Source organism: Myotis yumanensis, unplaced genomic scaffold, assembly GCF_028538775.1.
Source record: "Myotis yumanensis isolate MYYU_CA2020_CCGP unplaced genomic scaffold, mMyoYum1.0.hap1 SCAF_10, whole genome shotgun sequence".
Lineage (NCBI taxonomy): Eukaryota > Metazoa > Chordata > Mammalia > Chiroptera > Vespertilionidae > Myotis > Myotis yumanensis.
The window spans coordinates 14573827-14634774 of NW_027223761.1; the positions used below are offsets into that span (position 1 = coordinate 14573827).

Here is a 60948-nt window from a genome sequence, read left to right on the forward strand (position 1 = left end):
TCTAATGTTAAGAAGAGATTATGAAGTACCTTAACAGGTTGTAGGCATATTTTTTCCCCTAAAAATTTTAGGCAGTATTGATTTATTCCCTGCCATGTGAGCACTCTTTTTATTCCTCCCACTCCTTCTCCCTTATTTTGATTTTTATTGTTATATCACTTACATTATTTTGTTATTGTTATTTAGCTATATTATTATTTGTACATGATCAAGTTTTGTATTATTTCTCTACCCATAACTCATAGCTATTGTCAAATATGTGTTTTTTTATTATACATATATTTTTAACCACAGCTTCTCTTTCCTTGAATTCTTTATTTTGATTTATTGTTTAATTGGCTGGATTTCATTGTAAACGTTTTTTCTTCTGAATAATTCATTGGTACGGTTTCATTGAATTCTTTAATATGTTGCCTTTTTATTTGAATAAGCATACTATTCTTGGGTCACACTTTATTTCTAAAGAACTATGTGTTTATTTCTCCATACTTTCTTGCATTGAATATTATTGTGAAGAAGTCTGTCAGCATGATTATTTCCCATTGTAGGTGATTTACATTTTCTGACTGAATGTTTTAAAAGTTGTTTTTTAAAGTCCTTGATGTTATGTTTTTGCATTATGAGTTTTACATTCAATTTTTCTAGAACCCAGCATGTGCTTTTCAGATGTAGTTCTACATGGCTTAATATTATTAGCTGTAAGACCTTATCAAGTTGCTTAATCTCCTTATACCTCAGTTTTTTTTACCTGTGAAATGTAAATAATTATATCTACCTCATAGAATCATTGAGATAACTGGATATAATATATGTAAAGTGTGTAGAACAGTGTCTGACACGTAACAAGCCGTATTATAAAGGTTGCTATTTTTTTAGGGAAATTTTCTTGTGTTAGGTCTTTCCATACTTTTTCCTGTTTTGTCTGATGAATTTGCTGCATTATTATTATTATTATTATTATTATTTTATCCTCCATGTCTATTGGCTTCTCCATGATATACTTGCTCTCCCTGACATGCCTTGTCTTTTCAGTATGGTTAACTTTGATTATTTGAATCCTTTATTCTGTAAGTATAGTTTATTTTTAGCTGTGTGTATTCTGTCCTTTTATATTTTTATTTATCTGAGTGTTTTTTTAATGCTATTGTTTTGGCATCCATTGTTTCCTTAGATCTGCTATTTCTTTTTCCATCTCTTATGAATTCATGTTTTTAATTAATTTTAATTTAAATGCACAGATGAAGGATTTTTCTTCTCGTTCTTGTGCTATATTTTCTTGGCTAGCTATTTGTGTGTCTTTTGCATGCTGTGTGTGTGTGTGTGTGCACATATATGTGTGTGTCTCATATATACTTGCATTAGTGCCATTCCATTTCTTTTTTTAAATTAAGATATAATTGACATATAACATTATATTAGTTTTATATACTTATTTGACACTGTATATTATTTCTTTTTATCTTGCACATATATATCCACATTATATTTTCTATCTATTTATTCTTATAGTGTTAGTGATGTCTTGACTGTCACAGTATCATTTGTTTTTCCTTAGGGTCCTACCCTTTAAGAGCCATGCAGATTTTTCTATAGCCTGAGAACAAAAAGGCAGGGAGGACTCCCCTGAGGCAGACTTTGTTAGATAAGCTTAGGCCAGTGGTTCTCAACCTGTGGGTCGCGACCCCTTTGGTGGTCGAACGACCCTTTCACAGGGGTCGCCTAAGACCATCCTGCATATCAGATATTTATATTATGATTTATAACAGTAGCAACATTACAGTTATGAAGTAGCAACGAAAATAATTTTATGGTTGGGTCACAACATGAGGAACTGTATTTAAAGGGCCAGAAGGTTGAGAACCCTGGCTTAGGCTCTGCTCCCCCATCGGAGGTTTTGTTAGTTGTCCTGTACCAGAGTTCACACCATCTGGTTTGGGGATTGGATCTCCTGTGGATGGCTAGATACCTTCTCTCTGTCCACTCAGGACCTAGCTCTGGAGCTCCCCTTTGCCAGAGGCAACCTCCTGTCTACTTCCTCTGCTTCTCTCAGACAGCTGTTTGCAGCTGCTTCCACTACTTCCCAGTGAAGAAGAAAAACACTAGGATAGCCTCAGTTTGCTTCTCTCCAGGTTTGGAATTTTAAGTGAGAATTCTCATGACTGGCTGGACTGATCACTGGAATGTTTGAGAAGTCAGGATGCAGTTGGGAGACTCGCCATTTTGTGGTCCAACTCCACCCCCAAATTGATGTATTTTTTTTTAGCCAGGACTTTTTTCTGAGCATTTACTTATAGTATTGGCTTTGCCCCTGTCCTTGTCGACACTAGAGAGCTTTGTTGTTATTTCATTAAGTATTGGGGAAGGGATTGCTGTGAGACTCTTCCTCTAGGCCCAGGTCTTTCTCTGGGCTTCACTTCTGTCTGTCTTGCTTTAGTCTCTCAGGAATATTGGGGTGGGCAAAAGTGGGTTTACAGTTGTTCGTATGGAGAATAATACAAGAATAAACTCTGTATTTATTGTACTCACAACTATAAACCCACTTTTGGTAACCCCTGTATTGAGGAGCTGACAGCACATTTTGAAAACTTCGATGAAGTTATATTTAGTCACAAAATTAATACACATTCATTGTAACCAATTCAATATAAAAGCATGTATAAATACAAAGTTCATGGTTGCCTTCTAGCAAGGGCCCCATTTCCATTTTTGTGAGGTAACATCTTGAGTGGGAGTTAATGTCTTTAAAAACACAAGAACCCTTTAGAACAGTGGTTCTCAACCTTCCTAATGCCGCGATCCTTTAATACAGTTCCTCATGTTGTGGTGACTCCCAACCATAAAATTATTTTCGTTGCTACTTCATAACTGTCGTTTTGCTACTGTTATGAATCATAATGTAAATATCTGATATACGGGATGTATTTTCATTGTTACAAATTGAACATAACTAAAGCATAGTGATTAATCACAAAAACAGTATGTAATTATATATGTGTTTTCCGATGGTCTTAGGCGACCCCTGTGAAAGGGTCATTTGACCCCCAAAGGGGTCGCAACCCACAGGTTGAGAACCGCTGCTTTAGAATTAAGGTATAGCATGAATCCATTGCACCAATAATGTGTACACACAAATCTGGTTCTTTTGCACAACTGGTTAATTTGGTCGGATGTTCCCAGCGTGGTCTTGGGAGATAATAACATGAGGAAGATAGTAAGCTCCCTGAGAGCAGGGATTTAGGTTCTCCCCACCCTCCCCACCCCAACACACACTGCTATATCCTCAGTGCCTGCAGCAGTGCCTGGCACATAGTAGTACTCTGTACATTTTTGTTTCATAAATAAACAAATGAATGAATAACAGACCTCCGGTGTTTTTGTTTTGAAAAGCATTTACACCATTGTCATTGGCAGCTCAGGTTTAGCAGTAACAGGCTCATGCTGATGACTAGGCCTTCAGAAAGATAAAGTGTTGGTCCTCTGAAGATGAGAGGAATGTATGCACATTTTTTTTTAGCTCATCAATATTTCTTTTTTTTTTAATTGCAATATGATTGACTTATAATATATTAGTTTCAGGTGTACAACATGATTTGATAGATGTATATATTGTAAAATGATTACCACAGTAACCTTCATCATTACACATAGTTACACTTTTTGAGTGTGATGAGAACTTTTAAGATCTACTCTCCTAACAACTTCCAATACACTATTATTAACTATAGCCACCATACTGTACATCTGCAGGACTTGTTTTATAACTGGAAGTTTGTACTTTTAACCAACTTCACCCATTTTGCTCACCCACCAACTCCCACCTCTATTTCTGAGGTGGTTGTTTGTGTGTTTTAGATGCCACGAATAAGTGAGATCATACAGTATGTCTTTCTCTTTCTGACTTCTTTCACTTAGCATAATGCTCTCAAGGTCCATCCACGTTGCAATGACAGGATTTATTTCTCATTTATGGCCAAATAATATTCCAATGTATATGTATACCACATCTTCTTTATCCAGTCATCTAGCAATAGGTACTGAGGTTGCTTCCATTATCTTGGCTATTGTACATAATGCTGCAATGAACATAGGAGTGCAGATTTTTTTTTTCATATTAGCATTTTCATTTCCTTCAGATAAATACCCAGAAATGGAATTGCTGAGTCATATGGCAGTTCTACTTTTTGAGGAACCTCCATACTGTTTTCCATAGTGGTTATACCAATTTACAATTCCACCAACAGTACACAAGAATTTTTTTTCCCTCCACATTCTTGAAAACACTTGTTATTTGTGTGTGTGTGTGTGTGTGTGTGTGTGTGTGTCTTTTTCATAATAGCCATTCTAACAGGTGTGAGGTGATATCTCACTGTGGCTTTGATTTGCATTCCCCTAATGATTAGTGATGTTGAGCACCTTTTTATGTACCTGTTGGCCATCCGTATGTCTTCTTTGGAAAAATGTCAAATTCTCTGCCCATTTTTTAATTGTTTGGGTATTTTTGCTAATGAGTTGCATGACATATGCATTTTTAAAAAGTAAAAATAACATTTTCTTAATTTAAAAAACAATGGTATTTCTTTGGGAAAAAATAGAAAGTACACTTAATCAAAAATAAGAAAAAAATACTCAATCTTATCACTCAGAGATAGCACCATAGTGTGTGCATCTGCATATAGTTGGTTTTCCAAAAATATGCTCAAATATGCATTTTTTCACTTAGCATATTAAGAGGAGTTTTTCATGTAATATCTGTTCACTACAACATAATTTTAAGTGGCTGAGTAGAACTACAATACATGCATGCCTCATGATACATTAGACCAGTCCCTTATTGTTGGAAAATTTTCAACTTAAAAAATGTGTTTTGGCTATGGTAGCTAATGCAGTAATGAAAATATTTGTAGCTAAGACTTTGTGAAGATCCCGAATAATTTCTGAGACTAAATTATTGCCATATTGCTTTTCAGAGAAGCTGTTCCACATAGTGAAGCACTTTGGGAGGCCTGGCATTCAAAGCAGTTGAAATGAGAGTTAAAACAAGGGGGTGAGACTCTCACTGGTCTGCTTCAGTTACCTGAGAAAGTGCCTCTATTGAGGAACACCTCATTTCCAAATGAAGCCAGGCCTGTACGGTCCTTCTGCTAGTTCTCAAAGAGCTGTTTTTTGTGTTTTATTTCATTTCTTTGTCTACCCCCGCCCCCCTAACTCAGTGTGTAAGAGTTTTGAGAGTAGTGGATTGGAGTTAAAAACTTGAATTTCTGCTCTGTCTCCCTATGCTGTGGAAAACCTTATGACTCCTCTGTGTCTCACTTTTCCTCATAAGTAAAATAAAAATAATAGTATTTCCCCTTACTGCCTCATGGGGCCCTCTGAGGTTTAGAATATCAGAATAGAAGAGATAATGTATGTACTGCACCTTTTTAGAACAGTGAAATCCTTTACACATGTTAAACCATGATGATATAATTCAGTATATATCTAATTTCTTACCCCGGTACCCCTGATCAGTGAGGACAGACCCCAACTTGGCAAGGAGGCGTGGATTCTAATCCTAGATCTGCTACTAACCAGCCCTGACAGTTTAAGCAAGTCACTTTCTCTCTCTGGGACTATTTCCCCATTTGTAAAATGAGAGGGTTGTACTATATGACTTCCATCATCAAGATTTTTATTTATTTATTTATTTATTTATTGAATCTTTATTGTTCAGATTACATTTGTTCCTCTTTCCCCCCCGCCCCCAAAACTCCTCTCCTCCCAGTTCCCACCTCACCCTCCGCCCTCACTCCCCACCCACTGTCCTCATCCATAGGTGCACGATTTTTGTCCAGTCTCTTCCCGCATCTCCCATTCCCCTTTCCCCCCAAGAATAGTCAGTCCATTCCCTTTCTATGTCTCTGATTCATTATAATCACCAGTTCATTCTGTACATCAGATTATTTATTCCCTTGATTCTTAGATTCACTTGTTGATAGATGCATGTTTGTTGTTCACAATTTGTATCTTTACCTTTTTCTTCTCCTTCCTCTTCTTAAAGGATACCTTTCAGCATTTCATATAATACTGGTTTAGTGGTGATGAACTCCTTTAGCTTTTCCTTATCTGTGAAGCTCTTTATCTGACCTTCAATTCTGAATGATAGCTTTGCTGGATAAAGTAATCTTGGTTGTAGGTTCTTGGTATTCAGCACTTTGAATATTTCTTGCCATTCCCTTCTGGCCTGCAAAGTTTCTGTTGAGAAATCAGCTGACAGTCGTATGGGTATTCCCTTGTAGGTAATTGAGTCTCTTTCTCTTGCTGCTTTTAAGATTCTCTCTTTTGCTCTTGGCATTTTAACTATGATGTGTCTTGGTGTGGTCCTCTTTGGATTCCTTTTGTTTGGGGTTCTCTGTGCTTCTTGGACCTGTAAGTCCATTTCTTTCACCAGGTGGGGGAAGTTTTCTGCCATTATTTCTTCAAATAGGTTTTCAATATCTTGCTGTCTCTCATCTTCTGGTACCGCTATAATTCTGATGTTGGTACGCTTGAAGCTGTCCCAGAGGCTCCTTACACTATCTTCATATTTTTGGATTCTTGTTTCATTTTGCTTTTCCGGTTGGGTGTTTTTTGCTTCCTCCCATTTCAAATCTTTGACTTGATTCTTGCGCTCCTCTGGTCTGCTGTTGGGTGTCTGTATAATATTCTTTATTTCAGTCAGCGAATGCTTAATTTCTAGTTGGTTCTTTATCACAACATCGAAGGTCTCATTAATTTTCTTGAGGCTCTCATCAAGTTTATCAGCAGTTTCTAGCAAATTATTGAAAGCCCTCAAAAGTGTGTTTTTTAGTTCTATATCCTCCATTTCTGTTATTTTTTTTTGTCTCTGCATTTTTTATGCTTTCTTGGTGCACCCCCTTGTGGTCTTTGTGTGCAGTCTTGTTCTAGTTAAGCCTTGATTGTTGTAGTTAATACTAGAGGGATTTGACCACCAGGCTGACTGGCTGTGAGAATCAGCTGTGGGAAAACTTCTGTCCTGTGGGGAGGTGCTAATCTAGCCTTTGCCTGAGGCTATCCGGCAAATGGCTCTGCGCAGGGCTTGGGCGGGTCGGGTCGCAGGGGATCAACAGGGCAGGCGGAGGGAGCAGTTATGGTTGCTCTTAGTCCTGTTCCCAGAGGCTCTGCTTCTCAGAACCCCGGCAACCGCTGCAAACCTCGGAGAGAAAGCTACCCTCACGTTCCAACTGATGCTAGACAATCCCGCTTCTCCCGTTTGAGTCTGAGTCCCTAGAGACTCACCCAGATCTGGAGCTCAGAGCCTGAGACTCCCTCCTGATAGAAAACGACAACCGCGCCCTCAGCCACCAGCCCGCTTTGCGCACGCACCTCTGCACCTTTGTATTTTCCATACTGCGCCTCCTCTGAGCCTCAGAATGCTGTTGTCTTCCTGCTAGTTGAAGAGTCTCTCCTCAGCCAGCCTTCCTGTGGTTCTGGGTGATGTCCGTTCCGTCTTTAAGTTGTATTTTTGAAGTGGTTGTTTGCGGCAGCAGTCTCCGGTGTTTACCTATGCTGCCATCTTGGTGGTATCCCATCATCAAGATTTTGATATGGTCCTTATTAGTAACTCTTATTAGATAGACTCAGAACAGGGATTATCTGGAAAGTTTAAACCCATTACCTATATTTGCACATTTTTTAAATTAAATCTTTATTGTTCAGGTTATTACAGTTGTTCCTCTTTTTTCCCTCCATAGCTCCCCTCCACCCGGTTCCCCCCCGCCACTCTCTGCCCTTACCCACCCGCCCCCACACTGTCCTCATCCATAGGTGTACGATTTTTGTCCAGTCTCTTCCCGCACCCCCCACACTCCTTCCATCCCCCCCGAGAATAGTCAGTCCACTCCCTTTCTATGCCCCTGATTCTATTATATTCACCAGTTTATTCTGTTCATCAGATTATTTATTCATTTGATTTTTAGATTCACTTGTTGATAGATGTGTATTTGTTGTTCATAATTTGTATCTTTACCTTTTTCTTCTTCTTCCTCTTCTTAAAGGGTACCTTTCAGCATTTCATATAATACTGGTTTGGTGGTGATGAACTCCGTTAGCTTTTTTTTTTCTGTGAAGCTCTTTATCTGACCTTCAATTCTGAATGATAGCTTTGCTGGGTAAAGTAATCTTGGTTGTAGGTTCTCGGTATTCATCACTTTGAATATTTCTTGCCACTCCCTTCTGGCCTGCAAAGTTTCTGTTGAGAAATCAGCTGACAGTCATATGGGTATTCCCTTGTAGGTAACTGAGTCTCTTTCTCTTGCTGCTTTTAAGATTCTCTCTTTGTCTTTTGCTCTTGGCATTTTAATTATGATGTGTCTTGGTGTGGTCCTCTTTGGATTCCTTTTGTTTGGGGTTCTCTGCGCTTCCTGGACTTGTAAGTCTATTTTTTTCACCAGGTAGGGGAAGTTTTCTGTCATTATTTCTTCAAATAGGTTTTCAATATCTTGCTCTTTCTCTTCTTCTGGCACCCCCATAATTTGGATGTTTGTACGTTTGAAGTTGTCCCAGAGGCTCCTTACACTATATTCATATTTTTGGATTCTTTTTGTTTTTTTTTGTTTTTCCAGTTGGGTGTTTTTTGCTTCTTCGTATTTCAAATCTTTGACTTGATTCTTGCGATCTTCTAGTCTGCTGTTGGAACTCTGTATAATATTCTTTATTTCAGTCAGTGTATGCTTAGTTTCTAGTTGGTCCTTTTTCATAGCTTTGAGGGTCTCACTAGATTTCTTGAGGGTCTCACTAAGTTTATCGGTGGTTTCTAGAGAATTCTTGAAAAACCTTAAAAGTGTAGTTTTGAACTCTATATCCAGTAGTTTGCTTTTCTCCATTACTGTCATTTGTGACCTGTTTCTTTGTCTCTGCATTTTTTATGCTTCCTGTGTTGATAGAGTGGCTTTCTGTGCTAGGTGTCCTATAGGGCCCAGTGGCTCAGCCTTTCCAATTACCTGAGGTGGACACTCTTGGTGCACCCCTTTGTGGGCTTTGTGCACAGTCTTGTTGTAGTTAAGCCTTGATGGTTGTAGGTACCACTGGGAGGAATTGACCTCCAGGCCAATTGGCTGTGAGAATCAGCTGTGTCTGCAGTGGGAGAACTTCTGTGCTGGAGACACCCTTCTGGGGCAAGACTTGCTTCAGTGGGGCTTTGGTGCTCACTGAGTCTGCCCCCTGAGTGTGTCCCTTATGGATCTGAGGAGTTGTAATCTGGATGGTCCCAATCTGACCACTGGGTACACTGGCTCTTGGATCTCTAAGGAGGTGCTAATTTAGCCTCTGCCTGAGGCTACCCAGCAGGAGCTATTGAGAGATCTGCAGATTCCTCTTCTTTGTTTGGGGTTTGGAGGTGTCCAAATGAGGCCCAGCTGTGAAGCAATGCAAGCTGCTGTGGGGCCTTGGGCCTTCTTTTGGAAGTTCTGAGTTTCTCTGGCCCAGTTGCAGTTTATTAGGTAATTTTCAGATTGCAAAGGGCCAGGCCTTTCATATGCCAAATCCTCTGTGCACCGCTTGGGTGGGGCAGGGTCTCTGGGGATCAACAGGGCGGAGCAAGCAGCTATGGCTGCTCTTCAATCCTACCCTAAGAGGCCTCGCTTCTCAGTGTCCCCATAATCGCTGCAAGTACCTCTGAGAGAAAGCCACCCTCGAGTTCAACCGATGCCAGACAGTCCAGTTTCTCCTGTATGAGTCTGGGTCCCCAGAGACTCGCCTGGAACTGGAGTTCAGAGCAGTCAGGACCTTGAGACTCCCTCCCGATTGAAAAAGGCAATAGTGTCCTCAGCTGCCAGCCCTTTCCACGTGCGCTGCATCCTCAGTTGCCAGCCCTTTCTGCGTGCGCCTCCGTACCTCTGCACTTTACTTCTGCACCTCCTCTGAGTCTCAGTGTACTTTTCTCTTTCCTTCTAGTTGTAGAATTTCCACTCAGCCAGCCTTCCTGTGGTTCTGGATGATGTCCGTTTTGTCTTTTAGTTGTATTTTTGAAGTGGTTATGCGAGGCAGCAATTTCCAGTGTTTACCTATGCCGCCATCTTGGTTTCTCTATATTTGCACATTTTTATTTGCTTCTTTCTGAAAGGCTGGTAGCAAGGGATAGAAAGAGGGTCATATTTCCTGCCCAGCTGGTGTTGCTCAGTGGTTGAGTATCAACCTATGAACCAGGAGGTCATGGTTCAATTCTTAGTCAGGGCACATGCCCCCTTTGCAGGCTCGATCCCCAGTAGGAGGTGTGCAGGAGGCAGCCAATCAATGATTCTTATCATTGATGTTTCTATATCTCTCTTTCTTCCTTCCTCTCTGAAATCAATAAAACCATATAAAAACTTTTTTTAAATATGGTTTTGCTACCTCTTTCCCTTTCTCAATGTATTTTTCTCTTTTAGCTACTTTTAGCTACTTGGATTGCTCCCTTATTATTTGGGTAGGTTGATTTAGATATAAAGGGATTAAAAGAAATAATTTGGTAAGGGGGAGAGATCAACCAAAGGACTTATATGCATGCATATAGGCCTAACCAATGGACACAGAAAACAAGGGAATGAAGGCATAAGTGGGGGGGGGGGGGCTGGGGAGGGGTAATGTGGGGATAAGGACGCATATGTAATACATTAATCAATAAAGAAATTTTTTAAAATAATAATAAAAATAATTTGGCACCACAGAGAAACAGCTAAAACTGAGTTCCTGCCTACATGATGAGATCTCTAAACTCATGTACGTCGATGCATCTACTCCCGCATTTGACATAATGCCTGGCACATTATTGGTGGTTAATGATTATTGTTATTAAAGGCAAGTGGTAAGCAGACAGGGGTCCACATAGTATAAGTTCATCAATTATTGGTTTCAAGCAACTTGCTCAGTAGGAGTCTTAGGAAGTATTAGAAGGTACAGGGTACTTAGGAGGGAAGCCTAATGGAGTCAGAGACGTGGGTTGAAATTCTGACACTTACTAGCTGAGTGGCCTGTACCTCAGTTTCCTCATATGTGAAATGGAGATGACAATGCTTAACTCATTGTCATGGTTACATATATATGACTAGTATATGGTAGGGGCTCATCACAGAGGAATTCCTCTCCAGGAAATAAGACATTACAAGATGCTTTTGGTGGGCCATGAGCAGCAGGGCAGATCTTTGGAAAATTTTGTTCTTAAGCATCTTTAAATTACTGCTACCAAAAGTGGTGTTTTCCCTCATTGCTAAGTCCATCAGTAGAACGTGTACATGGACCTGTGTGGATACACTGATGTGTGCACCCACTCTTAATTGCTCACTGATAAATGATACCTGAGAATATATAAGGTCTTCTAGAGAAACATGGTGTTTTTCCTCCTGTGGGCATCATTTTTGCACGTTAGAGAGTGCCACTTGGCAGACAATGAGCACATTTTCTTGGAAATTCATTAGGGAAGTCCAGTGTTCCAAGGGTTTGAAATTTGGTCCTTCCTAAAACCCAGTATATTTGATTTTCTGTTATCTATGTGCCTATTTGATGTATAATATGTCAGCCCATGACATTTAGCCTGTCTTCTTCCTGACACAAAATACCTCTAGAAAAGCCTTTGATATCTTTGATTGACTTGCTTAAGGAATGCAAATTATTTTAATATCATTTTAAAAAAAAAAAAGAGCAACAGCAACAAACAGTGCCAGAAAAGTAAATCTACTTTATATGTAGATGGGATCCCAAGTATTTCGTGTTATCCTGTGCTTTTGAATTAGTCCTCCCATAGGGATAAGTTCATTACCCCACAGGCAAATTTTTTCCATCCTTCCAGGCCAACTCAAATGACACTCCTTTAATGAGGCCCTCCCTTCCCCCAGCTCCACATTGGCCGATGAGTTCTTGCTTAGGGCCAGTTTTGTGGCAGCTCAGCAACATTCATTTGTTCAAACATATGACTAAAATACTAGAATTACGAATTTATTGTGAAAAATTTATGGTTAACAGAATTGCCAGTTGTTTTATTTTGTTTTGTGTTAATCCTCTGGGACTGCAGACTCCCACATTGGTGATGGAGCCTCACTGATTCTGGTCCAGCAAGGATACAGTTCTCCCCAGTGATCAAAACAACTCTAAGGCCCTGAGTGGTTTAGCTCAGTGGATAGAGCGTCGGCCTGCAGACTCAAGGGTCCCAGGTTCGATTCTGGTCAAGGGCATGTACCTTGGTTGCGGGCACGTCCCCAGTGGGGAGTGTGCAGGAGGCAGCTGATCGATGTTTCTAACTCTCTATCCCTCTCCCTTCCTCTCTGTAAAAAATCAATAAAATATATATATTTTTAAAAAAACAGCTCTAAGGTATCTGATTTGGGGTAATTATTAAAAACAGTAATTCATATTTTCAGTTCCTCCCATTTACCAACTCACTACCCATTACAAATTATTTCCAACTCTGTCAACAACCATGTAAATTTTTAGCATTTTAGGGATGAGAGAGCGAAAGGGGCTGGGTTATTTTCTCAAGGTCCCCCGTTATATACTGACTCTAAGTTGATTGTATGGCATAACTTAGTCCTGCTTGGACTCATAATAGGTTCTTAATAAAAAGTTACTTTTATTATTATCATTATTATTATATTTTAAAGTGATGAGTATAGTCTTCTAGGGAACCCCAAACCCCGTGTTCCTTCCACTATGTCAGGGTACCTTTATCTTTTCTTTGACTCCTTTCTGGTTCAAAATAATGACAGGAAAAGAGAGCCACTTTCTTGTTATCAAATTATATAGTTCATAGGAAAGTACCTTGAAATCTGGATGTATTCATGAAATTTTAGGTATTAAAATTGTAACTATTATTCTAATAATTATTAGAATGTTGTAATATTGTAACAATAATAATTATTATTGGTCTGTCTTATTGTTATATTATAAATCCTACTGCATAGGAATCTTGTCTTATTTTTTGCATCCACATAGCAAGTGCTTAGGTGATAGTTAATAAATATGTTGTGCTTAGTACAATTTCATTTACTTGCTTTAAGAGGTAGACTGGGAAAAGTCTGGGTGGGTTTGGTTTCAGCTAACGAGAGGCAGGCTAGTTCAGTGGCAACTCAAGTACTATATATATAGTCTGATAAAATGGAGCTAGTCCGTTCATTCAAAAAGGTACATTGAGCATCTAATATATGCCAGACACTGCTCCAGACAAAGGGAAGCAGCTGTGAACAAAAGAGAGAAAGTCTAGCGAAGGAAGTAGATAATGTATAAATAGGAAAATTACTGATTGCATTGGGGAATGAAAAAAAGGAAAACGGCTAAAGTGAAAGAGAGTTAAGCAGGGCAAAGGATGAGTCTACTTTAGATAGGGTGGTCGGGAGCATTCTCTTTGAAACCTGGGTGAAGAGCCACATTTTTAGGCCTTACTAGCTTCAGTGGAGTATTTGGGTTTAATTCCAAGAGCAATGAGCAAGCCATTGAGGGTTTTAAGCAGAAGAATAATATGCTCTGATATAGTCTTAAAAATATCTCTTTGGCTATGGAAGTAGGGTTAGGCGGATGGTGAAAAAGGTGAAGGGATTAAGAAAAAAAACCTCAGACACTGACAACAATGTGGTGATTGCCAGAGATAAAGGGCTGTCGGAGGCGGTGGGAGAGGGTAAAGGGGGGATAAATGGTGATGGAAGGAGACTTGACTTAGGATAGGGAACATGTAATACAATATACAGATGATGTATTATAGAATTGTACACCTGAAACCTATATATAATTTTATTAACCAACGTCACCCCAATAAATGTAATAAAAAAGAAAAATAAATAAAATAGCTATTAAAAAGTGGCATCGAAGGGAGAGTAAAGTTGGAGGCAGTGTTGTATTTTGCATTGAATCAATATGGACTCTTTCTGCAACCACATTAGGATTTACACCTTAGTCTCATTAGGCCTCATACTACATGATATTCAAAAGATGATGCTTGTCATTCTTCAAATAAATTTCGTAGCACTACATATATTCATATCAAGGTGGTGCATCAAAAAGAAATAGCATTTGGTAACAAAGTTGAGTCAACAAGTTTGTAATTTAGGCCATCTTTTAATTATTCCTCAAATTCTTAAATTTTGAAGCTTCACAGTTTGCTTTCAGGGTTCATAAATCAATGATTTAAAATTCATTGACCTTAATCTCAATAAACCTGACCAAGAAGAAAGTACAGATTGGTGGTTACAGAATAGTCATGGGGATGTAAAGTAAAGGTATATAGTTAATAATATTGTAATAACTATGTATGGTGTCAGGTATTAGACTTATTGGGGTGGTCACTTCATAAGTATATAAATGTCTAACTACTGTGTTGTACACATGAAACTAATATAATATTGCATATCAACTATAATTGAATAGTTTAAAAATCATTAAAAAATGCCTCTGACTGATGGTGGAGGACGGATTGAAGAAAAGCAAAACTGTAAACAGGGAGACCAATTAAAAGGCAATAACAAATGAGAGATGACAGTGGGCAATGGTGATATATTTTTGAGATGCAGCTCATGGGGTCTAGGGTTTCTGTGCTCTCAGCAACCTGGGAATGATGGAGCATTACTCTTGCTGCCCAAATTTTGTCTAGGGCTAGAATCCTAAGAACAAGTATCTGCCTATTCAGGACCAAAATTGGAATCATAGATAAAAAATTATTAACTTTCCCATTTTACAGATGAAATGATAGAGGCAAAGATGAGGTGAAGTGACTGATCAAAGTCACAGAGTTTCTTTTTTTAAAAAATATATTTCTTTATTGATTTCAGAGAGGAAGGGAGAAGGAAAGAGAGATAGAAACATCAATGATGAGAGAGAATCATTGATCGCCTGCCTCCTGCACACCCACCACTGGGGATCGAGCCCGCAACCCGGGCATGTGCCCTGGGCCGGAATCGAACCTGGGACCCTTCAGTCTTCAGGCCGATGCTCTATCCACCGAGCCAAGCCAGCCAGGGCATCACAGAGTTTCTTATTGGAAATTCAGCAATAGGGTGTTTCTAGCCCAGGGTTCTTTCCACTGCGAAAACAATTCTTTAATAGTAATGTCCTTTGCCCTGGCTTTGGCCAGGCTCACAATATTGGAGGGATTTCCTGGCAGTTGTCCACATAGTTATGTGGTTTGGTGACCGACGACATGGTGAATATGACTGGGTCTGGACCTTGTTTCTAGTACTGATGTCATCCATAAATAAAAAGTTTGCTTCTTTTTTACCCCTTAACCTTTGTGGCTTTTGATTCTTTTGTTTTTTTTCTTTATTGCCCTGAGTAGGACCTTCAGTACAATGTTGAGAAATGGTGAAAACAGACATTCTTGCCTTGTCCTAAAACTTAGTGCCTTGTGGGAGATTAGTTGTAGGTTACTCATAAATGCTATTGATCAGGTTAAGGAAGTCCCTTCATTCCTAGTTTACTAAAACTGGTTGTTGTTTTTTATTCTTAAGATCATTGCATTTTGTTAAGTTCTTTTTCTGCACATATTGAAATGATCATGCTGTTTTCCTTTATTTTGTAAATGTAAGGAATTACATTGATTTTTAAATATAAGACCAATATTACACTCCAGGAATAAGCTATATTTGGTCCTAATATATTTTTTATCTATTGTTGATTTTAGTTTGCTAATATTTTGTTAAATGTTTTTGTCTATGTTCAAGAAAGTTATTATAATTTTCTTTTCTTATAATATCCTTGGCTATTATCAGGGTTATGCTAGCTTCATAAAGTTAATTGGGAAATAGTCCCTCTTCCTCTGTTTTCTGAAAGAATTTATATAAGATTGGTATTATTACATTTTTTAAATAATGGGTAGAATTCACCAGTGAAATGATCTCAGCCTGGAGTTTTCTTTGGGGAAGATTTAATTCTTCCCACATAGGTAGAGATTATAGGATTATTTGGATTTTTAATTTCTTCTTCTAACTATCTAGGACACAAATTCTATTTCAACTAAAATTTCAAATTTATTGCATAAAGTTGTTCATAATAATCTTTTATTATCCTTTTAATGTCTGAAAGATCTGTAGTGATGCCCCTCTTTCGTTCTTTGTGTTGTTAATTTGTATTTTTCTTGATCATTCTACCCAAAGAATATATTCATTTTATTAATCTTTCTCAAAGAACCAATGATTTTCTTTTCTATTTTATTAATTAATATTATTTTTATTCCCTTATATTTTGGCTTTAATTTCCTCTTCTTTTTCTAGCTTCTCAAATCGTTTATTTTAAATTTTTTCTCTCTTCTAATATTCGTAGGTAAAGCTCTAAACTTCCCTCTCAGCACTGCTTTAGCTTGTTGAGTTTAAGCCTTCATGTGATTTTAAATGTGCCTTTTCATATGTGAATTTTTAAGAAACTGTAATTTATTTCAAACTGGATGAGTTTAGGGCTATTTTAGGTCTCTTTTTGCTGATAATTTATAATTTAATTCTTTTGTGGTCAGATAACATACCATATATGATTTTAACCCTTTGAGAATTATTGAAACTTGTTTGATGACCCCATATGTGCTCTTAATGAGCATTCCCTGAGCACTTGAAAAAAACGTATTCTGAAGTTCTTGGATCTAGCATTCAATAGTGTTAACTAGATTCAATTGGTTTATACTATTGTTCAAATCTTATCTCACGAATTTTCCATCTACTTGCTCTATCAATTATTGAGATAGTAGAGTTCAAATCTAACAATAATTATGGATCTGTCTATTTCTCCCTTTAGTTCTGTTTGTGTTTTATGTATTTTGAGGCACTGTTATTAGATGCATACTCATTTAGGATCATTATTTCTTCTCAATGACTTAAACTTATTATGAAATATTCTTTTTTATCTCTGTTCATATTGTCAGATATTAATATCATCAAATTGTAATATCTCTTTAGCTTTGTGGTTAGTGTCTCTGCTTTAGTCTTTTCCCATTCTTTTTTCTCTTAATGAATCTTTTGTTTATTTTTAAAGTGCAACTCTTTAGCATATATTTAGGGCTTGCTTTCATTCCAGTATGACAATAACTGCCTTTGTATTGGAGTTTTTAATCAATTTACATTTAACATAATTGTTGAGTTTAAGTCTACCATCTTGCTACTTGTTTTCAATATGTCCCTCAGTCTTTGTTCCTATTTTCTGCCTTCTTTTTTTTTTTTTTTTTTTTTTTTTTTTTTTTAATTAAATCTTTATTGTTCAGATTATTACAATTGTTCCTCTTTTTTCCCCCTATAACTCCCCTCCTTCCAGCTCCCACCCCACCCTCCACCCTCACTCCCCACCCACTGTGTTCATCCATAGGTGCATGATTTTTGTCCAGTCACTTCCCGCATCTCCCACACCCCTTTTCCCCCCAAGAATAGTCAGTCTATTCCCTTTCTATGTCCCTGATTCTATTATAATTACCAGTTCATTCTGTACATCAGGTTATTTATTCACTTGATTCTTAGATTCATTTGTTGATAGATGCATGTTTGTTGTTCATAATTTGTATCTTTACCTTTTTCTTCTTCTTCCTCTTCTTAAAGGATACCTTTCAGCATTTCATATAATACTGGTTTGGCGGTGATGAACTCCTTTAGCTTTTCCTTATCTGTGAAGCTCTTTATCTGACCTTCAATTCTGAATGATAGCTTTGCTGGATAAAGTAATCTTGGTTGTAGGTTCTTGGTATTCAGCACTTTGAATATTTCTTGCCATTCCCTTCTGGCCTGCAAAGTTTCTGTTGAGAAATCAGCTGACAGTCGTATGGGTATTCCCTTGTAGGTAACTGAGCCTCTTTCTCTTGCTGCTTTTAAGATTTTCTCTTTGTCTTTTGCTCTTGGCATTTTAATGATGATGTGTCTTGGTGTGGTCCTCTTTGGATTCCTTTTGTTTGGGGTTCTCTGCGCTTCTTGGACCTGTAAGTCCATTTCTTTCTCCAGATGGGGGAAGTTTTCTGCCATTATTTCTTGAAATAGGTTTTCAATATCTTGCTGTCTCTCATCTTCTGGCACCCCGATAATTCTAACATTAGTGCGCTTAAAGCTGTCCCAGAGGCTCCTTACACTATCTTCACACTTTCGGATTCTTTTTTCATTTTGCTTTTCCAATTGGGTGTTTTTTGTCGAATCTTTTGTTTGATTATTGTGCTCCTCTGGTCTGCTATTGGGTATAATATTCTTTATTTCAGTCCGTGTATGCTTACTTTCTAATTTCTTTATCGTAGCATCGAGGGTCTCATTAGTTTTCGTGAGGTTCTGCAGAAATTTATGGCAAGCCCTCAAAATTGCGATTCTTAGCTCCATATCCTCCATTTCTGTCATGTTTTTTTGTCTCCGCATCTTTTATGCTTTCTTGGTGCACCCCCTTGTGTTCTCTCTGTGCGCAGTCTTGTTCTAGCCAAGCCTTAATTGTTGTAGTTAACACTAGAGGGGTTTGACCACCAGGCCGACTGGCTATAGGAATCAGCTGTCTGGAAAACGTCTGCCTTCTGGGGAGGCGCTTAATCCAGCCTTTGCCTGAGGCGATCGGCAAATGCCTGTGCGCAGGGCCTGGGCGGGGCGGGATCAACAGGGCGGGCGGAGGGAGCAGTTATGGCCGCGCTCAGTCCCGTTCCCAGAGGCTCTGCTTCTCAGAACCCCGGCAGCCGCTGCAAACTTCGGAGAGAAAGCTGCCCTCAGGTTCCAACTGATGCTGGATAATCCCGCTTCTCCCGTTTGAGTCTGGGTCCCTAGAGACTCGCCCGGATCTGGAGCCCAGAGTCTGCGACTCACTCCCGACAGAAAACGACAACCGCGCCCTCAGCCACCAGCCCGCCTTGCGCGCGCACCTCGGTACCTTTGTATTTTCCACACTGCGCCGCCTCTGAGCCTCGATTTGCTGTTCTCTTTCCTTCTAGTTGTAGAGTCTCTCTTCAGCCAGCCTTTCTGTGGTTCTGGGTGATGTCCGTTCAGTCTTTTAGTTGTATTTTTGAAATGGTTGTTTGCGGCAGCGGTCCCCGGTGTTTACCTACGCCGCCATCTTGGTCTCTCTGCCTTCTTTTATAATAATTTAAAATTTATTTATTACTGTTTTATCCCCTCTATGAGCTTTTAACTACATCTATTTGATTTTCATTTTTTTCTGGTTTGTCTAGGAATTATTTGCATTCTTAACTTACCACAGCCTCCCATGAATTATGATGCCATTTCATGTATATTCTAAGAATTTTACAATGTGACATTATTATGTATTTTATTTCTGCATATATTATAAACCATACTTTTACACAGTTACTTTTAAGGAATTATGAAATTAGGAAACAAATATTCTTATATTTACCCACATACATATATGATGCTCTTTGTGCCTTTGTGTATGTAATTTTCCTTCAGCCTGAAGGACTTCCTTTAACATTTCTTATAGTTCAGGTCTGCTAAATTAGCTCAGCTTTTGTTTATCTAAAAATAGTTGTTATTTTGCCTTTAGTTTTTTCAGAGATTTTCACTGGACATTGAATTCTTAATTGGTGAGTTTTTCTTTTATACATTTCAGCACTTTAAAAATATCATTCCATTGAATTATGACGTTCGTTGTTTCTGATGAAAAATCAATATTTTAAATTTTGTTCCTCTGTATATAATTATCTGGCTATTTTTTAGAGATTCCTATATTTATCACTGGTTTCAGCAACAAACTTTGCATTTATAATGTTCCTGTTGTTTTGTTTGTATCTGCTTCTTGAGGTTTGTTAACTTTCTGCTATCTCTGGGTTGATATTGTTCATCAAATGTGGGGAGAAAGTTGGTCACTGACTCTTCAAATACTTTTTCTGACTCAATTTCTCTTTCCTCTCCTTCTGGGACTCCAGTTATACCTGTATTAGACCATTTTATATTGTATCTGGGATCTATTCGTTTTTTTTTAGTCTTTTTTACTTCCCATGCTTCAAGTTCTTTGGTTTCTTCATTTGTAGTGTCCTATTTGCTATTAAAATTTTTTTAATTTCAGATATAATAACTTTTACTTTTAGAATTTTTATTTGGTTCTTTTTATAGTTTCTGTTTTTATACTGAGATTCCTGATCTGTTCACCTACTATATCTAGTTTGCTTTAAATTCTTGATATGTTTTAAAGTTTTTGTCTACTAATTCCAACATCTGAGCTATCTCTGGGTCCATTTCTTTTAAGTATATTTTCCCCTTGGTTATAAGTCACATTTTTTTGTTTTTGTTTTTGTTTGTTTGTTTGGGGTTTTTTTGTTTTTGTTTTTTTACATAGATAGTAATTTTTGTCACTGTTTTTACTGGATATTGTGGATTTTACATTGTTGCAAAACTGGATTTATTTGTCTTCCTTTGAAGAGTCTTCACTTTTCTGTCAACGTTTGCTCACAGACTAACTTGATCTTCTTGAGGCTTATGTTAAAAGTTTTTAGGGAAAGTATAAAGTAGCCCTTACTGTAGAGCTAAAAAAGCCCTACTCCTAAGACTTTGCCTTTCTGACATTTTAATTGAATGCCCAGTATGTACAGTGAGGTCTCTTGAATCTGTCTGATCAGTTCTCCAATGTCTTCAAGCCTTATACAATCTTTGGAATCTTTGTTCAGTTCACAATTCCTCAGTAATTATTCTCTGCCATGACTCACAGAGTCCTTCCTTCTGCATGTACAACTTAATGTTCAGTAAAATATTAAAAGAGACTTTTATGCATGTTTCTGGAGCTCTCTTTCTGCATGTGGGGTGTGTGTGTGTGTGTGTGTGTGTGTGTGTGTGTGGTGTGTGTGTGTCCAGCCTCTTTCTCTCTGGTACCTGATACACAAAGCTGAACTTCAGTCTTTACCCCATCAGCTCAGTGAGATCATTGCCCTTTGCTTAAGCTATTCCTTTATGCATCACAGTCTAGATAGAAGGTGTTTCTACAGAAAGCTGAAGGTGATTAGTGGGCTGACATCATGTACTAATATTTTTCTTTTCTCAAGGATCACATTCCTTCTCTGATTGTTTGAAAACTTCTGTTTCAGTTTTATATCTGTTTATAACAGGAGGACTAGTTTGGTACTAATTATGCCATCATGGCTGAAAATGTAAGTCTCTAGTACAATTGAGTGATTCACCCTTAGTTGTTCAAAAACCTCCATTTTAAAATGGCCATAGTATTACCTTTGAGAAATGGGATATCTCTGAAAAGGCTTGTGAACAAAATATATTTTTATGGACAAAGAGCATGGCCAAGATGCTAGGTGGAATTCAAGGTGTTATTTGCAAACACTGGATTAATGCTTTTTTGTATGTATGGTTGTATGCTTTTATGTATTTGTGTGTGAGAGTATGAGTGGGAGCAAATGAGTATTAGGAGAGGAAAAAGAGAAGCCAAGCAAATATAAAAGTAGGAAGACACACTGAAAGGGTCAAAATTTTAGTTTTTTTAAAAAATAATACTCAGCATGAAAGTAGTTTAAAACTCAAAAAATTTAACTCTTTCTGCAATATTAGCTACATATTTGAATGCCTACCACTTGTCAGGCATTTTTCTGTGTTTCACATATTCTAACGATTTAATCTTCACAACAACCTTTTGTGATATGTGCCTGTTTTATCCCTATTTTACAGATTAGAAAACTGTGATATAAAGAGATGGTATAACTTGCCCATGGTTGCGATGTTCATAGGTAGGAGTTGGGATTTAATCCCAGGCAGTCTGCATCCAAACTCCTACATTTTCAACCTCTACATTTTCTTCATATCAGAGAAGGCTTTGGTTAGTGTCTCCTCTAGTCTTTTCCTCACTGCTCTGTCCTCTAAAAAAATTCCCCTGTTAGGTTTCGGTGATCAATAAAAGCCTCACTGGGGTTTGGTGTTGGTGGAGGACGCTTGACCATCGAAAAGATGGGCATACTGTTGGTCCACAGTTTTTTCACACTGGACTCTTTTAGCATCTTCCATTTCATCAACTTCAATCACCAATATAGCTTTTCAATATTCAAGTGACCTTCAAGTATGGACAAAACTTGATGCGTGACTCAGGGAGATTTTCAGTCCCTAATTTGGACAGTTTGAGAAACCAGGTGATGATTGGGATGACCCATCTCCCTTGAGATACAGGAAGTGGGGAGAGGGAAAATCACTTCCCTGAATTATCAGTAATTCACACCAGGAGACTTTCAGACTAGTTCTGCTTCTGACTTGGGGGCTGGTGAGATTGGGAGGTGGGGTATGAATACTGATCTGGACTAGTGGCACTGGGTCTCTCTAGGATTTTATTTCCACTTCTCTACCTGAGAGTTGCTATCTCCTCGAGATGGGTTCTTCCAGTGATCTTGACGATTTCAGGAAGGAAGGAGCTAACAGATTGCAGGCTATTATTATGGCAACATCATTTCTCTTTGGCCACCAAACAGTTGTATCCTGAGTCATGAACCACTCCGCTCAGTGGCTGTCGAACCAAATTGCGTTTGAAATTCAGAGGAGAAAGTCCGTGTGTGCCAAAACCAAGCCCCTGAGTCACCCAGCACCCATTAGGAAGACAGCAATGAATAGGGCCGGAAGCAGTGCCAGGACCCATGCCTTGCAGCTGGCATGGACCTTCAAGCGTCCATTCCACAGATATCTTTCTGGTATAAAATCTCATGTCCTCACCGACAGGAGGCGCCATTGTCTATTCTCTCTGCTCTTTGCAAGGTTCCTGACTAGTGAATCATCTCCTTTCTCCATGAAGTGAGCCGTGTACTAGGGAGATCATATTTTATTTGTAATGTCTAAAGAAATTGTATTAGACATGACAGTTTATGAAACAAAAGAGGTGGAGTTTGTATTTGGAAAGGTAACATCTTATTTACTAGGAAGACCTGAATTTGGACAGATTTACGTGGGCCCATTTTAAAGCCAGAGAACTAGTATCCCTTTTGGCTTGTCAACCAGAGTCCTGTAATTATTCTATATAATTGTTATTTTTCTTTTCTTTTTGGAAGGAGTCTCCTGCTGAAGAAAGAATCTAAAGAGATGCCTAAGTTCCAGGGAATTTTCCTCTAAGACTAATAACATCAAGATAGTTTTTATTTTATTTATTTATGGTCATTGTTTTTCTCTACATGAAAAAAAAAAGTGTCATCTTCAGAGATCCCGGTTAGAATTTTTAATTTTCCTTGTGCTGGTTGAAGAAGAATCTCAAACCTTGGTGCTGTTTTTTGTTTATTTCAAGAAGAATTTCAGCTGGTGCTTGACAACTTATGCCTCCTATAAAACCAAGAAATATTTTTTTACACGGTGTATATTCAAGATATCTTCCAACTGACAGACATTCCACCGAACAAAGAAGTTGGGCCATTTTTCACTATACATTTTTGGTTAAATGTGTGAGAGCTATTGTTTTGAAAGTCAACCATAGTAATAATAGCCAATTCAAAAAACGTCCTACTGAAGAGTGAGTTACATTTTGTCTCTATTTCTACGTTTATTCTCCATCTCTCTCTCTCCATCTTTTAGTTCTCCCAGAAACAAAACAGAGTATTTCTCCTCTGGCAAACTAATGGCAAGGTTCCATGTAAGAAAATGCTGAACTTGAAATTATGAAGCATCACCATCAGTTTCGGAGGATTACAGGATTAGAATGTAGCCAGAAATTTAGGGCTCAAGAACCTAGAACATTAAGTTCAGAGATGGACTACCATTGGCTCCAAGGTTAAAAACAGAGGACCACCATCTTATTGCCTGTGATTATGACAAACTCGAACATCAGTTGGGCTCAAATACACATTGAAGACAGTCAGCCAAAGGGTAAATAAATTAAACTGAAGTGACTCAGAAAGCACCTAGGGAGCTGAGTTGTGAAGCAGTAACCAGGAACTTTGTTCTTGAGAATGACCCCACTTAGAACTCAAGGGAGAGAGCCTCATTAGAAAACTCAAAGAATCATAGTACCCAAGGAGTTTCATTTATAAGCTTTCTCAATAAAGATGGAAAAGAATATGTATGATGATATAAGGGGACTGGTATCTATATTTGGAAGTTCTGGACATTTACCGTACATTAAACCCAAGTATTTCCCTTTTTATTTTATATTTTTAAAATATTTGATTTTTGGAGAGAGAGGAAGGAAGGGGGAAAGAGAGAGCAACATCAATGTGAAAGCTGCCTCCTGCATGTCCCCTACTGGGGATCGATCTGCAACCCCAGCATGTGCCCTGACCAGGAATTGAACCAGCAACCTTTCGATGCACAAGACAATGCCGCTCAACCAATGGAGCCACACCAGCCAGGACTCACATTTTCCCTCTTAAACCAGCAGAATAGCCAGATCATGTGTACTAAGAATGTCTGTTTAAAAAGAGCGACAAAAATACATTGATGTAAAGATTTTGAGACTTTCCTCAGTCTCACTTATCATAAGCTTGCTTCTTGGAAGAGCTTCCTGCTGGGGCACTGAGCTACTACTGAAGCTCATTTTGTGGCATGTTTTTTCTTACTGATACACTTTTATGAGTTATTCTTGTTGCATTTTCCTGTACCAGGACAAGGCCCAGGCATCCACTGACTTTCATGAAGGCATCTCTGGAAGGTTTTTGAAGTCCACTGGTTAAGAGGAAAAAGTGCTTTTGTGTTTGATCAGTATGTAGGCAGAAGGTAGTTAGAAACAATGCTGAGTCACACTTTAAAACAGCTGCATTGCAAACAGAGTGAGAGGGCTTCATCGTTGGCTCTGAAGTCAGCTAACCTCGGTCCTGGTTTTTGTTACATCAAGGGCACACGCCTCAATGTCTCTAAGCTTCATTTACCTTCTATTTAAATACCAACATTTCTTGACTACTTACTATGTACCAACCACTAGTATCAGCACTTTTAGAAAGTTGTTTTTAGAGAGAAAGGAAGAGGGAGAGAGAGATAGAAACATCAACTATGAGAGAGAATCACTGATTGGATACCTCCTGCATGCTCACACTGGGGATCGAGCCTGCGACCCTGGCATGTGCCCTGACCGAGAATCAAACTGTGACCCCTGGTTCATAGGTTGACACTCAACCACTGAGCCACGCCAGCCAGGCTCAGCACTTTTATTCATTTAAACCTCACAACAATCATATTACATCCCCACTTTACAGATAGGTAAACTGGGGCTCAGAAAGGCAGTGAAGCATGCTTAAGATTATATCTTGAAAATTAAGGAGGCCAAGATTCAAATTCTCATCAGTTTCATTTCAGAGTCTGAGCTTTTAATCTCCCTGTAATGGGGGCAGTAATAACATCATCACTGACATATATCAAAAGAGATAATGTCTGTAAAAGCACCAGAGTCATAGACACATGTAAGGAATTATAATTGTTATAATGAGGTCATTTAAGAAAAGGGAAAACTAGTAGTTACATGACATGGTCATGGCAGAAGTACTCTCAAATGCTGACACACCGGAGCTTACTTGTTCTATGTGAATCAACTAGTATTTCCTGAATACATTATTTTTCTTGACAGCACCCAATCAAATTATTAAGTATGATATGTTACATAAATCAGGTGTGATGGATAACCATTCCACTATAGATGGTTTCGGTTTTTAGAAGGCTGGGCAACCTAAAAGACAAAGAGAAGCAACTCTGGTCCATTCGTTACCTTTGAGTCAAGCTGCACTGGTTTGCTTATTTGTTTAAGCTCTGAAGACATTTGCACAGAAATTCAGCTCAAAAACCCCAGGAACCATAATGTAGGTTACCAATAATCTAGAAAGTGTTGTTTGCTTGTAGGTCATAAGAGGATCAGAGTCTATGAAACAGAGACATAATGTTCCTTAAATCACCACCACAATAAAATATACACAATTCCAAGTCATTCTTATTTTCAAGTAGAAATTTAAATGGACACTTATAAACAATAAATTCAGAAACACAGTGATCGAAATGCTTTGTAGATTTATAGTTAAAAACAACCCAAACAACACCCCCCCCCCAAAAAAAAAACCCACCTACAAGGATTTTAAAAACATTTTATTCCAGTTCCATATGCTGTTTCTCTGAAATGTATATGACCCAAGGGTTTGGGCCCCAAAGCCAAAGTATACTTTCCCTCCTCTATTGGATCTGGAGGTTCCTCAGATCTGAAAAGTCCACGGTGAGCACTCTGCTTTTGCTGTCTGGGCCGGTCTGCTATAGTCAGAAATCTGTGGACAGGTGGTGCATGAGCTAGAGGAGAAGGCTGAGGTCCTTCCTTCTGTTGGCTGCACCAGAGAGTCAACAAGAACACTTCAGTCATCAGCAGGAACGCCATGGCTACATGGACCAATCAGATGGAATCGCTTGTGCAAACAGCTGCCTTGCCCTGTTCCAGTCGTCATAGTACTGATGGAATTGATTAAACTGATTGGTTATTTTAGGCTTACGTAGAAAAATAGGAATATATGATAGGTAGATCAAGAGTAAAGGGACTGTGGTCATCAGTATGTCTCAAAATGAAAATGTAAAAATGCACCCTGGTTACCAAATATTGTATCCTTTAAGGAGCCTGAGGACTGAAAATTTAAAACTCATACTTCTATCCCTTATAAAGAACTATTTTCTAAATTCTTAGGTTTGATGGTGGCAACTAGATCGCCAACTAGAAATGAGGATTTTTAAATCTGATGAATGTCTTTTTATTTTCCTGAATTATTTTTCTGTTGATAGGAAAAATCTTTCAGACCTATAAATTTGCATCACAGTTAGTGCATGTTTAATAATTTGTGTTTTTTTTAAAAAGAATAACACTTAAACATATAATTTTGGCCCTGGCCAGGTAGTTCAGTTAATTGGAGTATCATCCTGATACACCAAGGTTTTGGGTTCCATCTCCAGTCAGGGCACATACAAGAATCAACCAATGAATGCATAAATAAATGAAACAGCAAATCAATGTTTCTCCCTCTCTCTCTTCCTCCCTCTCTCCCCAAAAATAAATAAATAAAATTAAGTTTGGTTTTTTTTTAATTTCAGAGAGGAAGGGAGAGGGATGAGAGAGAATCATTGATTGGCTGCCTCTTGCATACCCCACCCTGGGGATTGAACCTGTAACCCAGACATGTGCCCCGACCAGGAATTGAACCATGACCTCCTGGTTCATTGGTGCTTCACTCAACCACTGAGCTACGTTGGCTGGGCAAGAATAATATATATATTTTTTTTAGAATTGGGGCTGCACTAGAAAATCCACACTGAAATGGTCTTCACACTTATGGGTAATCTTAGCTAATCTCCATCTGCTGAGTTGTAAAGGCTTCTCTTCTGGAAAACAAAAGCCGTCTCTGACTAAAGGTTGAGTTGAGTCATAGAACCAGTTATATAGCGGGTGCTCCAGTCTTTCTCATGTTCCTCCCAAACAGGAAAGCGTTTGCACCTAAATGACGTGATGTGGTTTTTATAAAGTTGCATGGGCTCCGGTCTTGGAGAGAGGTGGATTGTTTTAGGAAGGGAGACAGGATGAGATAGCCAAATGAACGCACTGCACGACGTTTGGGGAACAAGACATTTCATTCAGCTACTGTTTTGAAGCCTATTGGAAAATTGATTTCTACTGGAAAATTTTTTCTGAGGAGGGGAGGAGAGGCCTGTAAGAAGTTATGTAGGGCCCAGCCGGTGTAGCTCAGTGGTTGAGTGTTGACCTATGAACCAGGAGGTCAGGGCACATCCCCAGTGTGGGGTGTGCAGGAAGCAGCCTATCAATGATTCTCTCTCATCATTGATGTTTCTATCTTTCTCTCCCTTTTTTTGTTTCTCTGAAACCAATACAAATATAATTTTTTAATAAAAGAAAGAATTTTTGTAGGTGCGCCCAAACCGAAATGGCTTAAGAAAGGACCATTTTCAAAAGACAATCTCATGAAGTTTAATGGGTCGGGGTTTAACAATTCTACAAGATTTACAATCAAAACCTTTTTTGTTTTGCCTTTTGTTTTCTTTTGGCCAGCTCAACTTGATTAATAATGAACAACCCTATTCATGAGGCCAAAGAGCGTGTTTTTCAGCCTCCACTTTGTGAGTCTGGACAAGAACTGCAACAAGGAAAAGCAGTGTTGCTCAGTAATGTTTTAAGCCCAGTTGATCAACAAAATTCAAGGAGGTATACAGTTTTGGGGACCTTGTGACTAAAGCTTTGCTCTCTAGGTTTTAATCTGGAGAGAGTGTAGTTTATTTATTTATTTATTTATTTATTTTTTAATGAGGTTTTTTTTTTTGTTTGTTTTTAATATATTTTATTGATTTTTTTACAGAGAGGAAGGGAGAGAGATAGAGAGTTAGAAACATCAATGAGAGAGGAACATCGATCAGCTGCCTCCTGCACATCCCCCACCGGGGATGTGCCCGCAACCCAGGTACATGCCCCTGACCGGAATCGAACCTGGGACCCTTCAGTCCGCAGGCCGACGCTCTATCCACTGAGCCAAACCGGTTTCGGCAAGAGAGAGAGCGTAGTTTATTAAAAATGGTTGAAAATGAAGTATTCTATACAAGGTCTAGCTTCATCCATACAGCAATAGCAATGGTTGGAACAATAAGTTGACGCTTATTAGAGTTTCTAATTCAATCATGTATTTTTCTCCTTTTTTTTTATTTTCCAGTTTTATTGAGATATAATTGACATACAGTACCATATGTAAGTAAGGGTGTACAGCTTGATGACTTGATGTACATGTATTACAAATGATCACCACAGTAGGTTTAGTTAACATCCATTACCTCATGTGTTTATAAAATAAAAATTTTTTCATTGTGATGAGAACTTCTAGAATTTACTCTGAGCAACTATCAAACATACCGTACAGCAATGTTAACTGTAGTCATCATATTACACATTCCATCCCCAGTAATTATTTATCTTATAACTGGAAATTTGTACCTTCTGCCCACCTTAGACCATATTTTTTAACTCTTTCCAGTCTGCCATTTAGCCATTGGAAAGAATAAGGAAGAAAACATATTCTTCAAACCACATGATTTTTTAAATATCCTGTTATTATATTGTTTTATGAAATAATCAATAACTTTTTAAAAAAGGGTTTCAGCAAAATGTAATTAAACAAATCTTACATTTAACAAGTGGAACTATTCCTGCATTCCTTTTCTTCTCTAAAAAGTGTTGCGTTTAAGTAGCTGCCTTTAAAGAGTTATCTTTAAACAGCAATGTGTTTTAAAAACCCCAGATACCTTTTCTTTTTGTATAAAGAGGTAAAACACTTTTACTAGTTCATAAAAACTGGCTTTGGGGGGAGATAAGTCATATTTTCCTGTAATAAGTGCCAAATTAAGGCCTGTGGTGGGCTTTTAAAAGAGAAAAAATAAAACAGGCCCTGGTAAGTTTTAAAATGTATATATATTTCTGGACAATGACTGCTTAAAATGACACAAGATTTCCGGAAGGCCTCAGATGCAAGCAGTCAATGAGGTTACACATGGAAGATAGTAACAATTTCAATTCAAAATGCAGTGTTGTGTGTGTGTTTTTAAGTAGTTTTAGAAATCACAGTCCTCCCAAACCTTATTCAGTCTAGTTTCCTGTCTAGACATGCAAATTGAACTGAAGAGTTGAAGCAGTTATTCAGATAATTCAAAGGAAAAAAAAATTTCCTCCCTGAAGAAAGAAGATTGGAGAAGCCTGAACTCCGTGCGTTGTTTATCCTCACTGATCAAGTCACCAGGTAATTGAACTTCACCCTGAGAGTCTGAAGAGAACTATAGGATTTGAGTCAGGAACAAATTTCACGGACATTTCTTTTTTTCTTTTTCTTCCTATGCACTCAACCTCAATGAAATGCATATAAATTAAAGGAAGAGAAAGTAACTCTTGGAAAATCCTCTTTCAAGAAAATCTAGTTCTTTTTCTGAGGGATAGACAAATGTAGTCATGAATCCCCTCTCCCCCAAAAAAGTTTTCTCAAGGCTAACTTTCTAAGTACCTTTCTTTTTTCAGATGAGATGACAAATTTAACAGAAGATGAAAGAAATTCACTAAGCTGTCAGCTGGATATGATGCCCTATGGTTCTGTTCACATGGTATTTGTATATTCTTGTGAGTTACACAATTTAAATAAAGGAATTGCTACCAGTGTGCCTAGTACACATGAAGGTAATTGATAGATGCTAAAGTAACAGCCAAGCTATGAAATGATAAAGGTTCAAAATTTCTAAAGTAATTACATCGATCCAGTCAGCTAAAAACACATGATCTTTAAAAAATATTTTTTAAAACCAATGATGAATATATTTTTATAGTTTTAAAGTAAATATTCACATTGAACTGCAAATTTCTAGATAAAAATGGGGTACATTAATAGCCAATGAATTATATCATATATTCAAATTAAAACAAAATTTGAAAATCATTCATGCCAGAAATTACTACTGCCACAGTCTGCAATATGTCCCATTAGAAAATTAGAAGCACAATATTTAAACCAGGATTAGTTAAATGAATATAAAAAAGAAGCTTATTATTTATCTTACTTGTTCTTCAAATATAGACTTGTGGAATATATTAAACAGAATCACATTAATTTTATTATTGCTTTTTTAAAAAGGGTCAGGTACACACACAATTTAAAAGACAGTTTTACAAACAAAAATATTATCCAAACAATGTTTCCAAATAACAGAAATGAAATGGCTGGTCTCAGTTTACAAAAAACCTGAACTCTGTGGAGTTAGATTGCAGAAGTAGAAAGAGAAAACAAAACCAAAATTTAAAAAATTTTCTAAATTAACCTTTAAGATCTTTCATTACAGCTTAATAATATTTAAAGATTTTTTTCAAGATGGCATAATTCAATATTTTAAACTCTTAACATAAAGCTTTTATAAAGCCTGTGGCAAAATACTGCTTTTAATCCTTACATACTAAGCTGATGGTTACTGTTTAAAATGATGTAATTATACCTTTTTTGACTTAATACATTTTCAGAATTAAAGTAAAAATAGATAATTCTAAAACAATCTGAAAAACTAAATTTTATTACCAAAGAATCAATTTGGCAATTGATTTGTAGTTCAGAAAAAAAAAATGAATAAAATTTTTTTTTTTTTTTTAGGAATCACATCTTATAAATATGTTGTAAGCATGCAAGAAATTTTACCACATATTTATGTGAACCTTATTTTAAAAGAAACAACAAAATTAGAAAAAGGGGATGTTATCTCTACAAATTATTTTGTTTAAATTTTGCCAAGCAGGAACATTTTGATGAAGGCAAATTGCTAACTATAGAAGTTCATTGTCAATTTAGTCCTAAAATCTGTCCTTAATAATTCAAAAAGAATTAAAAAGACCAAAATAAACAACTTTTGAGTAAGAATTAACATATTTTAAAAACAAATATAATTCTTTTGTGAAATGGGGAGACTAATACTTATTACAGAGGGAAATTTAAAAAAAGGAATTCTTTATTTTCTCCCATAAGGAATCATTGGCAATTTCTAAATTTTAGTATGAATTATTTCTAGTTTCTAATTTATAAATAGTTTTACTTAAGAATAAAATTATTGTAAATATTTAAAACTCTTCTTATGCTTTTTAGGACAGCTTAAATTCTTGATATTTGCAATGCTAATACTTGAAAGACTAAAATAAAAATGAGCTTATTTCATTAGTTAAAAGTTTAATTTCCAGGAAAAGCAAGGAATTATTAAGAAAATATTAATTGCTTAAGATTTAGAAAATTTAAATATTTGAAAAAGTTAATTGAAAAAACTATTATATCTATTTGTAAAACAATGGAAATATATACATTCTGGATAAAAATCTATTTAAAAACATTTGCTAAAAAACTAAAAGCAATCTTAACAAAATATAAAAATTTAAAAATTACTTTAGTTAAACTCTTTCCAGATTTGTACAGCAGAATAACAAAATTTTAGTTTGAATGGCAAGTATTTAAATAAGTTGATATTTTATTACTCTGATTTTTGTACTTTTAGTTGGAGGATAAACCTTCCATTTACTTCAATGTTTTAATAAATTTTAAAGATAGAGTATACATTCTAGAACTAGTCACATATTTCTTTATTGGTTTTCAAATTCATATAAAATCATGTACTTTTGTTTTACATGCAAATACATAAACTAGTAACAAGAAACAGAAACTACATGGCATATTGAAATTTTCTTGCATTTTATTTTTTAAAGTTGCTAAAAATAATTTCGGAAAAAATATTGTCTTAGTTTTATCTGAGACGTATAAGTAACATTTTCAAAGGAAAACAATCTTTTTAAAATTTTCCATTTTGCCAACTTTTAGACTTAAGAGAAAGACCTGCAGCAGATTACAATTTTGATGTAAAATGTAACTCAAAACATGGTTTATAATTATAGCTTACTAAACTAATCATTTGCATTGATATAGGAATAAGTGTTATATGTTCTATGTGATACACATAATAATAATATTAACAAAGGCTATTACATAGAAACTACCATAGAAAGAATCAATGCAGAGGGAAATTTTAATACAGTTTTAGAATCTTCCAATCCCTGGCTAATCAGTTACATTTACTTTACAGTACTTTAGTTTAGAAACTAATGAATTTCACAGCTTTGAAAGTTAAGGAGGGATAGCTTGGTTTTAGAGGGTACAAAATGTGGATATGACTCAGTTCTAGCTACGTGATATTTACAAACATCCAGTTGTCAGCTCCCCAGGCAGCAGAGCCCTCTGCAGATTTCTGGCTTTCATATAGATAGACTGTCATTATAAAAGCACAGTAATTGTTTTTATAGAGATTATATAGATCTATACCAACATTAAGAGAAATTTAAGGATAAACCCTATTATCTCCTGAATTTGCTATCTAAATGTGTAAGTATTAGTCCTTAATTTTTAAAAAAAATTTAACTTGACTATAATAAGCTGCATTTAAGAAAAAAATTTCTGAGTTAAAATAAAATGATATAATTTAACAAAATATTCACAGTAATATTAAATAAGAGCCACAAATAAAAACTAAAGTGGCATGTTACTATTTTACTGCTATTTACATATTATGCATTTTCTAAATATTTTTAAACATTTAAAAATAGTGATATTATATTTGTTAGGATGTAATTTTTCATTAGCTTTTTAAAATTTCATAGTATTAAAAATATCTACATTCTGGTCTCTTCAAGTAGTTGCCGAAATTACTAAAAACCTAACAAGTAAATTGTGTTTATTTCTAAAATATATTTTCAGATATTCTAAATGCTATTCTTTTCTTTAGATTTTGATTGAAAAATTCTGTTGTAATACTAACCTTTAAAATATGTATCATAAGTAATAAATCTTTAAGTTTTGATCTTGCCTAATTTAAAAATATTATCTATATTTTTAAAGTATTATTAGAAAAAGTTGAAAAGCACTGGTAAAATTTTCCTTTTGCTAATTTAATGCAAATAGTAAAATTGTTTTATAACTCAATATTGGTCCAGGAGTTTTTTTTTATCTTCAAGGCATTATTATTATTTTACAAAATGCCATATAAAAAGAAATACAATGATAATTTAAAATGTTTGCAGCATGCCACATAGAATAAATATTACAAAGTAATGATTTAAAAAAATTACTAGGGAAATTAGACCCCATCTCAAATGAAACTTGCTTTTCTCTTGTAAACAAAAATTTCCCTTTCCCCTTTTTTGTCAGCTTCCCAGGTCTCGTTTTTACAGTGATATCCCATTTTGCTGAAGTACTTTCTGTTTGAAACTTACCCCAAATAAAAAAGATTTAAGCATTCTCAATGACATCGTTGTCGGTTAGTGCTTAGAAACTACCAACTCCGTCCCTTTTGCTATCCAAATGGTACCAAAAACACGCCCCCCACAACAGCAACAAAGCAAACCTTGTGGCCTTGATCACTTTTCACTGTCACTATTGACTAGAATTTTAAAAGCATTTTTAATCCTCAAGACTTGTTAGGCATTCAGATGAGCAGTAGCTCACAACTTACAGATAGAAATCAGCTCCCCGAAAACATGTTGCTCAAATACAGGGTGAGGCAGAAGTAGGCTTACAGTTGTGAGTACGCAGAACACAGATTTTATTCTTGTTGTTCTTTATTAATTATTGTATTCTTTTCCATATGAACGGCTGTAAACCTACTTTTGCCCCACCTGTAGAAGTGCCAATAAAAGTGGACAAGAAGACCACTTTGCCCCTAAGCAAATTTTCAGGTTGCTCTGACTTAAAAACAAACTTGGGTGGGTTGGAGCTAGTTTTCAGAGGTGTGGCAACTTTCTAAATTTTTTTTTCTTTTTTAAAAAAATATATTTCTTTATTGATTTCAGAGAGGAAGGGAGAGGGAGAGAGAGATAGAAATATCAATGATGAGAGAGAATCATTGATCAGCTGCCTCCTGCATACGCCCTTACTGGGGATCGAGCCCACAACCCAGGCATGTGCCCTTGGTCAGAATCGAACCTGGCACCCTTCAGTCCGCAGGCTGACGCTCTATCCGCTGAGCCAAGCCGGCTAGGGCTAAATTTTGTTTTCTTAACTGGCATTATAGCCATGGCCAGAGAAATGAATGACTATGGGAGCATACATACACATATATTCTTTTGGTTTTATATAGCATCTAAATAATTTTCAAACAAGTAGAGTTGGCTTTTGCAACATTATTTGACTGGCTTAACCAGAGGCATTATGGGTATTTAATGTGAGCATTTAAGAATGTCACTCAGTTTTATTGATAATCCATACCATTAATCTCACCCCACACTTCACCCAGGGTCTGAGCCTATGTTTATAATTGATACTTGGCCAAACGTGTACCCATCCCTAACCTATTTGTTTTCTATGTTGATGGATTTGGATGTTGTGTTAGCCAGGGTTCTTTTTCTAAGGAAATGTGGATGGGAGTGGGATGCAGATGGAGGGCAGGGGGCGGGGGGGGGGGGGGGGAGCATTTTTATTCCTCTCTGTCCACAAACCTGGAAAAATTAGCTAACTGCCATGTCTGACCAAGCCTATTTGCAATCCCTTTGCATTGAACAAATTATCCAGACTTCTTGACAAAATAGAATAGTTTTTATAATATTACAATTTTCCAAATAAGCTGTGTCAAATTATTCCAATGGGGTCTTGTAACCTCTTGGTATTTAAGTTGTGGTCACCTATGGTATTTTTGTTCGTTAATGAGTAAGTCTGGTTCATAAATATAACTTGAGAAAGTTACTACTATATTTTTGTTTGTTCAATTTATAGTATTTGTTCAATTTTCTCTGTTCCTAAGCTTTAAATATATTGGGCGATCCTAACCAACAGAGATATTGTGTCTTTAGTCTAGAAGAGATCAATGGTAGATGGTTCAAACCCCGTGGTGGTCCCATTCATTGAGTTTATGGAGCCTGCCTTGTGATGTTTCCTCCTCAGGTACCACTTCTCTCCAGGTCTATGTGGAAGGACCTACCGCCTCAGCCATGGGCTGGATAGGCTTTAGAACCAGTTTCATTTAGTGCATTTCTAGGGACTGCAGTTTCTTTTTCTGTATTGAATTGATCACCTTTTGGCATCCTCCAAAGATAGTCCTCAATCTTTTCCTTTAGTCACCAAAACTTTCCAGAAAAATCAATAAATAACTTAGTTTCACTCCCCTCACCACTCGCCTGAAAAAAAAAAAAAAAAAAAAAAAAGCCTTTAAAGCAAGAGAAAAAAAAAAGAGGCAAATATAAGCAGTAAAGAGTGCAAAGCAGCTCTGGTGATCCAAAAAAGCAGAAACCCATCACTGCCATGACATGCTCCCTACCCGTGTGAGCATCGCCACTGATGCCTTCCTGCCCTTAGTCAATGGGATGTTACAGGGAACAACTTTTATCTTCTTCTGAAAAGTTGTCAGAAAGTACAATTCTTATGCTTCTAGTTTTGGTAGCTGTTCTCTATCATGTCCATGGCTTTCTATTTGGCAGTTTCTTTTTTTTTTTTTTTTTTTTTGAGCTCTTTGCCATCTATTTGAGAAGGCAAGCAGTTCAGCAAGCCGTGTGGCCTTGGTGAGTCATTTTACCTCTCTTGTCTTCATCTGTAGAGCGAATACATTCAATTAGATGATCTCCAAGAACCTTTCCGACTTGAAAGGCCAGTGTTTCTATTACCAGGCATGTAGGGGTAACCAACATGTATTTATTAGGTAAGTGATACTGACATTCTGCTTTGTACACAGTTGAATGCCTGTAAAGGATGGCATAAGACAGAACTGCTTGTACTGTAAACTTTATTTAGAAAAAAAACTCTTAGAGGAAAAACAACTTTTTCCTGTGAGGCATTTAAAGTTCTAGTGTGTGTGTGTGTGTGTGTGTGTGTGTGTGTGTTTATTTTGAAGTTGCTTGGATTCTGCTTTCCCAAGCTGTCCTCTCTATGTAAGTAATCGTATCAAATGTAAACATTTCTACACATATGTTTTTGTGAATGTACATGTGTACATGTTGGCATGTCTTTTAGAATGAGGATCTTAAGGGGGTGGCATATAGCTGAGTGTTGATGGGGCATGCCTCATTGAATTCTGATAATATCTGTAAATATTATCTACTTCATACTTTTGTTATCATATCCTTATTAAGAAAGAAAAAAGCAACATAGAAAAGCATCATATGATATGCTTTGATTACAATGGAAACGGAGGTATCTTTATCTTTTAAAAAACAAAAATTTGTGTTTCTTTAACTAGTTCAGTCATATGGAAACCAATAAAAATAACAATTTCAAAACAATAACACAGCACATATTTCTCAGGTTGCTTTGTGGATTCAGGGAGGAGGAGGAGATGTGAAAGGTAAAGATTAAGAAATGATGTTGTTGAGCTGTCCCACCATAAATGGCATGAAATTAAAAAGCCCCAGGGACAGCTTCAAGTGTTAGAGTTTGCAAATCCTTGACCACCTTCCCTTATTCGCATCAGTTTTTGAGAGACTCGTATATAGGAGACTTGGTCGTCTCCAGAAAAACAAGTAGCTTACAGATGAAACTGAAAATATGACCTTAGTTAGGCTATCTATTTTCTCTATTCTTCTGATTATTTCATATAAAACGACAGGAGAGACCTTTCACCCTGGTTTTTATGGCTGAGCATGACTTAAAATTTATGTCAGGGCAACTTCCCGTCTCTTTCCACACCCCCAAAATACCTCTTTACTTCTTTATTTAAATGTTTATTGAATTTAAATGTTTATTGAATTTTTTGGGGTGACATTGGTTAATAAAATTATATAGGTTTTCAGGTGTGCAATTCTACAATGCATCACTTGTATATTGTATCATGTGTTGACCACCCAAAGTCAAGTCTCCTTCCAATACCATTTATCCCCCCTTTTACCTTATTTACCTACTTCACGTCCCTTTTCCTCCGGTAATCACCATACTGTTGTCTGTGTCTATGAGGTTTTTTGCTTCATCTTTCCCTTTTTCACCCAACCCCCCAAATCTCCTCCCCTCTAACTGATGTCAGTCTGTTCTCTGTATCTATAAAGCCTGTTTCTATTTTGTTTGTTAGCTTATGTTGTTCACCAGATTCCACATAGAAGTGAAATCATATGGTACTTTTCTTTCTCTGACTGGCTTATTTTACTTAGCATGATACTCTCTAAGTCCATCCCTGCTGTCCCAAAAGGTAAGGTTTTTCTTTTTTACGGCTGAGTAGTATTCCATTCTGTGACTGTATCACTCATTATTTTTTATGCACTCATCTCCTGGTGGACACGTGAACTACTTGGCTATTGTTAATAATGCTGCCATGAACATAGTGGTGCATGTATTATTTCGAATTAGTGTTTGGGATTTCTTTGGCTATATTCTAAGAAGTGGGATTGCTGGGTCATAATACAGTTCCATTTTTAATTTTTGAGGTAACTCCATACTGTTTTCCACAATGGCTGCACCAATCTGCATTCCCACTAACAGTGCAGGAGGGTTCTCTTTTCTCCACATCCTCACCAACACTTGTTGTTTGTTGATTTATTGATGATAGCAATTCCAAGAGGCATGACGTGATATCTCATTGTGGTTTTAATTTGCATTTCTCTGATGATGGGTGACAGTGAGCATGTTTCCATACGTCTTTTAGCCACCTGTATGTCTCTTTGGAGAATTGTCTGTTCAGGTGCTTTGCCCATTTTTTATTTGAATTTTTTGTGTGTGTGTTGAGTTGTATAAGATCTTTATACATTTTGAATATTAACCGCTTATCATTGGCAATATGTTCTCCCCATCAGTGGATTTTCTTTTAATTTTGTTGATGGTTTCTTTGCTGTGCAAAAACTTTTAAGTTTGATGTAGTCCAACTTGTATATTTTTTCTTTTGTTTCTCTTACCCAAGGAGATATATCAGAAAAAATACTGCTACGAGAAATGTCTGAACTTTTACTGCCTATGTTTTTTTCTAGGAATTTTATGATTTTGAGGCTAACATTTAAGTCTTTAATCCATTTTGAGTTTATTCTTATGTATGGTGTAAAAGGTGGTCTAGTTTCATTTTATGCATGTATCTGTCCAATTTTCCCAGCACCATTTATTGAATAGACTATCTTTACCCCACTGTATGTTTTTGCCTCTTTTGTCAACTATTAACTGGGCATGGGCTTATTTCTAGGCTCTCTATTCTGTTCCGTTGATCTATATGTCTACTTTTACATCAGCACCGTGCTGTTTTAATTATTGTGGCCTTGTAGTATAGTTTGATATCAGATAGCATGATTTATTTTTCTGTCTTATGATTACTATGGCTATTTGGGGTATTTTTGTGGTTCCATATACGATTTATTCTAGTTCTGTGAAATATGCCATTGGTATCTTGATAGGAATTGCATTAACCATACAGATTGCTTTGGGTAATATGGACATTACAATGTTGTTAATTCTTCCTATCCATAAACACAGTACATGTTTCCACTTATTTATATATTCTTCATTTTCTTTCTTCAGTGTCTTATAATTTTCTGAATACAGGTCTTTTACATTTATGGTGAAATTTACTTCTCAGTATGTTATATTTTTTATGAAATTGTAAATGGAATTGTTTTCTTAGTTTCTCTTTCTGAGAGCTCATTTTTGGTGTATGAAAATGCAACCGATTTCTGGATATTGGTTTTTTTATATTGCTAGTTTACTGAATTCATTGATCAGTTCTAGCCTTTTTTGGTTGAACCTTCAGAGTTGACAATATCACATCATCTGCAAATAATGACAGTTTTACTTCTTCCTTTCCACTTTGGATGCCTTTTATTTCTTCTTCTTGTCTGATTGCTCTACCTCTTCATCTCTTACAGCTAGAAAATCTAAACAATTCAGTTATTCCATGGATTATTATAGTTTCACTTTTACTGAATTAACTAAATGATTGAAGGAAATGTGAATATGATTTGATTTTTTTTCTGAGTTTCAGTGAATTTGTTCCATAGAAAATTACAACTTTTGTATCTTGTATAAATTGAGCTGTACGTGCCTATACTGGATGATTAGGCAAAAACAATCTCATTTAAAACTGTGACTATATTTAGGGTTTTGTGGTCCCTTGTCTCACTTTCTTTGCTCTCCAATGCACACTGATTACTGAGGGAAAATATCTATTTTCCCTCTGGATCTTTTATCTAGTTCTCATCAGGGTTTGATTTAACGTGACATCCCCAATAGGCATAAGGGCAAGATTAGAAGATGCCTGATGATCCATCAGATAATGAGCTTGGAGCAGTTCAGAGAGGGCATTGCTTCCTTAGCAGAACTGGTTGGAATTAGCCACTTTAGAGGTAGCTTTTGTCTAAGAACACATGTGTACTGTCACTGATGACAGAATAGAGACTTAAGGATACTATCAAGAAAATTGGATTACAAGTGGAGACATTAGAGTATGGCCCGAGTATTAAGAAATTATTGTTCATTTTGTAGGAGTGATAATGGCATTCTGGTGATGTAGGAAAATGTCATTCGCAGTGAAGTATTTGGGAGAGAAATGCCATATCTGTATTTTTTAGAGTACTTTAGCAAAAAAAAAAAAAAGAGAGAGATATTATCAAATATAACTAAATGTTAATAACTACTGAATAGAGATGATGTATGCATGGGTGTTTACTACACTTTTTCTATGTTTCTTTGTAAAACAAAACAAAACACTTAATTGAGATAATATTTGTGTATATGCACAAGAGGGGAGCAGGGATTTAAAATTTCTCGGAACTGATGTTCTGAAGTAGGGCTTTAGTTCTTGGAATATGGTCGGTAACTCATAAACCAGCGTAAAATGAAAATCCTGTGCAAAATTACTATTTTTTAAATTGCATTTAAAATTCTAGAGTTGAAACTATAATAAAAGCATGGTGGACATTTCAAAATGAAGACATCCTCATTTTTATTTACCTGAACTAAATGCTGAAAAGTTTGGGTTCTGACCTCAGGGTGAGTAGAATGTTCCTTAGGGAAGGTCACAGTAATACAAAGGTTTGAGAAACTTAGATTCTCAGATAAGAACTTGGGAGGAAATAAGTGTAGCCAGAATCATGGTAGAAGCGAATCGAACGTCTGAAGTTAATGACATAAATTATGAAAATATAAACCGTACCGAGATGATTTTATTTTAGTCTTTGGAATTACCAGGTTAATGAGCTTCTTAATCATGCTTCTTTTGTCTTTTGAACAGTAGCTGCGTCTACCCAAGTAATGTGATACTTGTTTGATATGTTAGCATGGTATCTATTTATCACAAAACACGCGTGTTTATTTACTTATTGCCAAGAGGCCACAGAAAGAAAATAAACCTCTAATAGTGAGAGGATCATTTAGATGGCAAAATTCTGGTAGAGCCCAGCTTCCATTGGATTGACTTCAGGGTCTTTGATTCTTTGCTCCTCACAAATGCATGCCCTCATCTACTGTTATCATCACCTTTAACACATCACATTGACTTAAAAATACAAGTGTTGCCCTGACCAGTTTAGCTCAGTGGATAGAGCATCTGCCTGTAGACTGAAGGGTCCCAGGTTCTATTCCAGTCAAGGGCATGTACCTTGGTTGTGGGCACATCCCTAGTTGGGGGTATACAGGAGGCAGCTGATCGATGATTCTCTCTCATCGATGTTTCTAACTCTCTATCCTTCTCCCTTCCTCTCTGTAAAAAAAGTCAATAAAATATATTTTTTAAAAAAATACAAGTGTTACCTGTACAACCCTTTTGAGCCCCAGTTTGGTTTATACAGGGACAAAAATATTTCCTTTTAAAAACCAGTTTCTTTTTCAATTAATGAATATAATGTTTTGAAATATGGAGCTTATGTTTCATCAAATCAGTATCACCATTTGAAATGACTTTAAACCTACACTCACCACGGGGTGATTTTTCATAGACATAAAGCCTCTGGTAAACTTGATGCTGCTGATTTACTGGTACACAGTCCAGCTGTGTGATAGGAGGAGCGGGCAGGCGCACCCAGAGTCCTTGATTTCAGAAATTTGCTTTTTAGCTGGAGAAGAAGTATGGTTCAATAGGAAAAACCCGGGACTAAGAAACACAAGATGAGGGTTATTTTAAAGTCTTAAAATTTAAGTGTGTCTTTGAAGTTAGCATAATATTAATAAGTGGTATTTTTTAAAGAGCAGGGTGCGTTATTTCTAGTTTTTTTTCCAGTTCTAGTTTTTCTACTAACTACTGACCTCAGGGTCTTCATCTGCAAACTGCAAGCGCTTATTAAATAATTGCTAACATGCCGAAACCGGTTTGGCTCAGTGGATAGAGCGTCGGCCTGTGGACTGAAAGGTCCCAGGTTCGATTCCGGTCAAGGGCATATACCTGGGTTGCGGGCACATCCCCAGTGGGAGGTGTGCAGGAGGCAGCTGATCGATGTTTCTAACTCTCTATCTCTCTCCCTTCCTCTCTGTAAAAAATCAATAAAATATATTTTAAAAAAAAATAATAATTGCTAACATTTCTTCAAACTATTTACCCTGTGCCCGGCACGGTGGTGAGTGCCTTACATTAAATTTTTAAAATTCTCACAACTCCATAAAGTACATTATTCTGATTATGCCTAATTCATCAATTAGGAGACTAGACATTCTGAGATAATCAAGTGCAGGGTGATCAATGAATTTTAGAAGTGGGAGGGTCCAGGAAAATAATTTAAACTGAGAGGCAGTGCATCAAAATGATTAAAGATGCAAACTCTATACCCAAAATGTGTGGCTTGCGGAGGTAGATCCCTCCCTCAATAAGAATACCCCTTGGGCAACTGACTTAACCTTTGTTTGCCTTAATTTCCTCATCTGTAAAATGGGGCTGATAATAGATCTGTATTATAAGGTGGTTAGGATTAAATGTGCATTGCTTAGAACAGTGCCTGTCAGCTAGGAAGTTCTCAGTAAATGTTACCGATGAGGATGATAGCAGGGGCTGGGTAAGTAGATACTATTGTTTTACTGAGGAGAACGTGTGACATTAAGAGATTAGGTCAGAAAAAGGCTGCTGCTGGTGGTGGTGGTCTTGATGGAAAGGATGGAGTTATTAGTGATACAGAATGGTTTCTTAGAGAGGAAAGGAAGTAGGTTGAAGAAGCAGAGCAAAGAGGGGATTGCTGTCCTAAAAAGGCAGGAAAATCTGTGTTATATTGTCATTGAGCAAAAAGTTTATAGGAATGTGGTGACAGCAGTAAAACATAGAAATGAGACCCAAATTTGGATTCTTATATGGAGTTATTCCAGTTTTTCTGGATCATCCTAGACACATATAGAATGTGAGAGCTAAATGGGACCTTGGAGATTATCCTGTGACGCCCCCTCATATTACATTTTACTCTTTCTATGAGGATAGCATTTGGTGAAATTTGGCCAGTATCATAGTACAGTGAAGCCAGGGAAGCGTGTGATGTGCTAAAAGAGGGATTTCAAGTAAGGATGAAGGGAAAGAAGGACCAACTTCCTTCACTTTTAGAGCAGGAAAGCAGAGTAGAGAAGACAGTGAATTTTCCCAAATTAAAAGAGGGAGAGAGGGACGAAGGAGAGCTAATTTAATGCTCAACAGTGTTAGATTGGATTTGCAGTTAATGTTTAAAAAGCCCATGATAAAGAAAATTCTTTTATTATTATTATTATTGTTGTTGTTGTTGTTATTATTTCTAGGAACTTGGTTTTCTAAAATGGAAAGGAAGTTTGGGGGAAGGGTTTGGCACCCTTGATGGTTCCAGCAAGTGAAGAATCAACCCATTTGCAGCTGGTGTTGAAACTAGTAAGCAGTTAATGTTCATCTATTGATCTGTTACTGTTTAGGATGACTATATTTTGGCTTTTAAAAAAAATCACTTCCCACTAAGTTTATGCTTAGTGCTTTCTTTTAAGTAACTGAGTGTCTCAATAGGAACTAATGAGTCCAATTAATTTGGCGTGGAGTTCTGAGCTGGGGAGGGGGCAGGTATCCTTTTTTGGAACACTAAAAATGCTTTGTGGAGTTTCCTTTACAACTCTCCAAGCCAGGGTTGGGTTGGAGGGAGTTGCTCTGAGGGGCTTAAAGGCTCCCCACTGTGCTTGCTCCCCAGTTACAATAGCATTGGGTTACTGGATGAGGACTAGATTGTCTGTTTACACGGAGAAAAAGAAGCTTACAGCACGGAGGCCAAAGCAAAGATAAGATGTTTATGTCTCTGAACCCACTTGTGTATTATTCTCGATTAAAAGAAACACACCAAAAAACATCTACCTGCCATGTCAGTAATTTCAGAAAGAGGCTTTTAGTTTGTCATTTTTTTTTTATTAAAAAAGAAAAACATTGCTGTTATTTCTGCCCATATTATTGTCTGTGCTGTTGTGGGGTTTGAGGACATTGGAGGCTCTCTGTACTGCACCCCTGCACCTTGCCCAATATCACAGGCCTCCTCCACGGCTGGGAGAAAGGTTGCAGGAAAACGGGTAGAGCTGAGGAATAGATGTCATGTTAATTCAAGTCTTTTGGGGGGGGGGGGTGTCTTTTTTTTTCTCTCTTTGATCCCGACTCCCCTGCCTGCTCTCACTTCAGCATCTGCTTGTTGTTGGGTGATGGAATCAAGTTAGAGGTGTGCAGTTATGTGCTTCCCTTCAGTCCTTCAGGAGCTATGGCAAGGTGAAATGAAGGCAGAGCTCTGGCGTTGAGTCTGGGTGGAGACCTGGTCCGTCATGTTGCATCTGCCCTAGAAACTGATTGGGCCTGTGAGTGGCCAACTCTCCTACCCTCATCAGAAACTTCCACTTTGCCCTTGCAAAGATCATTTGTACCATAAAGGTTCACATCCTTTGAAAATATGGCTTTGGAAGTGGAACGTAGGCAACAGTGACGTAAGGGAGAGGAATTTTTTAGTGCTCATGCATATGAATTTCATAGGTTCTATATTGCGCTGAAGTATCAAGATTAGTTATCAGCAAGATACTTTCAAAGATGTGAATGGTGATATCTGTGGTCGACTTCTTCTTTGTGGTCCTAACTTACCTAAGGTCTCTTCTATATTCAGATCCCAAAGGGGGCATTCTGGTGAAGAACAGGAAGTAGCTAGGGTCTGATGAATGGAGGGGCCTGCAAATATTTATGTTTGGAGTATGGAGAGGTAGCATTAGCCCACTGTGATATATGCATCAAAACACAGAAACAAAATCAGAATACGCCCTCAAATGTTGGGGAGAGGTATGATAGGCAATTCTTGTTTTAAAAAAAAGCTACGTGGGGTTTGGTGCAATCCTATAGAGGGAAGAATTGGAAAACAGATCTAGGAAGAAGAAGCATTCATTCTCCCTTTCCCCTTCTAGAATTTGAAATAATAGATCCTTATGTAAAATTAGGGGAAATGTAAGGAATCTGAACGTTTTCTAAGCACAAGATGATTTTTCTTTGGAGAGAAAGCATGTGAGTTAATCAATGTAAATCTTTGTTAAAATGGAGAGAAAATTATGAGCAGAAGGCGGGAGAGGGGCAAGGAGGATAATTGTTTTTAATAAATTCAGCCTAAATCTTACTCTGTCTTAAAGTATTTAATGTTTCCATCGTAGAGTACGTAGTGTTTTAATGCTCTCTTTTTGGAGAAATTGATTTAAAAGCCTTTTAAAAGTTAGAAAGTTTAGGGTTTAGATTTTTTCTTTCACTATTTATTAGAAATTTAGACTATAGAATCTATGTATAAACCAGGCATTATTATGTATTAAAAAAGGATCTTAAAACATATAAGAATAGTTAATGACTTAAACATATTGAAAGAGTACTAAAACTATTCAGTCATAAATAAGACCCACAGGATATGTCAATGGCAGAAACCACCTTCTTACAATGGTTCTGTAATAAAGTTTAAAACAGGATGATATTTTAATTGACAGCTTTGATTTAATTATATTTAAGCCTTGTGGTCTAAAATTAGAATAAAAATTTCAAATATTCATTATCCTATGTTATTATTTTTCACAGACTAGAAGGAAAAATAAGAAGTTTTATCTCCTGAAGAATTGGGGAGATTCTTTTAAAGGTGAAACTTTTCATCTTTAGGTAAGGAAACATTTTCTATTATTCATCTACCTGTTGAAAAGAGAATATTTCAATTAGAGGAAAGAAGTAACATATACTTAAGCTTTGCTCATCTTAATTGATATAAAACATTATGAAGGTGATAGAAAGCCAGATTTTTAAGTTAAATAAAACAAATTAGTTGGAAATATTTCATTTAGAAAGATCATTTTTTGCGGGGGGGAAAAGGAGACCCTTTTTTGCACTTTCTAATAGACTGACATGGTAATAGGAGTCCCACCATCTGTCTTGTCTAAGTATTTAAGAGATAACAAAGTTAAAATCACATTTAGGAAAATCAGGAACTAGAGATTTTTCAAACACTTAGAATATTCCTAAACATAAATGTAAACACGTGTGATATTTAAAAAAATGGACTATTGTGAAAATGTGAAAGACTGGTCATTGTTTTGTAAGCAGGCCAGTGGATGAAAGTTAATTAGGATTTGGGCAATAACAGAGAAGCATAAACTCTGGGATATATTCCCATGCTAGGAAGATATTGCTTTGTAGGATCATAATGTAAATAAACAATTTGTTTAATCAGGCAAGAAGCTGTCCTTTGTTTTTCAGTTTTGGTTTGTGTCATAGTGGTAACATAAGAAAAGAAAAAGACTAACTTTTTGAGCATATTAGAATATTAGCAACTAATTTAATTTTTGAAGTAATTCTATTAATGCATTTTACTTCAATGAACAGTATAAATCACATATATGAAAAGCAGATGTTTTAAAGCAAATAAACTAAAAAATGCAATTAAAATGTCTAAACAAACATTTAGGGATGCTTTGAAGTATTTTATGAAGTTAAAAGGATGAAAGATGTTATTATGGAAATTATATATAGAATCTGTTATAAGATATACAAATTTGTATATTCTAGCTTGTTACCAATACCACATTTGGAAAAAAAAATAGATTACTATATTTGTCTTCTATTAACATATATTCTCAAGAGTAAACAAGATTCCCTCTAATTTTAAATACATTAATAAAGGTACATATGAGTACTTTTGAAAACCAGAGATCAGAGTTTTAGGTTTTTAAGAAATACAGGTAAAAATTCATGTGGTTAAACAGAATCTAAAAATTTTGACAGAAATATACTAAATTTTTTTGTATGAATTTGAAGAATTTATTTCTAGAATAAATTTGTTTTCTTCTTAAAAAGACAATCATGTTAATATTGAGCATATAGGTTAAAACTTCATTAGGCTATACTAAACTTCTAAGTTACTTTATAAAAAAAGAATTATGATAACCTGAAAAAGTATATAAAATTATGTCTAATGTAATCTTTAAATAAAGCCCTTTAATATGCTGTATCAATTTTAAAATCTTATATTTTGAAGGATAAAGTAAAAGAAAACATGACTAACATCCTAACGGAAAACATAATCTCATAATACTAAGAAGAGAGCTGTAAGCATGTAATATATGAGGAGATCAGTTTCACTTCTGACTTATTTTTAAGCCTTTCTTATGAATCATATATTTTAACATCAGGAGAATAATGTACAAAATATGCATTTAATTCTATGGTCTGTTAAAAATAGAGAGGAGAAAATGCAACTTTGCCTAGCTAAATTCTAACTAAAGTGTTAAGTGAAAATTAGAAAAATACAGAAGCTAAAATAGTATCATTAACTAAAATTCAAAATCTATATTTATACACAATTTTTTATGTCTTAGTATATAGCATTTATTTTAATTGCTAATATAACTACATTAACTGTAACATGAGTGAAAAAATAAATGATGGAGAAGTATTTTCTCACTGTAGATTACTAGATTAAAAATTGCTAATAAGTTAAATGTAATATTAAGGGACACGTTTAAAATAAAATTTTGCTGTGGACGTATCTTTCCAACAAGGCTTTGGGTTTTGTGTGTGCATTAGGATTTCTGAGTTTTGTGGTTTGAAATTCATGGTACATTTTGAGTGCCCTTTCAAATGGCAAACTGTTTCTGTGGAAAAAAATCAGACATTGCGTACATTATGTTTAAATTTGGGTATGAGAAACATAGCAGGTACTTTGGGTGAATTCTAGTTGTTATTTTAGTGCATGCATCAAATACCAAACAATTATTTCGTCTGTCGGTCAGTTACATGTCTAAGCAAGTTACAGTTCGTGTAAGTAATCTTAGATAGTTAACTTACATTGATGACACAGTGATCTCTAAATGTGATTGTCATCGTTACTGAAATTATGGGCAATGTATTGAAAAGAAATGCATTTTAACACTTATTTTTCATTAAAATGAGAAAGATTTTGAAGGGGTTCTTTTGTGAGTAAAATATGGAATTGTGCAGCTTTCTGAAAGAATGAACTCTTAGTTTTATTTTCAAATTATATTGAAATGTTTATTTACTTGTTGTTTGCTGATATTTAAAGCCAGAAAGGAACAAAGCAGCATTATACGTTATTTCTGATCATTTTTTCTATCACTGGAGAGGGAGAAAGGGAAAGCAACATATGTTGGCACAACAGTGTTTTCCCTTAAAAACAAACTTGAAATTGAAAAGATATGCTGTCCATACCTAATTGTGCTTATTAGGACTTACTTGGAGTCGCATGCATTTCCTGAATCCATATATTTGAGGAAATGTGCCTTATGACATGGAGAGATGTAGCACATGGTAGTCAGATATAGGATCGTCTTGCTCTCTTGTGGATTCCCAGAACTTAGAACACAGATTTTAAACTAACCATGTCGAGTCCCAAAACCTCGGGGCCATCATCATTTAGAAACATGCCCGAAAAGTAGAAAGGCGAAAGGGAACACTGGTTGAAGCTGAACGTTCCCTTTAAAGGATATACATTGGGCACTGGGCGGAGTGCTCTAAAGATAAACAAACGGCACTTTTCTGGGGAGCTGCGGCGGTCTGCGTGATAAAGGAGGGCGGCGAGGTCGCACAATGGTAACTGCTTGGCAACATTTGCAAAGTTCGTCTCGGATGGTGCGGCTGAAAGTCAGTGCGACCATTGGGTGCGGGAAGGGAGAGGGGAGCAGGTGGCCAGCTCCCGGCCACGACGGGGTTAACCGCGGCGAGCCCGGTGCACTCTGGGAGTTGTAGGCCGCGGGCATTGTGGGAGTTGTCGCAAAAGCCCGCTTTCCCGTTGTGATGGCCGCCGCCGAGGCAGGAGTTGAGGGTGTCTGTGTTTCCGGGCGTTTGGGGGGATCTCTGTACCGTCAGGAGGCCGCCAGCAGCCCCCGGGTGGCCGAGGGCCTTTTCATCGTGAGCCCGGGACCCGGGCGAGCGGCCCGGCGAGCGGGTGGAGGGGCCTGGGGGCCGCCGGATGGGCCAGGGGGCCTCTGGCGGCGACGGGCTCCACGAGGGGCCCCGTCCTGACGGACCCTGGCCGTCGAAGGGCCTTCCGCTAGGAAATATCGGGGCGAACCGCGTCTCAGGGCCCTGGGCTCTGTTTTCTTTCGTTGTAGTTTGTGTCCTGCGGCCTCCCCCCCCCCTTTTCTTAACAGAGGTCGGCTCTGTCTGTGTCGCCAGTGATGTTCACGACACTAATTGGGGTTGGGTGGGCTCGCTTTCTAGGGTCCGGTGGGGTTTATGCAAGAGGCGGGGATGTTGGGAGGTGTGGACAGCAATACTCGGGGTGTCGCCTGCCCTGTTTCAGGGTTGAGAGGTTGCACTGAGCTGTGAGCGTGTCCCTGGACGTGAGGTTGGCGTCCGCTGCACGTGCTGGACCTTGAGCTTGTGGGCTAATGCTGCCCGGCAGCGTCAGGCCGTTGTGAAATGTTTTTCTGTTGACTTGGATGTGTTCTTAAAGCTCTGGGGTCCCCAGGACACTGTTTTGGGTTTTTGGTGTGTTTTTTTTTTTTTTTTTTTTTTTTTTGCAGTTGTGTGTAGAAAGCTATGGTGTGCAAAAATGAATGGAAGACAGGCTAGCATCGCAGGTACCTTTCGTTCCAGGGCGCGAGGGCCCTGGGCCCCTCCAGTGCCGTGAAGTGGTCCGGGTGCTTCTGTGGGGATCTGGTTTGCTTTGAGCTCCGCCACCTGAATCGTGGTTCACGGGGTGCTCTGCAGGTCGGGGACACTTCGATCTCCTTTGCCCTGGGGTCCTCTGCCGACCTGAGGCCAAGTGGGACACCGCCGACATGCAACTGCATGTGTCAGGATCTCAGGGTGACATCTGATTGCCAAGCAGGTCAGCACTCACCTTACCTGCCTGTGCAAACTTGGACCTCACTCTTTCTGCCGCCCGGCACTGCTCTACAAACTTTGCCTTATTTCGACAGTCTGCTTGTTTCATGTGTAACCTGAGGCTTAACTGGTCATGAAAAGCCATTTCACAATGTTGCCTAAAAGTTGTCGTGCCCCCCCTGCCCCCGCAACAGGTAAAACTAGTGTCCAGAAAGTTTTTTCACTTGTTTGGTGAAGTAGGGGATTTGAAAGAAGGTACAAGAGTGATTTTGGAAATCAGCGATCAGTTTTTAATTTGGGGCTAGGCCACATGATAGAATTGTTTTAAAGAGAATGTGAGTGTGTTGGGGGCCGGGGGAGAGATGTGTTGCATTGTTTTTCTTGGCATTTTAGAGCATAGAAAACCTGTTTCTGTGTCATTGCGTTGGACCTCTTTCATGTATCATTAAACTGCCTTTTGATGTTTTGTGATGAGCTGGTTTTTCATAATTCCCTTCTTGTCTGGGTTTGCTTAGTACTTGACTACTTGAGAATATAGTAATGGTAGAGAAAGGAGCAAAGCTGGATGGATTTGTGTGTGTGTGTGTGTCTCCTGAATGTTATTTCGGTTATAGATTGCTAGACTGATATTGTTGGCATGCCAGTCAGGTCTCAGAAAAGTATTTCCTTCTCTCTGACCTGACCCCAGTGTGTCTTGGAATATTAACTAACTTACCAATTGAAAAAAAAAATTGGGAAATTTATCTTAAAAAGACCAATAGTGTCCATATCTGTTACTGTTTGGTGGTGAGTAAAATATTGGTGAGTTGGTTTTGTATTTTAGGAAAACTGGATGGCCAGAATTTGTAGATTTGTAGAGTCATCCGGAATTATTTATTTTATTTTTTAAATGTTTTTTAAATTGATTTTAGAGAGGAAGGGAGATGGGGAGAGAGTGAAAGAAAAATCACTGATGAGAGAGAATCCTTGATCTGCTGCCTTCTGCATGTCCCCTACTGGGGATCGAGCCCACAACCTGGGCATGTGCCCTTGACCGGAATTGAACCTGGGACCCTATGGTCTGCAGGCTGATGCTCTATCCAACTGAACCAAACCAGTTAGGGCCAGAATTATGTAAAACCAGCCACAATCACAGTTTGCTTTGAAAGAAGATACATAAATTTGTAATTACCAAGTTACCTCTGACTTCATTAGAAGGTGCTTTGAGAGTGGATGAGTACTTATTTGGTAAGTTTAGAGATAAACTTTCCATTTGCAAATAACTCTCTGGGCATTTATGAGTAAACACGTCTTGCGGGAAGCCACGTTTTCCCGATGCTGTCATAAGAGTGCACCAAGGAACACGGAAGGCTGATAGGCTGATGGACCTTGGGCGTTAGCAGGGCCGTGTTGAGATTAGTGGTGGCTGGAAGCAACTTCCTGACCTAATAGCCTCAAAGTTAATGTTTCCTAAACCTTCTGATCTTTACTGTTCTTTATTGACCTTAAGAGATGGTCTGTCTGCTACCTGTTTGCTGTGCATCTAAAACTGAATAAAAAGCGGATACGGCCAAGTTTCAGTGTGCCTCTCCAAGAGAGAGGTCTCCACATGGCCCCCCATGCCTTCCAAATTCATATTTCTTGTCTAGTGCTTTCATTTGTGCGTCAGCCCCTCCTTCAGATCCTGAACTCCCGCTGCAAAAGGTGGTGGCAACGTCTCTCTAGGACAGTGGTTCTCAACCTTCTGGCCCTTTAAATACAGTTCCTCATGTTGTGACCCAACCATAAAATTATTTTGGTTGCTACTTCATCACTCTAATGTTGCTACCGTTACGAATGGTAATGTAAATATCTGATATGCAGGATGGTCTTAGGCGACCCCTGTGAAAGGGTCGTTCGACCGCCAAAGGGGTCGCGACCCACAGGTTGAGAACCGCTGCTCTAGGATATGTTGAGGTTTTACACCCAAGGGTTCTAACATTCACTCTTTTAGGCCTTTATTTTGTACTCTGCTTTCCGCCTCCATCACTTCAGTTCTGTTTCTGAAATGCTTTTTGTAATACATAACATCAACTGTAGTTTCAGAAAAGTATGGTAGATCCACTACCTTTTGGAGAAGATTACCCCTAAGGTTGTGTATACATATTTGATAGTTATGCCAAGAGTTTTTTGAAACTTCGGCTTTGCATGGTTTTGATGAAACTCCTTTTGATGAGACAACACTAAAGGGTAACTTTGTTGACCTTGGTGTTATAAATGAAAGCCTTCGGTGCTGGTGTTCACTCAAAAAAGAAACACAAATTTACTTCCAAATAATGTAATTTGGAAGATAATGAAAAATTAAAGTTTTGATTTTAGATTGTAGCAAAAATTTAGAAACACTAGGGGTGGTGGGATTGGGTGGGAATATCTGAATGAGGCATTTACTTAATTCCTTTCTAATTTTGTTTTCCTTTACATAACTGTTTACATGGCTGAAAGTAAGCATTTCTTATTAACGCATTGTGAGTGGTAACACTGCATATGCAAGACAACAAATCACCCATTCAGAATTTGGCTCTTATCTTTCATTTACATTCTTTGAAGAGGAAGAATTGTTGGTTTGTACTTTGTGGGTTTTTTTTTTTTAATTTTAATACATTTTTAGATTGCAATACTCTTAAACAAAAAGTGTATCTCCACCTCCTCACCTCACCTTCTTGGAATTTTCTTACACAAGTGTATCTCCACCCCCTCACCTCACCTTCTTGGAATTTAAGAAGGTTTCTGAGTGAAAGGGAACAAGTATTTAAAATTTGTCCACACCTGTCAATGAAGAATTTTATTTTCTGATTCTTCATACATATATCTACAGGACAAAATACATTATCTCTGCTCTGCTGGGCCCTAGTTTTTGAAGTCAGAGTGTTAATCATACAATATTTGGGGCAAGAGACAGTAAACCAACAGTTACTCCAAAATACTGTGTCAGATGAAAGGATATTAATTTCCATTGGAAAGAAAAGAAGATACTATGCATATATCCTGTCACAGGATTCTCTATCTTAAAGCTTCACAAGAACTTATAGATAATTTTGCTTTGTCCTCCACCTTCCTTATTTTTCTTTTTTTTTTGGGGGGTTCAACTTTCTCTGTGCTTATGGAGCTCTAGAACTTAAATAACATTTCTTAAATTATTTGCTCCCACTTTTAAAAAGATTTTCATCTAAAATATTATTAATATGGATGCTATTTTAATAAACCATTCTTGTCATTACATTTTTATAATTAAAACTAGAGGCCCGGTGCACAAAACTTTGTGCAAGGGGGGGGGGGGGGGAAGGGGCCCCTCAGCCCGGCCTGTGCCCTCTCACAGTCTGGGACCCCTCAGGAGATAACGACCTGCTGGCTTAGGCCCTCTCCCAGGTGGCAGAGGGCAGGCCCAATCCCTAGGTGCAGCCCCTGGTCGGGCTCAGAGCAGGGCCAATTGGGGAGTTGGGGCGCTGCCCCCTGTCATGAAAGAGCAGGGCGGATCGGGAGGTTGCAATGCCACACCTAGTCACGCTCAGGGTACGGCCTATTGGGGGTTTGGGGCACCACCCCCTGTCACACTCAAGGCAGGGTCGATAGGGAAGTTGCGGCACACCCCCTGTCACGCACAGAGCAGGGCCGATCAGGGGGTTGAGGAGCTCCCCCCTGTCACTCACAGAGTAGGGCCAATAGGGGAGTTGGGGCACCGCCCCCTGTCACACACAGGGCAGGGCGGATCAGGGGGTTGGGGTGCTGCCCCCTGTCATGCACAGAGCAGGGCCCATCGGGGGGTTGGAGCTCCGTACCCTGTCACGCACAGAGCAGGGCCCATCAGGGGGTTGAGGAGCTCCCCCCTGTCACTCACAGAGTAGGGCCGATAGGGGAGTAGGGGCGCTGCCCTCTATCACCCACAGAGCAGGGCCGATCAGGGGGTTGGGGCGCTGCCACTGTCACACTCAGGGCAGGGCTGATGGGGAGGTTATGGCTCTACCCCGTCACACACAGAGCAGGGCCCGTGGGGGGCGGTGGAGTTGGGGCGCCGCACCCTGTTACACAGAGCAGGGCGGAGCAGGGCGGATCAGGAGGTTGGGGCACCTTCCCCTGTCACAGAGCAGGGCCAATCAGGGGGTTAGGGTGCTGCACCCTGTCACACACACAGCTGCAGGGCGATCAGGGGGTTTGGGCGCTGCCCCCTGTCATGCTGATCCCAGTGCCGGGAGGCATATTACCCTTTTACTATATAGAATTGAGGCCTGGTGCACGGGTGGGGGCCGGCTGGTTTGCCTTGAAGGGTGTCCTGGATCAGGGTGGGGGTCCCCACTGGGGTGCCTGGCCAGTCTGGGTGAGGGGCTGAGGGCCGTTTTCAGGCTGGCGGGTGACTGAAGCTCCCAACCGCTCCTTTTTTTTCTTTTTTATTCTGGGCCAGCTTTAGCTCTGAGGCCTTGGCTGCTGAAAGCTAGTTTCTGGCCTTTGTTTACTTTCTGTATTTGATACAATGTTGCGGTCCGGCTGGCTGAAGCCCGGCTGACTAAAGCTGGTTTCTGGGGTTTTGTTTAGCTTCTATATTTGCAACATAGTTGCTTAGAGTTGCAGCTGAGAGGCCGGCAAGGCAGGCGGGGAACGTTGGAGTCCGCCATCACTGGAGCAAGCAAGCCTCCCTGTTCGCTTCAAGCTGCCTGGCTGCCGGCTGCCATCTTGGCTGGCAGTTAATTTGCATATCTCACTGATTAGCCAATGGGAAGAGTAGCGGCCGTATGGCTAATTACCATGTTTCTCTTTTATTAGGATGATGTAAATATTATATTTCTATATTCCAGGCGGGGTGGGGTGGGGAATGAGTTAATGACTTCTTTAAACCTCAGCACAAAGTGCCACAATTGGGCAAAAAAAAATCCAAGACATACAGCTTTAGATTCTTTTTCTGTTATTAACATTAACAGTCTTTAGTTAATAAAGATGCATGACTTGTCATTTTTAGACAAGTTTAACTTGAAGACAGTATTACTTTTTACCTGACATGCTCATGAAATACATATTTGCAAAAGTTTTAAGACAATATAAGAAGGAAGCCTTGAATTCACATAAAAGCAGAAAGCAGTTCTGTGTATACTACTCTAAAAAATTATCTGTAAACTGCTTTACAATTTGTTTTTTTAAACTCTGAAATAAACATATATATATTTATATATAAAAAGGCAGGTACTGTAACGGCCATAAGGACCTAACAACCAGTCACTATGACGCCCACTGTGGCCAGCAAACTGGCCCGGTAAGGGGGTGGGGCCGGCAGCCAACCTTGTAGCCCCTCCCCGCTGCCGGCCTGCCCCAGATCAGACTCTCCCACCCTGATCAAGAGCAGGGCCTGCTTGCCCAGCTGGGTGTAGCTCAGCGGTAGAGCGTCGACCTAGGAACCAAGAGGTCACCAGTTCAATTCCCAGTCAGGGCATATGCCCAGGTTGCGGGCTTGATCCCCAGTGGGGGGCGTGCAGGAGGCAGCCAATCAATGATTCTCTCTCATCATTGATGTTTCTCTCTCTCCCTCTCCCTTCCTCTCTGAAATTAATAAAAATATATTTTTTAAAAAAAGAGCAGGGCCTGCTGGCCAAATGCCCCCTCCGTTCACCGCCCCACCACGATAGGCCCACAGCCCCTCCCCTCGGCCTGCCCACCCCTGATTGTACCCCTTCACCCCAATAGGAGGCGGGGCTGGGCGGCCAACCTCCTGCACCCCCTTCCCCTGGCAGGCCATGCCCCCTATGGGCCTCCACCACCTGATCGGCCTGCAGCTCTTCCCCCTGGCCAGCACAGCCCCGATTGCCACCCCACCACAGTAGGGGGTGGGGCTGGCCAGCCAACCAACCATGGCCCCTCCCCTAGGCTGCTGGCCCCTGATTGGCTCCCCCACCCACCCCATTTGAGGGCGGGGCCAGCCAGCCAATCGACTGTGGCCCCTTCCCCCACCCAATCCAACCCTGATCAGGCCGGATCTGGGCGGGCCAACTGGCCAACCTCCCGTCATCTCCTCCTCCAGACAGGCCCAGCCCCAGTCCTCCCTGATTGGGGCCGGGCCAGTAGGACCCCACCCATGCACGAATTTGTGCACTGGGCCTCTAGTGTTTAAGGTCAGTGCTTAAAGTGTCAAACAGGCACTCATGTTGTTGGATATGTAAATTGGTATGACCTTTAATAAAAGGACAGTATTGCCCTGCTGGTATGACTCAGTGGTTGATCATCAACCCATGAACCACGAGGAGGTCACGATTCAATTTCCCATCAGGTCACATGCCCCGGTTGCATGCGTGATCCCCAGTGGGAGGCATGCACAAGACAGCCTATCAATGATTCTCATCATTGACATTTCTACCTCTCTCCCTTGCTCTCTATGAAATGGATTAAAAGAAAAAGATTTTTTTTAAAAAAAGGACAGTATACCAAGAGCCTTAAAAATGCTCATGTTTTAGCAACAAACAATTATAAGTTGAAATTTAAAAACAACAACACTTAAGTAGTACCAGTATGCTGTTAAAACATAATAGATCAATGGAATAGAATAAAGAGCCCAGAAATAAAACCTCACTTGTATGGTCAATCTAAGATAAAGGAGGCAACAATATATAATGCAGTAAAGGTGTTGGGGAAAATGGACAGATACATGCAAAAAAATGATATTGGACCACTTTCTTACATCATATATAAAACAAACTCAATGGACTAAAGGCTTAAATGTAAGATCTGGAACCTTAAAACTCTTGGAAAAAAACAGGCAGTGGCAGGATCCGGGGCCAAGAGTCCAGTACATCCAAGTATTCCGTGAGAGTGGGAAGGTTAAAGGTCTTATAAGAATTGAGGTGCCAACTTTGGCAGACCCTGCAACAGCAAGAAGTATCTAAACAGGAAAAAGAACTACTAAATATAAGTGGATATATTTTTCAGTATCAGTTACATTTCTGAAAGTAAAGTAGAAAAATATTGTTCATGGGAGCATTCAAATATTTAAAATCATGTTTTCTATATATTTGGAAACCTGTACTAAAAAGTGATCTCATCCACAAATTGTTTTTTGTTGTTTTCTCTACAAATTTGCAATTAACTGTATTTCTATAAACAGAGTCTTTTATGTTAAGCCAAGGTTATTAAACATTTTGTATGAATAATAAATATTCTCAGTTTTGGTAGGAAGTCTTTTTGACATTCCCATGTAAATGATTAAAATATCACATTCATGAAATGATGAGTGAGTAGCTCATTTATGAGGAATTTGTGGAAATAATAAAATTGGGCTTTTTGGTCTCTCTACAAACCAGACCAAAAAGAGACCCATATTAAGGGACTTACAGAGTGTCCATTCATATCCTCATTAAGCACACAAATGTACACATATAATAAAATGTAGAATGCATTTATAAATAAGAACTGTAAAGGAGGAGTGTGTAAGAGACTGTATTGCTGGGGGCCAGCCTCAGTGGTCCAGGGGTTCTCAAAGGTGTGGATGGAGTCGGTGAATGTTGGGGTCCAACCCCAGCAGGTCCAGGGTTCCCCAAAGGTGTGGACAGAGTCGGCGAAGAAGGAATGACACGGAGACAGCCTTCAGTTGATCAGCAGCCTAGCCAGGACCTCTAGCCAGGATCTCCAGCCAAAGTTCTGGTTGGGATCTGATGTTTATTGTCTTGTTACATCTGTATTTATACCAGTTGATTTTAATCCTGTCAATTTCTATTACAAAGGTTAGGGCATTTCTTATCTCCATTCCAGGGAGTAAAGATTATGTAGCTTAAGCGTGATTGTTTGTAGTTAAAGTGATTAACTACCTCCCTGGCACTTAGTTAAGGGGTTGTATCCCCTCCCTAACCTCAGGGAAAAATCCCCACCTGAGGAAACAACCTTTCTCAGAGAGGTGACCTTGGTTAAAACACATGGCCCTAAGGAGAGCAAACATATTAAGAACAATATGCTATATATGCCAGGTCCCTTGAAACATATGCTGTGCAGATGTTTCTTTCCTGCAGCGACTGTGTCAAGCAGCAAGGATGGACCGGCTCCCGGCATAGAACCCTAAAACTACTCATGTCTTGCATATAGGTCATTTCTCCCAAATTAGAGTTTCAAAATTTTATTTCCAGATGATTGGTGTCAAAGAGCTATTGACATTTGTACCATGTTTTTTCTTTCTCTCTGAATTTCATCTACTACAGGATTTCGGGACCCACAAGCAGTTTCTTCCATTGTGTCCAACTGTAAATCAAGACGACTTGCTTTGAGCTCCAAGAAGGAAGTTATGTATTATACCCTTAGGATATGCACATATTCTTTTCCTTTTCCTTTTGGTATTCAGAAAGTGGAATGTTGCACCCTAAATAGACTTGGTTTGTACATGTTTCTGATGATTTCTTTATTTGTAGTGAATTTAGCTTACTGTTTTCACATCTGTTTTTAGCAACTCAGTTTCAATAGTTCTTTGTATTGTTAGCTAGCTAGCTATTTTTGCAGCTGACTTAATCAAAGCAAACATTTTTTTAATGTAACCCTACTTTCTTGTTCAGTTTTCCAGTTCATTAAAATTTTCTCAATTTGATGACTGTTCCATGTATGTATCCTTGAAACTTTGAAAGAGAAAAAGGTAGGTGGTGTGTGACTTCCAGTGCTTGATTTAGATGTGCTTCAAATGAAAGCACTTTAATCATGTCAATAATTGCAAATGAACCATATTTTAAGATAAGACAATTAAAAATTTGGGAATATTTTATGGTATACAGGAACTACTATTACATTTTCAGATGGGGTATAGGTATTATAGTTAAAAAAGAGCAAGTATAATTTTAGATACATACTGAAATATATCTATAATAATAAAAGGGTAATATGCTAATTAGACCAGATGTCTTTCTGAATGTCATTCTGGACGTCCTTCCACATGAAACCAGGCCAGAGATAAGCCCAGGTCCCAAGTGCCAGAGGGAAGCCGATGCTGGCAGCCAGGGGAAGGAAAGCCTACTCTTGCACCAATTTTTGTGCATTGGGCCTCTAGTACAGATATAATAAAGGGAAAGGAGAAAAGAACTAGGCAAAAATAATAGAAATTGAATAAGCTAAAAATTTTAGGAAAAATATGAGTAAGGATAGCAAATGCTGAATCCATTGCTAAAGTAAGCATTCAAGTGAAGGAACATTTCTGAAATTCCCCTGTTATTTATTTTAAGTTTCCTTGGGTAACATTCACCAAGTTTTGTTAGTTTTGGTGTGTGATATTGCCCAACTATCAGTTTACTTTCCCTTTCACCCAGCTTTAAACTCGTTTGCTGCCGAAACCGGTTTGGCTCAGTGGATAGAGTGTCGACTTGCGGACTGCAAGGTCCCAGGTTCGATTCCGGTCAAGGGCATGTACCTGGGTTGTGGGCCCATCCCCAGTGGGAGATGTGTAGGAGGCAGTTGATCGATGTTTCTCTCTCATCGATGTTTCTAACTCTCTATCTCCCTTTCCTCTCTGTAAAAAATCAATAAAATATATTAAAAAAAAAATAAACTGGTTTGCTGACAATGATACCTTTTTTTAAAGTGAAAGAGCATTTTTTAAAAAAATATATTTTATTGATTTTCCACAGAGAGGGACAGAGAGCCAGAAACATCGATGAGAGAGAAACATCAATTAGCTGCCTCGGGCTCCTGCACGCCCCCCACTGGGGATGTGCCCGCAACCAAGGTACATGCCCTTGACCGGAATCGAGCCCGGGACCCCTGAGTCCGCAGGCCGACGCTCTATCCGCTGAGCCAAACCAGCCAGGGCGTGAAAGAGCATTTTGGGTCAGGTTGTTGAGATGAATATTAGATAGGCTGGTGCAATAAAGAAATCCAGTTGAGCCGAACCGGTTTGGCTCAGTGGATAGAGCGTTGGCCTGCGGACTGAGGGGTCCCAGGTTCGATTCCGGTCAAGGGCATGTACCTTGGTTGCGGGCACATCCCCAGTGGGGGGCGTGCAGGAGGCAGCTGATCGATCTCATTGATGTTTCTAACTCTATCCCTCTCCCTTCTTCTCTGTAAAAAATCAATAAAATATTTAAAAAAAAAAAAAAAGAAATCCAGTTGATATTAATATGTCAAGATTTCACTGTGGTATTTTTAATGGTATAGTGATGAGAAAGAAAGTTGTCAGATTATGTTTGTATGATCAAAATTTTTACTTTTAAAACAAGTGTGTATGTATAGAGTATATGTTGTATGTATCATATAGTTTTATACCTACAGAGAAAAAGAAATGGAAGAATGCACACCAAATTGGCAGCTGCAATGTACAGGCCCAGGAAATGGGGTAGATACTGTTTCATTTTATATGCTTCTATGAGCTTTTGAAAATAAAAAAATAAAATATTAAAATTATATTTTTAAACATTTGTTCCAAAATGACCAGTTTTCGTTTTATACATTTACAGGAGGATCTATGAAACATGACCTTAACTTCGCTTATAAAGTAGGCGATAGAGTAGGAAGAGCCCTGGATTTTTTTTTATTTTTATTTTTTATTTTTTTAAAACATATTTTATTGATTTTTTACAGAGAGGAAAGGGAGAAGAATAGAGAGTTAGAAACATCAATGAGAGAGAAACATTGATCAGCTGCCTCCTGCACACTCCCTACTGGGGATGTACCCACAACCAAGGTACATGCCCTTGGCCAGAATCGAACCCGGGACCCTTGAGTCCGCAGGCCGATGCTCCATCCACTGAGCCAAACCGGTTAGGGCAAGCCCTGGATTTTTAGTGCAGACACCTTGGTTTAAAACCAGGCCTGTTGCACCCAGAGTGATTCGTAACACATTGTGGACAGATCACGAGAATGCTTGCTTCATATTATACAATGTTTTTTTTTTTTTAAATATATTTTATTGATTTTTTACAGAGAGGAAGGGAGAGAGATAGAGAGTTAGAAACATCGATGAGTGAGAAACATCGATCAGCTGCCTCCTGCACATCTCCCACTGGGGATGTGCCCGCAACCCAGGTACATGCCCTTGACCGGAATCGAACCTGGGACCTTTCAGTCCGCAGGCCGACGCTCTATCCACTGAGCCAAACCGGTTTCGGCATATTACACAATGTTTTACAAAGTATCATACTTTAAAAAGATATTAGCTTGTAAGAACATGTAATAAATAACTTCAAAATGCAATGGGTATTTAATGTTAAAGCATGCCTTTAACATTTATGTAAAATGTTTTTTTTACTCATTCAATAGAAACTTATCTGGCTACGGGGTAAGCTAGCAATAAAACTACTGGTCTACAATGTGTTAAGCAAGAAGTTCATCTTAAAGAGTCTGTTTCCTTGTTGGAAAAATGTGGGTGCTCTTGTGATATTTGTATAGGGTAATGTATGTGAGGTCACTTTGAAAATGATAATGCAATATT

The 60948-nt window shown here is 38.3% G+C and overlaps 1 long non-coding RNA gene across 1 annotated transcript; it reads left to right on the forward strand.

The window, feature by feature from the left end:
• The first annotated feature begins 29286 nt into the window (after positions 1-29286).
• Positions 29287-59172, forward strand: LOC139018881 (uncharacterized). Its single transcript, XR_011472960.1, has 6 exons — positions 29287-29590; positions 29863-29945; positions 35940-36041; positions 43007-43112; positions 45306-45383; positions 57743-59172. It is a non-coding gene; the product is annotated as an uncharacterized lncRNA (long non-coding RNA).
• The last annotated feature ends 1776 nt before the right edge of the window (positions 59173-60948 follow it).